The 72,089-nt window shown below is 37.0% G+C and overlaps 3 protein-coding genes across 5 annotated transcripts in view; 1 reads left to right on the plus strand and 2 right to left on the minus strand.

Moving 5' to 3' along the window:
- Nucleotides 1–393, minus strand: part of LOC121381680 (putative nuclease HARBI1) — a 1,011-nt gene extending 618 nt beyond the window's left edge. Inside the window, exon 1 of the mRNA XM_041511024.1 lies at nt 274–393. Within this exon, the coding sequence (XP_041366958.1) occupies nt 274–393 (120 nt within the window). The remainder of the gene's footprint in view (nt 1–273) is intronic.
- Nucleotides 394–6,178: 5,785 nt separating this feature from the next.
- LOC121380594 (serine/threonine-protein kinase tousled-like 2) lies at nt 6,179–50,261 on the plus strand. 3 transcript variants are annotated; one of them, XM_041509482.1, is made up of 22 exons: nt 6,179–6,315; nt 11,605–11,681; nt 23,947–24,048; nt 25,381–25,462; nt 26,486–26,544; nt 27,072–27,146; nt 27,920–27,949; nt 30,475–30,576; nt 32,366–32,458; nt 33,469–33,579; nt 34,315–34,451; nt 35,084–35,215; nt 35,709–35,873; nt 36,026–36,107; nt 36,511–36,602; nt 37,147–37,236; nt 37,853–38,022; nt 39,023–39,161; nt 39,814–39,925; nt 40,472–40,579; nt 41,817–41,917; nt 42,302–50,261. In XM_041509482.1, exons 2-22 carry the CDS (start codon nt 11,613–11,615, stop codon nt 42,429–42,431), a joined length of 2,181 nt encoding a protein of 726 aa, XP_041365416.1. In that variant the 5' UTR covers nt 6,179–6,315; nt 11,605–11,612; the 3' UTR covers nt 42,432–50,261. The 3 variants fall into 3 exon arrangements, with proteins under 3 accessions (XP_041365416.1, XP_041365413.1, XP_041365414.1); XM_041509479.1 differs by lacking the exon at nt 6,179–6,315 and adding an exon at nt 6,323–6,569; XM_041509480.1 differs by lacking the exons at nt 6,179–6,315; nt 27,920–27,949 and adding an exon at nt 6,323–6,569.
- Nucleotides 50,262–59,966: 9,705 nt separating this feature from the next.
- On the minus strand, nt 59,967–69,960 carry LOC121380764 (tubulin alpha chain, testis-specific-like). Its single transcript, XM_041509729.1, has 3 exons — nt 69,823–69,960; nt 66,605–66,827; nt 59,967–61,305 (listed from the first exon to the last, which is right to left on the minus strand). The coding sequence occupies exons 1-3, from the start codon at nt 69,823–69,825 to the stop codon at nt 60,176–60,178; spliced, it is 1,356 nt and encodes a 451-aa protein (XP_041365663.1). The 5' UTR covers nt 69,826–69,960; the 3' UTR covers nt 59,967–60,175.
- Nucleotides 69,961–72,089: the final 2,129 nt, after the last annotated feature.

Genomic DNA, 72,089 nt, shown 5'->3' on the forward strand with positions numbered 1-72,089 from the left:
CATAAATCAACATAAACACTTTATAATCCAGCCAGCACATTACCATATACTTATCAACATATACCCACCCATGCACCTTACCGAAAGCTAATCCTTAAATACCTACCTACATACCTATCTACATACATACATACAATACATACATACATACATACATACATACATACCTATATACACATGCACATACCTACCGACCTACACACATACCTACATACCTATATACATACATACATATTCATGAAATATATATTTATAATACATAAATCATCTTACCTGAACATTGATGGAATGGTAGCCTTTCCTGTTAACAAATTCATGTTCATTCTGCGTAGGAGCTTGTATTTGAACTTGAGTCCCATCGATGCATCCAACCACATTTGGAAATCCACTCATGTCATAAAAATTTAGTTTTTATGGCATCTTGTTTTTTTCCATTGGGTAATCGAACATGATTTGGTACCTGACGTAGCAAGACGTCGGTGACTCTTGTCACAGTTCGGCTTACGGTTGACTGGTCAACTCCTATAAGCTCCCCACAAACGTCTTGGAAACTGCCACTGGCAAAGTATCTAAGTGTAATTAGCACTTGCAGAAGAGGGGTCAATGAACCCATCCGTTTAGATAATAGAATATCGACGCTGATGTCATCTGTGATTGCTAGAATTTCCTGTCTTCTAAATCTAAACTTGGCAAATATGACATCATCGTCAAAAACATCAAACGGATGAGTTCGGTCCCTAAATATTCTGTTTCTCCTCAGTAATCGGCGTTCTCGATAACGCTGAAGAATGACAGCAGCCATGTTGTTTTCTGACTTATACGCGGTTAAGATACTTAAACGCACAAAAAATTGTGTGTAACTTTATCCGCGTTTAAGACCTCCGGTTAGTCCTAACCGTGCTTCATGCATAGGAAATTTCAGTTTTTATACGCTGGTTAGAAATTAAACGCGGTTAAAATAGTTATACGGTCGTCATGCATACGGCCCCTGATAAATAACATTTGGTCAAGACCGTAAGAGGGTAATTTACACCAAGTTTGGTTGAAATCTGCATAGCAGAACTGAAGAAACTTGTAGAAAATGAATATTTTTGAAGTAATTATGCAAAGATTATGTGCGAGATTGATTAACTTGTAATTATTTATTACAGATAAATGTAAAAATTATGCAAATGTGGCATGTAATAATGGAATTTTAATTATCTATAGACAATAATAATAGTTACAGTTTGTGAGATTTTTTTTTACATTATATGCATTATGTGCATAAACTAGTACGTGTATAGTAGTTTGGTAGCTAAAAACAAAATATGGTAATATGGATTAATCAGTGAAGAGTGGGGAGAAAAGGGAAGAAAATAGAAAGATAGGATCGAAAGATCACTCTAAGAAATGACCCTAACATTTGATTGTGCCGATGTTTGTACAAGCCAGGTGTTTTAAGTTAGCATAGACCGTTTGAACTCTGCAACGAACTTAGGCCTGAAACCATGCACGTTAAGACACGCCGCTTTCAGGGCGAATAAAACCAAGTATAACCGTGCCCAAGGGTGAATTTAACTTTCTTCAGCGTCGTATTACAGGTATAATCTCATTTTTAAGTGACAAACACGAGCAATATATGTGTATATATATGTAGATGATATAGATCGTTGATGTTGAAGTGTGTAGGGACGATATTTATGTCGTAAGATCACCACCACCATGCACCACCATCCTTGCCCGAATCGTCAGCGGTTGTGTAGTGGTTAAGCCATCGGACGTAAGGCTGGTAGGTTATGGGTTCGCATCCCTGTACAGGCTCCCCTTCAGAGCGAGTTTAACGACTCAATGGGTAGGTGTAAAGCAGTATCCTAACCGCACGAGTACGGTGCGACAAATAAATCCGGAGATACGGCGATTTGAAATCAATAATTTCTAAAATAATCGCTCGCATCGCTCGCGTCCGGTTAGGATACATGCTTAAGTCCACTACACCGACTTCTCTCTCACTAACCACTAACAAGTAACTATTAATAACCTGTCCTGGACAGACATATCCCTGTCCCGAGTCAGATCCCCGATCCTATCGGAGGTCGGACTCGGGATAGGCGTGTTCGAAACCCTAGTGGTACATGGACACGTTAAACCAGTTACTAAGCTAAGCTGGACAGACAGCCCAGATAGCTGAGATGTTTGAACCTTAGATCTAATTGGATGTAAGTACAAACATAAGTATCAATCACACAATCGATCAATCCATCAATCGATCAATCGATTAATCAATCAATCCATCAAACCCCCTCTGTGGAGCCATTGTTTAGCTTTCCCCAATCTTACGCAGTGCCCTAAACAGGCCTGTCCACACAAGGTAAGCAGTGGCTCGCCATCGCCTCATTATTTTCCCAAGATGGAAAGTGGTGGGTGTTTCCCCACGCACCTTCCATCGTTTAGTTTTATTGTTTGTTTTTTTATGTTGCTTGTTGTTTAGATATGTGGAATTGCATGCTCTCCTTATTTAAAATGTATCGCCTGGAATTATTATCAGGAGAGCAATTTCCGCCCCCCCCCCCCCCCAACTCTGTCGTCAAAAAAATATTTAGCTCTGGCCCTACTTTACCAAAACTTTTTTTTTTCATTTCAGCTTATTTTCGTGCTTATATCCAATTAAGATTCAAGCACGCTGTCCTGGACACACACCTCAACTATCTGGGCAGTGGGTTAGTTGTTAATTGTTAATGGCTAGTGAGAGAGAAGAAAGTGTAGTGGACTTACACCTACTCATTGAGTCGTTAAAACTCGCTCTGGGTGGGAGCCGGTACCGAGTTGCGAACCCTGTACCTACCAACCTTATGTTCGATGGCTTAACCACGACGCCACCAAAACTATTTACAGGCTTCCCTATTAACGGGAGAGTAACATGTAGGGCTTGTACAGGAAGTAATTATAGTAGTAATCTCCCTTGAATCATTCTTATTTTGGTTCTTGACGTAGTACTGAAGGAGACGAACTGGATAATAACAGTCCATGATGTTGTTTGATCAGCGGTTACCTGTTATATATTTCCATGGTAACTGCAATGGTTTGGTCTAGAGAACGATAGAACGAAGTAGGTGCTGCTACATAACTGATCTTATTCTCGATTAGCATTTTAAAAAATGACTCATATACACTGGATAACACATACCACAGTCATAGATGCCAGTATATTAATATTTGTGAGTTCTTGTTATGATGCTGTTAAAGCAACAATGCTGCTTCTCCATTTTATAACATCGTTTACTAATGTAGCACAAACGATGCGCATGATCAGTCAATGGTACATGTCTAGCCTGTGGCGAGCAAGTTTATAGGAAGGACCAAAGTTAAAAAAGTTTGTTTTATTTAACGACGCCGCTAGAGCACATTGATTTTTTATCTTATCATCGGCTATTGGACGTCAAACATATGGTCATTCTGACACTGTTTTTAGAGGAAACCCGCTGTCGCCACATAGGCTACTCTTTTTACGACAGGCAGCAAGGGATCTTTTATTTGCGCTTCCCACAGGCAGGATAGCACAAACCATGGCCTTTGTTGAACCAGTTATGGATCACTGGTCGGTGCAAGTGGTTTACACCTACCCATTGAGCCTTGCGGAGCACTCACTCAGGGTTTGGAGTCGGTATCTGGATTAAAAATCCCATTCCTCGACTGGGATCCGAACCCAGTACCTACCAGCCTGTAGACCGATGGCCTGCCACGACGCCACCGAGGCCGGTAGGAAGGACCAGGTCATACACCCTGGAATATATATATTTAAAAAATAATTAATAAAACTGACAAGCCTAAAAACTAAACTGTACCGTTAAAATGAATTCGTTTTTACTATGAACGATAATTGTCAACTATACTGATGCAGTGTGACGCATCTTGGCGTCAAATATTAAATAACAGGGCTTCATTCCACCAAGCAATCTCAGCGATAAGGTCACCTTAAAGTGACAGACCCTAGTTTTTAAATACTAAAATGCATTTTTCATATTTTTAAAAACACACGTGCGTTTGAAAAGCAACGGTTTTGGAGTGGACTTCTAGTCTATTTTTTGAGGGTATTTCACTGTATCTAAGTCATAATCTGGTTTCACTCTGTTGTAACTTTATCCAAATGTGTCAGATTAACTAAACTTAGTGTCCATTTTCACGGGTTTGCGCCTTTAAGGTAATAGTAGCGCTAAGATCGCTTCGTGAAACTGGGCCCCGGGCATTACCTTTTGGGTGACATGGGTGTAACGTGCCATTTTTATCTAGCTGGAGAAGACAGCCTTCTATTAATGTGTCATGTGGGTTTTTTTTAATATACTGCCGCCCCTCTTATCTCAGGCTTGGTACCACCTTGAATCACCACAGTTTAGAAGCGGCTCGTCTATAATAAATATGTCGAATACTGCATTTGTGTGTAACTTAGTTTAAAGATAGCACGTAGCAAAAAAAAAAAAAAAAAAAAAAAAAAAAGGTATAAGAATGGCGCGTCGGGACAGTGGTGGTTGGATTAAAATGGATTATTGCAGCTATTTAATATCTATAGTCCGTCCCATCATTCAATTAAAATGTTTGGGGGGGGGGGGGGGAGGTTGACGTAAGAAGAAAAGTAAACATGTTTTCGAAATAACAAAGAAATACAATTTGTGTGTGCAATTTACAAATCAGTCGGCTAGGAAATAAATAGCTTGTAGTAAATTACATAGTATGAAAACAAGGCGTTCCCTGTGGGACGGACTATAGTTCCAAACAGTAGACCTACATTACGTTTTGACTGGGATTTAACGAACATTTCCAGTTTTTATTTACTAAATCAATTTTAAAATAACATAGCAAAACATAAAATAAAAAACAAAAAAACATATTATAGCAAATACATAAATATATTTTAAAAAAAAAAAAAAAAAAAACAAAAAATATATATATATATATATATATATATATATATATATATATATATATATATATATATATATATATATATATATATATATATATATATAATAATAATAATAATAATAAATAATAATTGCCTCAGTCATATTAGTGTATTTGCATATATCAATTTTGTCGCAACATCGTGAAGATCAGTTTGTGTAAATATAAATCAAGGTGAGTATACATGTATTTTATTGCAACTTTGACTTTGGAATCTTTCTTTTTTTATTAAATGTAACTGGGCAAAAAAAAAAAATTAAATCAAAATTAAAGTTAAAAAAAAAAAAAATAATACAAAATTACTAGCTTTCATGAGTGCATCGTCGGCTGATGGCGTTAAGAATCTGTGATTCATGAGTGCATGTTAACACAACTGTTTAAATTTGTTTTTGGTGTTTTGTTTGTTTCTAGTTGATGTTTGGGGGGTTTCTTCTTCTTCTTTTATAGACATATTATAATCATCAGTTAGGCCTATACGTAGTCATGCATAACGGTTGTTCCAGAAATGGCCATATAGGGAAGGCAAGAGTCATTGTAATATTATTATATATAATAATATTATATATTTGTTATTCCTGATGGGTCTACCGGGGCTGCTACATTTTTTTATATATGAATACTTGGTTATTTTACGGTTGGTGGGCATTAAATCGAAAAACATACTTTCCCCGTGTGATTAGTTCTGATATTAGGACCAACGCGTTTTTTGTTTTTTTTTACAATAAAAGTTTTAATTATATATATTAAACTACTGGTATTTGTATTTATTTATATACGCGTAAATGTAGAAGATAAAAAAATAGATAGATGTTTAACGACACCCCAAGACGATCGTTAAATGTGTGTGGGTGCTGTTATTTTAAAAATATTATTTTGCTTCTCTCCCCCCCCCCCCCACGATTATTTTAAGTTATTTTTATTATTTATTTTTCTTGTCATTTGTTATATTTTATTTTATTGTTTTTTTTTTTTAATTTATTATTATTAAAAAAAAAAAAAAAAAAATTGTACCACATTAAAAAAATATATATCTCCCGCCTTTGATCAGTCCGCCAAGGCACCTAATTTGCATATCCATCTCACATTCGCAAGTTTAGATTATGCCCCGACCCACGATAAGCAAAGACTGGCAGTGGTCCCAAGGCGGGAATCCCTTCCGCAACAAGGGCATCCCTAACCGGAAATAACCGACAGAAGCCGAGTTACTGTCGATCTAAATTATTAGGACATATTAAAAGGTGAACTGTTTACATCATATTTTAGCAATTCACAGTCGAGAAGTTGAAGGGAATATTGGAGAGAAAAGTTAACATCTTGAAATATTCCCACCAACCCTGTGGTTAGAAAACAGCACTGTGAAGGTGGATGACGTCACGGGTAAGCATCAACAAAGTTAGCCGAAAACACTAGACCATTTTGTAGCGGTTAATTACTTGCATAATTGGGTTATGCGATCATGACACAAAATGCATAGATTTAAAACTAAAGATTAAGTCAGTAACCTGACTTGAAGGTCTTGGATCAAGGCTTTAAAATCGGACTGTTTCGAGGGATATTCAGCGGGAATAGTGGTGGACCGCCATCTTGGATGTCGAACAGCAGTACAAATTTGTCAACTAAAAGTCGGCAAGGTAAAAATATTGTGGCATTTTATGTTAGATTTACATCGAAATCTTTTAGAAAATTAACATATTAAATAGAACGAGGAAGTAAATATTTGCTTCCACGTCATATTACGACGCGATCGTTCTTTTCAGTTCAGCATTCCATCGAGAAAATTCGGTAAAAATGTCTGTCATGACGACTCCCATCAGATGCCAATTTATTCTGCAAATTTTACGATGACAGTTTTTAACAGTCTATGTGGTGTCAGCTTTGCCAAAACTTTATGAATTCAGTTGCTGTGAATTTTTTTTTATATACATGGGCAAACAATAAATTATTTATTACAAATTGAGGTGTTTGTTGTTCACTTTGGTTTGGACCGTCCCATCCATTGAAAGAAATCTTGTTTTGTAGAAAGGTCAGCCCAGATGACTGGTAAATCAACATGTTGACAGTGTGTTTGTCTGTTCAGCCATGTATTCTGAACAATGATTTTAAGTAACAGTTGGTAAATATACGGTCATGGTAAGAGATTATGTTCAGTTAATTTACAACTGTTGGGTGTTCACCTGGGTTATTATATAGGGCCTATGTGCACATGTAGTTAGTGAGGTTCCAGTTAATCAGTTTAATAACCAATGTACAGTTAAACCATATTGATCAGTTAATAAAATTTCATAAATACCGAGTAGAATAGAAAGTTGTTTTCCATCTAATTCACAGTTTGTGACCCACTAGTTAGTAACTTTACTGTTATTCAGTACATATTCAACTGTGAATGTTTACTCGGTTAATAATGTCACATTTATTTATTATACATATGTTCCCCCCCCCCCCCCCCTAAAACAAGTATAGTTGATTCAGAGTTTAATCTTAATGACAGCACTAACGGCAACTGCCATAGTTAGTGGCCTTACCGTTGGCATTTGTTTGTTGCTTGATAAAAACTAATGCCGATGGTAGAGAAGATGATTTTTTATTTTTCATTTGAGCAAATTATGTTTTTATGAAATTTCCAATTAGTTTCAAATGGTACTACAAACGGACTGAAAGTACGCATGCAGCCAAAGTTTAACCAGTGATTTATCCAGGTATTTTCGGCATGGGTCCATGCCTAATAGGGATAGAACTTAGAAGCTAACTCTTGCCCCAGGCGAGTAGAAATCCCTTGGAGGCGAGTACAATTTAAATGGCGCTAGTCCCCGGGCAAGTAATACTGGGCAGTTGTGACCAAGATTCATGATGCGGACAGTCAAACTATTTTGAAACTTGTTAAACATATAAGCTGTAGATGTATTTCATCGAAACAAAATTGCCATGACAGATTGACAAAGTCAAAAGTGTTGCAGTTTTGGTTGGTCATGATAAATCCGGATATTTACTGCAAACACTATCGGAACTTTCCAGTTTTTGCTTCTGAATTCCGAAAATTGCCGTAATTTTCCAGTTATAGATGAGGTCATGTTCAGAAGGGAAAACTTTTTTGTGTGTGTGTGTGTGTGTTGGTGTTTTGTGTTCATTTCATCGGTAATAAATACAGTCTTTAATTAAACACATTATAATATATCATGTTGGCATCGATCGATTTTAACTAGTGCTTCCAAACGTCTCGAGTGGAGATTTCCGAGTTTACCAGTGGACATCCGAGTGTATTATGACAGAAAAAAATTATTCAGTAACACTAAAGATAATTCCTGAGTTTTATGACTTAAATTAATTTAATATTGTAATTGCTATTATTTTTTGTAAACGCTCCACTCTTTGGGGAGGGTTGTAATTAAAAAAACAAAAAAACATTCGCTGAATGACGACCAGGTTGGTGTAGGGTGTTATACTTGAACTGAACCTGTGAAAACACTGTTAGTTTTTGTACGTTACGCTTATTTTAGTTGCCGTGTATAGTTCCCATATAGATTTCGTCTTTTCAAACTGCTTCAATAATGAAGTGGGGGTGGGGGGGCTAGTGATTTTTCCTGGGGACTAGTAACTTTCCTCAGCTACTAGTCCCCCGGGCCAGTTAAAATATTTCGTAATTTCTACCACTGCCTGGTGGTATTTGGAAAATTAGTGGGAATTAATCACAAGTGAGTTGTTTTTTAATAGTGAATCAGTTGTAGGAGAAAAAGTGGAAACTGCAACTGTGGAGAAAGGTTTACGTTTTTTTTTAATCTGCACCCACAGCCACCCACCCCTTTTTTTTCACTCCTGAAATTATCAGTCCTAGACATTAGTAAACATCTCTGAAACTTCATTCTAATGTGATTTTTTTTAGAACAATGTTAGCTAGGCCCTGATCTAGAATTGAAAAAGTAGGAAAAGTGACCTCTTCCCAGAAGAAAGGGGAGAAGTTGTATAAAAATAGGCGAAGTAAACAATTATTGGTACAATTTGTAATGTTTCAGTAGGTTCCATGTTTATTTGGGAAAATTCCAAATTAAACACTGTTCTAATCATAATGTTTCCATATTTAAAAAAAAGCTACTTCCAGTAATAAATTTTAAACAAAACTGTGACATGCGTTGACGTACCGATGTACAGTCTGGCACCAAAGTAGAAACACGGACCTACAGGGTGCCAAGTGAACTTAATACTAAACAAGTCTGGGTAAGTCTGGGTCTTGACATCTGTTGTGTGATTTTGTTTTTTAAATCGGATTAGATCCAAAGTGTTACGCTGACTTCGTCTTCTCAATACTGCTAATAACTTGGCTACTTGAACTGACTTTCGGCAAAGAAATCTGTAATTTCGCTGGCTAGATTAGGGCCTGAATGTATTGACTATCCATGATGGAGAAATACATTTGTCCACTTGCCCAATACAGCCAAAAAATCTGCTAGGCGAGTCAATACTAAAACCTAATACTGACACTACTCCACTGACGAGTCTCAATTTTGTGATTGATATTGATCTTCGAATTCGTAAAAAAAAAAAAAAACGCCATCTTTTTGAAGACTGCACAATGTCATCGTCATTTAACTTTGTGAAAATGAGACCGAGTTTGGAAATCTGGTTTGTCTCTGACCTAGTTTAATGTCATCCTGATGCTTTCTTATGCATGTTTTCTGCAAATGTCCTATATTTTAATTTATTATTTCTTTGGGACATATAGTTAACAAATGTTTTACTTTTATTTTAAATATATGAATTGTATGCAGGCGACATTTTGTTCAGTATCGTGTCGCGATTCGCTACACATGTTTCAGAGATCGCTACACAATTTTAAAACATTAAACAGTAATTGCTGATCAGTTTGCTAGAACTATCACTAATCGAGATTTTGAAAACAAAATGTTCCCATTGCATCGATGGCAGTTTTTTTTCAATAAATGATGTGGATCTTAATTTATGCTCTTACTTCGGGCAATGTATTCCGAGTGAATTTTTCTTTTTCGGCTGTTTGCGTAAATTTCTGAATAAATTCTTATTATTTGATTCTCTAACACATTGCTACCGGATGGGGGTAAATCTTGGGCTAACGATAATAGCTGCTGGTTGTTCCACAGGCCTATTGTTTTTGTTCATAGAAACAAAACAAAACAAAACCATGTGTTCAGGGGAGGTGGGGAGAGAGTATGGTTGTCTTGCCACAAAATTTGATTATATTCAGAAAGCTATTTTTTGCAAAAGTGACTGGTTTAAAATTGCTGTGCTGCTGCAAAACTATTGCACATTTCATCTGCAACAGCATTTTTTATCATTATCAGATGTTTATTTGTTATTATTTGTACTAAACTACCTTTGCAAGGTGATTCAAATTTCGAGGGCTGTGTGATTATAATTATTATTCGGTTATCGATCAGTCAGTGCGAAGAAATAATCAACTATTTTGAATTTTTCAGTTGATTCCTAACATTAATCAGTAGTTAAAATTTTCTTTAAAAAAGGTGTTTTTTTCTTTTGGGAAAATCTTGTGTCTAGTAATCATTCAATCTTCACTGTAATTGCTTTTTATTACTTAATTCATTTGTTTATTTTGCAATTTGTAAAAGCTGCAAATTTTGTTGCTGTGACTGTTCGTTACAATGATGGAAATGGTTATGTTGCTCAATCCAGTTAAATTTCTTGAATGCTTAATATTATAAAATCAAAACTACATTATTTGCTAGCGATGTGGATCCAGTTGTTTCATTTGAGAAAGATAGAAATAAAACAACAGGACAATGTGGTCCTACATTAATGGACCACTTTCAAATAAAAAAATTTTTTATGCTATGTTGAAATTTTTATTATTGTACTTGATAGATTCATGAAAATTAATGTCCAGTATTTACTCACTTGATGTATTTTTTTATTTGATTCAAAGACGTTACACTTGCTCATACCAACGATCCAGCCAGTGCACCACAACTGGTATATCAAAGGTTATAGTATATGCTATTCTGTCTGTGGGAAAGTGCATATAAAAGATCCCTTACTACATTAGAAAAAAATGTAGCAGGTTTCCTGATGACTATGTCAAAATTACCAAAAGTATGACATCCAATAGCCGATGATTAATAAATCAATGTGCTCTAGTGATGTCATTAAACAAACAAAACTTCTTCTTTTCATCATACCAACTGTTTTTTGACACTTGTTGAACAAGCTTGTGGAAAACCTTGCTGAATTCATGTATTTGGAAATGCTAAGAAACATCTGAACCTATTGAAATTCTTATTGTCTAGGTACAGGGTTCCAGTACTTGTGTATATTGTAATGCCTGTGAATTTATCGATGTATAATGGTCACAAATTGTATAAAATCATGTAGAGAAGCAATTTTATACTAAATTTGTGACTTGCATACATGTGTCAATAAATTCACATAAAATGACAAACAATTTTTATAATTACAAACAACACTTCTATTTAGCTGAAATAAAAAAAAAGAGAAACTTTCTAACAACCTGTTTACATAATGACGTCCCATTTGACATAATTACATCATTTTCGGAGGTTTTTTATTGATGGATAATGTTCATTAAATTCCAGTCAGAATAGTGTTGTATCACAGCAGAACATTTGTAATTATATACAGGTAATATGTATGTGTTCATATATGTAATCTTTTTCTTTTTTTCAGGGCCAACTATGGACAATATCCATAGCTTGGATCCAAGGAAGCAAGAGTTGTTGGAAGCTAGGTTTTTGGGGAGTAGAGTGAGTATAAGCTAAATATACATATGTAATGTACCTGTCTAGACATTTATAGTTGTATGGGCTGCAAATGTTTGACCAAAGAAATGGGTATAACAACACAAAAGAAAGAAACAGAACTTGTCTGACCTGGATATGCAAATTAAGTATATCCTGTATCGTAGTTTTTAGTAATAATGCCTACTTTATCCGATATAATACATTTTTGGTAGAAGAATACTTTTTGTTTTAATTCATCCATTTGCGTTAACACATATTTGGGATCTATCACAACATTCGATGAAGAAGGAAAAAAAAAAAAATGTATCCGACATTAGGGGATCACTTTACAAACATCTTTGTTGTTTTTCGTATATCTTAATTATTTTTATTAAAATAATAATATTAAAACTTTGATCGGTTCAGCAAAACCGGAACTGCCCGTGAATGTCAGACCGATAACATGTTCGGTTCAATTAAGACAAGTCTGCTTGTATTACGTATAAACTTTTGTGCACTTTTTTGTAGGTAAAATAAGGAGTATGTCTTTCCACAAAGTCTACCATCACACAACAATATGGTAACCAAGTCTCCCCCACCCCCACCCCCTTTGTTTTTTTTTGTTTTTAAATTATTTTTAAGACAATCTTATTTTGTAAAACGGTATGTACATATGTTTCGTACTCTTTTTTTGTTGTTGTAAAATATTTTTATTAATAGTTTATTTTTTAAAATCATTTTTGGTATGTTTTTTGTAATTAAAAAACCCCGTTACTACAGTAGTTGTAAATTAAGTGAATACAAACTAATTTAAATGTGCTGCTCACTCCATTTGAAGTAATGGCCGTACCTGTTGTCACATCATGTGGCGAACAGCACATGTGAGTTTGTACGCGGTTACAATGTAATAGTTCTGCTGGGAGATTATTAGATTGCGTATTATAGATATTGAAACTTAATAAAGTTGATCTGGTCAAAAATTAACATTTACTGACCAGCAGTATGTTGCTTCATTATTATTTACGATTGAATAATGGAGCCATTATACAATTACGCCACGTGCACTCAGTAGAGGAGGAATTGTGGAATGCGTGACAAAATGTAATTTGGGTGGGGGAAGGAAGTGGTGGTTGTTACTGTGCAATGTAATTTTAATTCATGAAGTAAAATGCAACCATTCATAGTCAGACCCCAAAGTAAAATATGAAAACAAAATCTCGCAATCATCATGACCTTGAATTGTTACACAAGGAGTATTAAAATTGCAATATTTTGCGAAACGTATTGTTAAATGGACACAAATTTCAACAAAGGCCTATTCAACATAATCAGACATTTGCTTTTACCCCAATTTTTAACGACCCTCGCTCCCTCCCGTAATGAATTTGCAATAACATATGGGTGACCCGATGTTAATGTATTTTATCTGTCGTCCATTAGCTGGCGGTCAAGCCTAAAGAAATAATATCCGTATAATGCAAACTTTTAAAAAATGCCCGTAGCTTATGAATGATCACCCCAGCAAATGTCAACCTAAAAGACAATTTTCATTGATATGGGTTCACTGCAGGTTAGTGCAGGACCCATCAAATTAATGTTTTTGTGCAATAAAAAATAGCAGGGTGTGGGATGGGAGAAAAACGTGTTTTAAGTGGACTACAATTGTAGCATTACCATTTTGAATAGTGATATGATCATGACACTGACATCAAGCTGTGGAACCTTTGATACAACTTGAAAATAACAGCGTTTTAGGTGTCAAATAATTATAAATTTGCATTAACCATACAAAGGTACGAAGATTTAATCCCTTATGGGATAACCACTTTGAACAATATATCATACATGTATATGTTAAGCAACATCATACAGTGGTTATTTCCTCCCAAAACCCCAACCCAACCCCAAACACTCTATCTTTAATAAACATATTAATGTTGTCGCCTGTAATAAATATTAGGAATATGAAAGAGACATTGAGAAACTTGTTAAAATAAATAAAACAATTGTTTTTGTGTAGTTTTTAATGCTTTATATACTCTGTCAAAAAAGAAACGCATAGGTGATAGGGAAAGAAGAAAAGTGTTTGATTTTACGAAATATTGGGGGTTTTTGTACAATGTTGCTGAATGACCATGTTTGTTAATGTTCCTGGAATGGGATAGCATGCCCAAATGCACCCTAAAACAAATTTAACGCACGTTGTGTGACGATTGCAGGAAATCAGCTTGATATTTACAGATTTTGGCAAATGCACGTGAAACTCGGGGTTGGGGGGGGGGGGGGGGGATTGGGGTAGTGATGGGTATTTAAAGCTGTATTGCTCGCAATGATGCCTCATTTCCATTACGATGTAGACGAGTTACAAGATGCCAAGACTAAGCCTGCCGAATCGAAACATTGCAATAGGCCTCCTCCAGTTAGGTGAATCGCAGTCAGCAGTCGCACGCCACATAAATGTCCATCAGAGCACCATTTAACATCTCTGGGACAGGTACCAGCAGTTTCAGTCAGTGGAAGACCTCATATAACAACTGCAGCACAAGATCGCTACATCCGGGTTCTGCACTTGCGTCACTGAACTGCCACAGCAACGAACACTGCTGGACGCATACCTGGTTTGAGAAGGGTGTCTGAACAAACCATTCGGAACTGACTTCGAGAAACTGGTTTACGGGCTAGGAGACTATGTTGGCCCTATCCTGCGACATCAACATAAAAATCTATGTGTTCGCTGGTGCACGAATGTACAGGGGTGGAACTTGGGGAAACTGGCGGTGAGTATGGTTCAGCGACAAGTCAAGTTTCCTTCTACAGCGACGTGATGGACAACAACACGTTTACAGATGTTGCAATGAACGTTTTGCCAACAACTGCGTTGCCCAAGTTGACAGATTCAGTGGAGGGAGTGTCATGATGTGGGGAGCCATCTCATACACTGGCAGAAGTGGACTTGTGTTCGTACAAGACAACCTGACAGCTGTACACTACCGGGATGAAATTCTTCACCATCACATGCTTCCCGTTTTGGATCGACAGAGAGAACTCTTTCAGCAGGACAATGTCAGGCCGCATACGGCACGTGTAACAATGGATTTCCTACAGAATGAGAACATTAATGTGCTGCCATGGCCATCGAGATTGCCAGATCTCAACCCCATTGAACATCTATGGGACGAACTGGACAGACTTGTATGTCAGTGTGACCTGGAGCCTCAAGACGCTTCTGCAACTATCACATGCACTACAGGAAGATTGGGGTAGGATTCCACGTGCCCGGATTCAGAGACTCATATGCCAAGGAGATATCGCGCAGTGATTGCTGCTGCTGGTGGCCACATAAGGTACAGATTTTAGCACCCTTGTGCGACGCTGTTTGGTGACGAAAACGCCTCCACTGCTGTCAGTCTATAGCAAGAACATTGTCACATACTCATGTCAAATTTTACTGTGATACGATCATAAATAATGAAATTATGCCACTTTGTATTAAACAGATAATTCCATGAATATTTCGCCTGTGCGTTTCTTTTTTGACAGAGTATATGATGAAGATATAATATATGAAACTGGAACATTAATTTGATCAATGTACTGGTATTGATTATTCTTAAAAATCCCCCTTTTTGGATTTGGACCGTTATTTTTTTCCAATTGACCCAAAAGGGACCCTTAAAAAATTGTCTAGGTTATACCCTGTCACTATTTAATGGGAGCAGCTCAACTCGCCTCAAAACCAACTCGCCCCAAAGTTGGTTAACTCGCCCCACATCATTTTTATGAACTCGTACATTACAAAATGGTATCTAGTTTGCTTTCGCTCGCTAAATACCATTTTCTAATGTATTCTCTATGTATTTACCGGCCTCGGTGGCGTCGTGGTTAGCCATCGGTCTACAGGCTGGTAGGTACTGGGTTCGGATCCCAGTCGAGGCATGGGGTTTTTAATCCAGATACCGACTCCAAACCCTGAGTGAGTGCTCCGCAAGGCTCAGTGGGTAGGTGTAAACCACTTACACCGACCAGTGATCCATAACTGGTTCAACAAAGGCCATGGTTTGTGCTATTCTGCCTGTGGGAAGCGCAAATAAAAGATCCCTTGCTGCCTGTCGTAAAAGAGTAGCCTATGTGGCGACAGCGGGTTTCCTCTCAAAATCTGTGTGGTCCTTAACCATATGTCTGACGCCATATAACCGTAAATAAAATGTGTTGAGTGCGTCGTTAAATAAAACATTTCTTTCTTCTCTATGTATTAATCAGGTTAATATTTTTGTTGCTGTCAATGGGCCATATGTTTACATCAGGGCACAATGTTTCATGAGAACTGTTGTTCTGTTCGGATGTCGGTTACACAACTTTAACATCACGTGAACCGCCAATTGGTTACGTGGTGAACAACAAATTTCTAAAATTAAAAGTACCCTATCAGAAGTCAGAATGAAAATCAGTTTATGTTTTTAAAATGTTGCATAGAACTGTAGTTCAAGTGTTAATTATAATTAGGTAGGTCTAACTCATCATTTACTAGAACTATATTCATGTAATCGAACAATCGGTTACCTAAGTAAAACTCGCGTGAACCGACTTCGGTTACCTAAGATTTTGAAATATTGTCCTCTGTTACATGCTAATAAAACATGTACACTTGAATGTAACATTTTGATGAGATTTAGTTAAAGTGTGACGTCAAACTACATTTGGGCCAATTGTGAGGACGTTATATTGCGACTTCAGACTATAATTGACTAAATATAAAATTAAGTGTTATAGGATAAATAGAATTCACTACTCGTGTTTTTTAATATGTAAAATATGAACTTTGACAAATATCGATTGACATAGACTCGGTTGATATTTTTCATATTAAAAGAATGCCTGTGATGAATGCTCTATATATACTCACCACTCTCGGTTGATATTTTTCATATTAACCTTTAGACTACTGGATTAATTTTTAACAAAAACCACGTTGAGTGGGTACAAGTTTATAATTTTTACTTGCATATATTCACTTAAATGTTTCATAAATACATGAAATAAAGTTCATATATGAATCGGTAAGTATTATTTTCATGTCTTTTTTTGTAATTTTTATTATTTTAGATCGGCTAATGGTGATTAAAATTAGGCAAAAAATCGAAAAAGTTGCGTCTACTTACGGGCATTTGTGGCCAGCTGTCCAGTATTTATGTCCATTATTCCCGATAACAGTGGTTTTCTGACCAGATTTTTTTTTAAAACCCGAACTACGATTCATATTGCAATATTTGGTAATTTTCGTTGTTGGTAAAACGATCAAATTTATTATCAAATTAGCTGTCATAATCAGCTATCGATCCCTGAAAATTACCGCGATGTGCCGCCATCATTGTCAAGCGAAAATACTTGCCGAAAATTTCAAGGTATTTTCAATTGAAAAAATCAAAACAAAAACCAACATTTTGAAAAATCTTTTTTCTTTAATTATATTTCCGTTTCCGGTGAGTGTCGTGCGCAAAACAGCGGGAAATATGAATTGGGGAATGCACTGTATACAGTGTACAGTATATCGACTGACGTGACGTCGGGCGAGATATCTCGCCTGCAGTACTCAGAAGGTTAAAAGAATGCCTGTGATTAATGCTCTATATATACACTCACCACCCACAACAGACCCGCCATATCTTCACCCCACCTACTGAGAACCTCTTAACAGAAATGATTGATTTGTAGAACCTACAGGTACATGTAGTCTACATATTGACTCTGCTTTTGACAATGTGAACATTTACTTTTTGTGGAATGGGGGTGGAAAAGCATTCACTTGATGCGCGGTCAATCCCAGTTGTTGGGCCCATTGGTCTATTTCTCGCTCCAGCCAGTGCACCACGACTGCGTTGTTAAATAAAACATTTCCTTCCTTTTGTGGAATGTCTGAGATCCAATACATGTCATTTAAGGGAAGCTATTACTCTGGCTCCCAATCACTGCCCTGAGTCTAGTTCAAGGAGGTAATTTTTAGCTCCACTTAGCATGTGAATTTAAAAAGTAGGTAAAAATTTAATACCAGTATTCAATATGGTATTTTCTCCCATCCCTAGCTATGCAAGACAGACCCATTCCATGACAGCCCATGCGGAATAAATCTGTCTTGTATAGGCTATGGCATCATATTAATGCGAGTTGGTTAGTTTTAGATTGATATTTTGTTATTAAAACCTTCATTATAAAAGCTATCTTGTTAATTTGTAGTGTTAAATTATATTTAACACATGTAACAGACACGGCAAATATGATAGGGTAGTTTATTTATAATAAAATGGTCAAGTAAAGAAGTTACTTTTTCATGCATCTTTGTTTGTTCGTGTAAAATAATGGTTTAATTATCGATTGGATGGGAGAAAAAGACTCCATGATATGCGGTCATGTGCGATAAAAAAAAAAGTACACCGTAGATGGTGGAATACGACCATGGGACTCGATAAGCCTTGTCCCGGATCGAAATTTCCACCACCTCAGGTATACTCTTTTTTTTGTCTCACATGATCACATATGATGGAGTCTATTAATCTTAAATAGCTCTCCATAATCTTAAGTTAGAGGAGCAATTAATCACTCGCCACAATTTTTTTCACTACAAGGTCTGCCAATAGCTGTTGATAAACAATATCAAGCTGCCAATTCAGCAGGATTCTGCGTTAACCTAAACGACCAAATGTTGTGGACTTATTTCAGTACATAGTGCAGGTGCAGATATATGTACATATTCACAAACATTTGTTTTGTTTAACGACACTACTAGAGCACATTGATTTATTGATCACTGGCTAGTGGATGTCTAACATTTGGTAATTCTAACATCTAGTCTTAGAGAGGAAACCCGCTACATTTTACCATTAATAGCAAGGGATCTTTTATATGCACCATCTCACAGCCGTTGATATACCAGTTGTGCTGGAACGAGAAATAGCCCAATGTCCCACCAATGGGGATTGATCTTAGATCGACTGTGCATCAAGTGAGTGCTTTACCACTGGGCTACGTCCTGCCCCTGTTCACGGATAAAGCTTTGCTTTGCAGTTTATAACACTGACAATACCAGTTTGTCACAGTATTTGCTTCATGGAAACATAGAGCCTTCTTCCCTGACCTTGTCCTTGTACACCGGCCTCAGTGGCGTCATGGTTAGGCCATCGGTCTACAGGCTGGTAGGTACTGGGTTCGGATCCCAGTCGAGGCATGGGATTTTTAATCCAGATACCGACTCCAAACCCTGAGTGAGTGCTCTGCAAGGCTCAATGGGTAGATGTAAACCACTTGCACCGACCAGTGATCCATAACTGGTTCAACAAAGGCCATGGTTTGTGCTATCCTGCCTGTGGGAAGCACAAATAAAAGATCCCTTGCTGCTAATCAGAAGAGTAGCCCATGAAGTGGTGACAGCGGGTTTCCTCAAAATTTGTGTGGTCCTTGACCATATGTCTGACGCCATATAACCATAAATAAAATGTGTTGAGTGCGTCGTTAAATAAAACATTTCTTTCTTTTCTCTTTGTCCTTGTACTGTACAACCACAAGGTTTCAAATTCAGTTTGTCAAGTCGGAAGTCTTTGCTTCTCAAATGTTAGAAAATGGGTATCATTTCTAGAAATTCGTTTCAGAATTGGACTTCTACCATAACTTTTGCATAGCAGTACCTGACCTGAGATATACTTAGTTTACGTTCATAATTTATATTATTGTTCTTTAAAATGAGGTTTTCTTGATATATCTGGAATACTATTTTTTTCTGTTTCTGAAGTTGATTATCAGGAAGCATAAATTGTACATTTTGAGTGGCATTTGCTGCCTACACCCTATAAATGTCGAGCCTTGCCGTATGCAGTAGTAATATATCCTGCCATGTGAACGTATTGTGCATTTTGACAAGAGTTCAACAAATCTGCTAGCCCAACGCCTGGGGCTACTGCTTTTTAACACAGGGCTAGTGACAAATATATTAATATTCAACTTGAACTAGATTTCTACAAAATGTAGTAACAATCAGCCTCTGCATCATCAGTTAAACAATACACACGATACAGACTTTGTTTCTTTTTCACTTTCATTGTTTCAAGATTCATGGATAGGAAATAAATTTAATAAAATGCATGTTTTGATTGATTGTACTAGTCACATGGTAGTAAAATCTCGCACATGTAAACAAGGTAAAAAAGAAAGAAAGATGTGAATCGCCAGTCCCAAGTAATTAACAGGCTAGTATAACTGAAGTACAACCCCAGTCATGTTTAGAATTACCTTGTTTGTCTTATTTATCTATGGTCTTCTAATTTAATGTCCCGCTTACTTGCAGCAGGGATGTTGGCAATCAAGGAACAGCTTAGAGTTGGCTTGACCTGTTTAATGTGTGTAGCAGTTTGGATAACGTTTCAGACCTGTACAGGATAATACTTTTTCTTCTCTATCAATTAACGAGTTAGATCTTACAATATATTTGTTGAAATCTGTCTGACATGGGATATATTACCCTGTAGGCTATTTCAGCAACTGACATCACCGTTCCTGGTGACAATTGACAACTGAATACACTGAACAAAAGATCATACATTATTGTGTTACACACCCTAGTATTGTGCATTTAATTGTTTTGTTGTTTGAGTATGGTTAGAGAGGGAGAGGAATTTTTTTAATTACTTACCCACTCTTGATGAAGGGGAGGTGGGGGGGGGGGGGAGCGAAAACGGAACAATGGTTTAGGATTAAACATGACAAAATAAGGCTGAAAAAAAAGTAAAAAGAAAATTACTTGGGGTAGGTCATGCAGTTTAAGAAAATGTTTAGATTTATTTATTTTTGAAAGGTCATTTACCTCTACAGGTTGAGATAAATTTTCACTAAATAATACTAATAATACTTTATAAAAAAAACTAAAAATTTTTTTTTTTTTATACACATGTACATCGAAAAAAAGAAAAGAAAAATAGGTCAGCCGTTTTTTTTTGGGTTTCTATAAACATAGTTTTCTTCCTTATATAAAGTTTGTTGTAATTAATCAGAAATTCAGGCTGGTGCTTTATTTTGGTGGACTAGTGGAATTTACAAACCCACTAGCCCTGTGTCATACCCTGATTTTGATTATTATTATTATTAAGTGGTTTAATGTGTCCATGTACCACTATGGTTTTGAACATGCCTATCCGAGACCGGCCTCCAATAGGATCGAGGGTCTGACTCGGGACAGGGATCCAGATTTTGAGCAGCATTTGAGGACTGTGCTCTGTACATTTCGAGCCCTGCTGTATGCATTAGTAATCACCTGCCCTGTGAGCATATTGTGCATTTTGAGCAGCAATTGCTGCCTGCTCCTGATAAATTTCTAGCCTTGCTGTATGCAGTAGTAATCACTTGTGTTCTGTGACATGTACACAGTGACATGTATGTGTATGTGTGTGTGTCCTGTGGGGATGCACTTCGGTGTTCATTGCTACAAGTACAATATTGATTTTCATGCAATAATGGCAATGTATACAACAAGCACGACTATACAGCCTACATCAAGTCCTATTGATTCAGGTTGCTAATCGAATACCATGGTATTGATTGTATTATTTAATTTGCTGCATCCGTATACTCAAAGAACACCTTTTATAATGGCCATCTGTTTAGAAAGACCACTTCAGTTGTCCTTTTAGATGTGGAAATGTTTTTCTTTTATCTTTGTAGAAAAAAAAATCCACCTTCTCTTAAATGCTATGGGCTGAATTTTAGAAGCCTGTCTTTCTTAAACAGGTGTTTAAGCATTGTAAATGCATATAGTTACACACATGTAAATTGTGAATTCAGCTTTATATGTATTAAGTGCCTTGAGTGGTCTTTGTTGACAGGTTTAAGTGAATGTATTAATATGCACTGAGCTAGAATATTCAGTACACTGTAGGCCTATCACTAAGCATATATATATACACATACACACACACACACACACACACACACACACACTGTTTCTGCCAGAAAGAAATTTTTGGGTATGGCACTATGGAATTAAATGCAACCACAATCAGCAGGGGGTATTGGGAGCCTCCCCCAGAAAGAAAATGGGTTAAGTTTAGGGTTAGTGTTAAGAAAATCATACATTAATGATAAGAGTAATTAATTTTGTCAAAAGGTTATCTTTAAAAAAAAAAATTCTATCAAAAGATTTGGGTATGGCACCATACCCGTTTTACCCTATAGCAGAAACCCTGATATATAATATTTTACTTCAACATTCCTCTTTTTTTTCTTCTTTTTTTTCTGCGATCTTTAGCTTAATCTTGTTACACACTCCCAACCAGGATGGAAGTACTTGTGTGTAGCTTACACTATAACCTGCCTGGAAATTATCCCCACCTACACTGGTAATTTTTTGTAAAGCAGAAAACGTGTCATGGTACATGCATGTAGTATGCTGCAAATCTGTATATACCATGTACTTGTAGGTTAGGGAAGGAAATGAAAGGAATGTCACACGGTCTGTTCAACAACACAGACTGTGTTCAGTACGTTTTATAAAGTTCTGCAACTACGTCACATTGACATGGCATTGTGTATTTGGTTATTTGGATTCATCATTTTGGTGGGGGGGGGGGGGGGTGTTGAGATTGGGGTGAGAAAAAGTTAGGGAAATTAATAGCTGTTTTGTGTATGCAGAAGGTGAATGCTTCTTTAACAGCTGATGCCATAAATACTTGTTGCTAAATAAAGATACAGCCTGTGTTGTGGTATTGAGTACACCCATGTATGTATATCACACAAACAGTGCCAATGCAGCTGTACACATATTTTAATCAAGTTTGCAAATTACTCATCTGAAGTTACTGATTTATTCTATTGTAATCTTTGAATCTATTTTTGTGGTTAAAATAAATACAACCCAAATGATACCAGGGCTCGAAACGGCCTGTGGCCAGGTCACCAAATGCGACCAAAGCCCTGTTTGGGCGACTTAAATATTGAAAAATAATGGTGTCAGTAATAATATTATTTGGGCGATCTTCTTTCTATAATATATGAGCTACTATTAATAATTGTATGACATGTAATTATTCCACATTTAAAATTTTGCTTGTGGGTCACAGAACTGAACAGATCGGTTTACCGTAATTTGCCAACATTTATTTATATTATAAACATTGATTTTGTAGACCAAATGCAGTCATTCTGATCTAGTTCGTAACCATTGGGAACATCTCGGCCGAATACGTGATCAAATCCTAACATTCCCTAATGTCGTCTTAGTTTTTGTTACATGCTTTGTGGTGTTCCGATTTCTGTTTTGTTTTTGGTTTTTTAAATCTCGTTTTATTTGGGGGGTTTAATTGGTTTGTTAATTTGGTTAATTGTTACCATTTTCGGAGTAAAATCACGATCATGATGTCCTCTGCCGGGTGGAATTATTTTCTTAAACGCACAGCAAGAAGCAACGGAAAAAAGCAAGCATGCCAAGGAATTTTAATTTGTTTTTCAGTTCTGTCTAGCACAAATGAAGTTAGGTTCATGTTTGGGCTACTGAAAATTACATTTTTATGGCCTAGATATTTGTTTTTGGGCCACCATATATTTTGGCGAGTTTCGAACCCTGGATACTGTTATTATTCCCCATTAACCAGAGCTTTTTCTAGCTGAATATAGCAGGGGTGGGGAAGGCTAAAAGAAAATTATTGAGAAATAGTAGTCGGGGCCTTGCATGTCACCAATTTGGTCATTGATAGCTGCTGGAGAGTTGTCAATAATCAGAAAAGTATTTCAAGTTATTTTCATGTAATTAAAATTAACATTTCAGTGGTTTTGAGGTGAAATATTTTGAGGTTGGCACTTAATTTGGGTGTGATTGTTTTGGATATATGTATTTTGGGCATGTTTATCGCCACGACTTTGATGCAGTCTAAAGCCCTGGTAGTGTCTTTCTTCAGTTGGACCAAAAATTATACTTTTAAAATATAATTATATAGTCCTCTTTTCCACTCTTACCTGGAAAGTCAAATTTATAGGAGAGTGATAAATTGATTGCCTTGCAGCTCACCTTGTATTGATTTTGCTCATGGAGAACACTGATTATGAGGGTGGTGGTGGGGTTTATGTTGGTTTGGGTGTGAGGGGGAGGGGGTTGTATTTTCCCTATACCTGGATACGGTCTTGTTGACCATAATTTATGGATATAATAATTAATTACACAAATAACTCACTCACTGGAGTTTGTATTTATATTTTTAGCACTATATCTGTATATATGAATTGTTGCATGTTAATAAAATATTGATGTTTGTTCCAGTTTGAACCACTTCAGTTTCCACCTCAAGGATTATCACGTCCACCACAAGAAAACAGTAACCTGTCTGCTGGGTCCTTAGAGAGAGACGAAGACGGAAGTCACGTATGTCTTGCTTTCATTGTCAGGGTTTGTGTCAGAAGGGTACAAAGGGTCAAATTATGTATCCTAAAATCCTGGAAATTAGTGGAGACATTTTAATAATTAAAAAAAAATTTGTACTAGGAGACCTGCTGTTTAAATCAAAGCTTATGAAATGCTGTATCCATCTTCACACCCATAACCATCTAGTAGGGACACTTGTTGTCGTTTTTATTATGTATTTTCAAATAATTTTCTGGCAGAAAGCCTGATTGTATCTATTATGACATGGGGTGGGACGTAACTGAGTGGTAAATCGTTCACTTGATGCGCGGTCAGTCTAGGATGGATCCCCGTCGGTGGACCCATTGGGCTATTTCTCGTTCCAGCCAGTGCTCCACAACTGGTGTAACAAAAGCCATGGTATGTACTATCCTGTCTGTGGGATGGTGCATATAAAAGATCCCTTGCTGTTAATCGAAGAGTAGCCCATGAAGTGGTGACAGCGGGTTTCCTCTCTCATATCTGTGTGGTCCTTAACCATATGTCTGACGCCATATAACCGTAAATAATGTGTTGAGTGCGTCGTTAAATAAAACATTTCCATCGTTCCTTCTATTATGACATAGTTATGGCTTCCATAAATTAATTTTTTTTAGAAGTAAATGACCTTATTTCTTTTCATACTATTAGTTGTTGGGATGGTTGAACCGGTATATTGGAATAGGGGGAAATGCAGTTAGGTTGAGGGGTCAGGTTAAGTAATTATGAAAAGAGAAGACCGTTTCTTCATTTTAAATATGCATGGTTTACAAAATCTATGTGGCCTCAGAAGTGTAGTGTTTGAGCCATTAAGACTGGTAGGTGCTAGGTTTGCATCCCAGTAGTGGGTCAAACAAGAATAGTTTATTGTGCAAGACAAACATTACAAATTCATCGGTTACTCTCATACAAGTCTATAGGTTTCATCTCCATCTGTCTGTCTGTCCATCTGTCCGACATATAGTTTTCCAGATGTTGTTTCTAGAAAACCTTGAGATATTGACCTGACATTTTGTGTATAGTATTATCATGTATTGTTACAGATCATGTTTGCTTTTCATGGCAGTTTACCCATTTTCAACAAAGTTATGGCCCTTGAAATTAGGAGATGTGAAGAAAAACAATTTCGGGAAATATTTTTCACAAAACCTTGTGATATTGTGCTGAAATTTTGTGTATCAAGTACTGTTACTGATCAACTTTAACTTTTATGGTGATTTACCCACTTTTCACAGAAGCATGGCCCTTGAATTTAGGAGATACGAAACATCACAGAATTCTTGTTTATTTTATTTTCCTGGTAACTGTTCACAGGGTCAGCAGTACACCCCCGAGAAGTGCAGAACCCCTTCTGAGCGGAAACGGAAGAGAAAAGTTGTAACCGAGACAGACTGCAGTAAGTTAAACTGCCCGAGAGATTTGTGCACGTTAGTGGTCATTAAATATAAAACACATACCTGTGCAATCACTTAGGAAACTTAAACCATGGCATGATGTCAGAAATCAAGTCTTGTAAACACAGCAATAAAAATTTACTTCTTTTTTTCTTCTTTTTCTTTTTTGTTGTTGTTGTGCTTTGTTTCAGCTAAAGAAGATGGCATCATCTTTGTCATACAAAGATCAGGATTACACATTTATAACTTTGAATGCTGAGCAAATACAAAATAAAAACAGCAATGATGTCAAACGGTTATTTTGCTTTTTACTTGAATAACATTTACAAATAACTGTTTTACTTTGTTTAACACTCAACAAGGTCATTCCATGTCAAAATTATGCAAAATCTTGCTACCTCCCATATAACACCTCTTAGATTAGGCTGGTTGTCAAGGTGTGCATGTGCATAAAAATCATACATGTGTAAAATTTGATGTAGTTGCTCACCATAGTGAATAGATTGTACATTGCATTTAAAGGGTTAATATCCATTTTGAATCCTGTTTATTGAATTGGTGATACTGAGCTACATCAAATATTTTCTGTGAATCAAACTTGTGAACTTATAATCAAAATAATTCAACCATTTGTTTTTTTAATTTAAAATCTGAGCCACTGCTAAAGTTATAACAAATATATATAAACAGAATGCTAACATTAATTGCAAATAGGAAAAAAAAAAGGTGGCATAGCTCCCAAACTTTAATGTGCTGTAACTACAAAATTGTTTCTGATATAGAGCAAAAATCTGGGATTCTTTTATTTGACATATCAAGGTGTTTTGAAGTATAAAGTGATTTCGGCCAAATCTGAGATGAGTCGTATATATGTATGCGGCAGCGTGAATCGACATGCAATTACTCAACAGTAATGAAGTTTGTAATTTATGCAGTATGAATGTGAAAAAGAGTTACATAGTAGAACATTATTTTATGATTATATTTGACTGTACTATTCATATTTTAAAAACATGTTTTTACAGATTCGGCGAAAGCTGGAAGGGTGGAAGCAAATGGGAAAAAAATAAATGAGTATTTTAAGGTAATAATTTTTGCAATCATTTTATTAAACTGAATTGATGGAGTACATCATTTTAAAAGTGCACAATAGCATTGCATTTGTCTCTATTGGTAAGCTTTATAATATCGGATAAATGCATATGCTTAGCAATGTACTCATTTTGAAATGCACGTAATATATGAAAAGTGTAATTACCTTAGACTTCAGTAAAACCCTGAAGTTAAAATTATTATATTACATCTAGGTTTTCAGAGTCCATGTCCATGTCCTTGAACTTGTGTTCATTATGTTTCAAAATAGGATGTTGTTTGCCGAAAGTAAATCTAAGAGAATAATATATAGTTAATACTTTAATGCAGAAATTCTGAATGGTTTATTTGAGTTTTAAAATTTATATATCAGGTAGAAACAACAATAAATCTAATAATAAGTACTAGTTACCAGCTTATTTTGACCAGCCAGTTACCTATAAAATAATATTAAAAAAAGAAATTTAATCTCGGCACTCGTGATTATTTGAGTACAACTTGCGTGATGTTTTTTTACAGCAGAATCAGTCTCCAGTTCGCAATATATTGCCCACCTCTGGTGCTAAGTCCCCATCACCACAAGCTGTTCCTCTAGTGAGTATTCACATTTACACTTTATATTCATTTGCAACTTGTCATGAGCATTGTAGGAGTTATTTTCACAAAATAATTGCTACAATCTTTTAGCAAGTTACGTTTAGTTGCCTATTTGCAGGCATCGAAATAAGCATTGTGTACGTAGGTACAGGTGTGCACAAAATACACATTTATCCAGTTTACGATGCTCTTTAATTTCACAGCTTGATCTTAAAACTGTGTTACCTATGGCAATTCTTAAATTTTATTTCCACAGGCAAAATGTTTCCCAACTAATTTTAAGCCTGTCTGTGGTAACTATTTTAACAATTATTTTAAATCCAAAAATAATGCATTCAACCAGCGACAGTAGTATTTATCCAGTTGGGGGGGTGGGGGGGGAGAGAACTGTCGTCAGTAAGTTTAGGTAATTTCCAGTGTTATGTTCAAGCCCAGCCCAGCCCAGTAATTTTGTTATTAAATTCATTCACACATACACACAATGACCCATGTTCATAAGTATTAATGTCTCTTATCTTTGTTGTTAATTCATATTGTAATGATATTTTATATATTTATGTTAATTGCTTGATAAATCTGCATCACAAGTTATAGTCATGTCTCAGCTGTGTTGGTGCACACGAATATTGGTACAATTTCATACAAAAACACCTGAATGTTGGGGGAAGGGGCTGTGGAATTGGAAAAGAAAAACAAGTAAAGATATGATTCATTTGAGAATTACATAGAGAACTAAGTACCATTCTTGACTTCATTGTTTCTTATTTCAGTGCCTTCCTCTAGATGTTATTGGGCTCAGTGTAAGTTTTAAGCAGTGGTTAAGGCTATAGTATTCAAAATAATATTAATAATAATACATTTTCAGTATCCAGGGTTTAAGGTGTCGTTTCCAAAATCTACAAATGCAAATTGGACTTTTAATTTGGTGCGAAATCTTTTTTAATAATTCGCCAAAAAGCGAATTGGAAAATGTTTACCTATTTTTAGATCTATAACTGTTTTGAATATTTTACTATATGAAATTTTCATTTGACTTTTCTGACCACGTTCACTATATTGTAAATAATCTTTTTAGTCCAGCTTAAATTCTGGTATTGCATTGAAAAGTACATTACAAATTACACACATTGCTGCAAACAGCTATTGTACCAAATTGTCCACTAATATTGAAATGATTATATTTGGTTTCAGAACTACACTATTAATTTTTTTTAATTTTTTTATTCTCTTTTTGACAGCAACATATTCAAATATGGACAGAACCATATTTGCTGTGATTTTCAAGCAAATTTAAACTGCGTCCAACAAAATGCAGTATCATAGAGTAATCAATAGTTGCACATGTCACCATTGTTCTAAAGCTTGTGAGCAGGCACGAACAAGTGATGTCACATTTATCAATAAATGATAAAACTACACTTCCTGGTCCATTTTCATTTGTTTTTTTCATCAGTGAAAAGTCAGTTTTCTTTAATACCAAATATGAGGTTCCAGAGACTGAAATTATCAAACATGTAATAAGAATGAAGTGCACGATTATTGTTACGTTTTAAATAGTACTCCAAAAGTGGGTTCTATTTAACAACTTACTTTGGTAATGTATTCATCAGAAGATAGTAATAACAAATAGTGTTATATATACAGCAAAGGACCAACTATTTAAATTAATAATATTTGTTTTATTTCTTTTTTTGGTTACACGTTTTCTTTACTGTTTGTTCTTAGGTGCACGACTATTGATTACTTTAGGATTTTAGCAGAGTTCGACAAATCCGCTAGCCCGATGCCCGTGGCTGGTGGTTTTTAAGTTCAGGCTAGTGAGAAACGCAAAACCACTAGCCCCTGCGGGCTAGTGGTTTCCCCCCTCCTCTCGTCATCACTCGATTGTGGGTTTTTTTTCTTTCTTTCTTTTTCTCTCGGCTGAAATTTCGTTTAATAAATTTGATTGTGACGTTTGTCATCGAATAATATCAACAACGCAATCAGTATATAATAATAATCCACTTGAGCTAGGTCTGCAAACTGCAGTAACATGTTATCTCTACATCGTCACAGTTACAGCATGCATTGTTTACCTTTCCCTTTCAAGTTTCTGGCACAGGAAATAAATTCTAATGACATGCGTGTTTTGATTGGTTAGACACGTCACGTGGTAGTTAATCTCGCACATATGTTTTAGGCTAAGAACTTGGAAATCACCAATCGCGACGACAGGTTAATCTCAATCAAGTAAACCCCAGCCATGCTTTGAATTTCAGTGTTTGTTTTATTTACCTATTGTTTTCTAATTTAACACTTCGCTAACATGTGGTTATCGGCAATCACGAAAACAATTTACTTTAATGGTAACCGCATATGCAATGACTCGTCTTGGCCTATTACGTGTAGAGGTTTGGATAATACGTCACAGCTGCCAATACAAGATAATACCTTTTTTGTTTATCAATTAACAACGGATTAGATGTCGCCGTTATATTCTTTTGATATTGGTCTGACACGGATAATGCCCTGTATTTGGCATCACCGTTCCTGGCACATAAATAGTAGGCCCTAAATATATAACCAACTACCAAATACACTGAACCATCTATTACCGTGTGTCACACTGTCGTACCCTCATTTAAATTAATTATTTTGATAGTGTGTTGAGATACCAACCAAGAGTTTGCTCAGTTATTTTTCCCCGGGGGGAGGGCCAGTTATTTTTCCCCGGGGGGAGGGCAAAAACGAAAACGGGACAATGACGATGGATCACACTTGACAAAAGACAAAACGTACAACACGACAAAAAACTGAAAGTTACAACATGATTTAAGTGTTTGTTTTATTTTACTGTTATACTCGTAAATGTGTAATGTTACAAAAATTATATAAAAATCCAGTTATAATTGATCAGGAATTTGGGCTAGTGCTTTAATTTGGTGGCTAGTGACTTTTCAAAATATTTGTCATACTCTGTTTTAGTTAACGTTGTGCATATAAGAATTGTTTGTACATTTTTTGTGAATTTGTCGAAGTATAAAAGTCACTAATTTTATACTGAATTTGTAACTGTTATACATTGAAAAATTCACAAAAAAAATCACCAAACAATTTTTATAATTACAAACTGCACGTCTGTTTAGTTAAAAATACACAAAAATCAGTTTCTAAAATGCTTTCCATGACCTGTTTTATGTAACGACGTCATCTTCTGAGGTTTATCGAAGGAAAGTATTAAGTTTATAAGTGACGTCGTCCAATCAGAATAGAGAAAGTTATATATAATGGCGGGAAGTTTGTAATTGTATTGTATTGTTATGCTAATTGTTCTGTTTGTTTTCAGACCTACTTAGCTGGTTCCCCTCAGTCGTCATCTAGTTCAGACGTTCTCACACTGACTCCCTACCCTCAAAGAAACCCATACGGGTGTTCCAAGTATACTCAGGTATGCGCTCACCAAAAGAGGTACAGTGAAACCAGTTTTATCAAAATGGTTCTGTCTGATTTATGAAGATGAAGTTACTAATTCCCTAGGTTTCAAAAGGATTTTACTCTATGCTAAAAGGCTTGCAGGGCTTTTTGGCTTTTCTGGGCACATTGAAGCCTTTTTAGTGCATCAGTGTTATTAATACCGGCCTCGGTGGCGTCGTGGTTAGGCCATCAGTCTACAGGCTGGTAGGTACTGGGTTCGGATCCCAGTCGAGGCATGGGATTTTTAATCCAGATACCGACTCCAAACCCTGAGTGAGTGCTCCGCAAGGCTAAATGGGTAGGTGTAAACCACTTGCACCGACCAGTGATCCATAACTGGTTCAACAAAGGCCATGGTTTGTGCTATCCTGCCTGTGGGAAGTGCAAATAAAAGATCCCTTGTTGCTAATCGGAAAAAGAGTAGCCTATGTAGTGGCGACAGCGGGTTTCCTCTGAAAATCTGTGTGGTCCTTAACCATATGTCTGACGCCATATAACCGTAGATAAAATGTGTTGAGTGCGTCGTTAAATAAAACATTTCTTTTCTCTTTTTTTCTTTCAGTGTTATTAATAGTTTGTAAAGAGTTGATGTAGATATTCAGAAATGCATTTCAACTTATTTTAATATAATTACAACTTAACATTTTAGTGGTTTTAAGATGAAATATTTTGAGGTCAGTATGTTTGTACCTATTGTGGTTTTGCTTATTTAAAGCTTACTTAATCAATGTACTAAAGTGGAGTCGTTAAACAAACTTTAAAAAACTTTAGGGCATACATATTTTGGCCACAGTGATTATTGCCATGACTTTGGTGCAGTCTGAAGCCCCGGTCTTGCTTTAGGTGTGCTGTGTTATAGGAACAGTTGCTGTTGATGAATGGACTGGGTTTTCCCCCTCTAAAACAAGCGTCCTACAACTACTTCATCAGAGGCCATTGTGCTTGTTGACCTATCTGTGGAAAAGTATATATAAAAGAGCCCTTGTCACTTTTCTGTACGGCTAACCTATGTGGCAATGGTTTTCTCTCTCTTGGCCATGTTTTGAAGTATTCGTATTTTAGACCCCAAATAGCTGAGATGTTCTTTAACATTCCTTTCCTTTCCAATTATGAAAATACAAATTCATTGTTGTCTGTTACATGTCTATGATCCTCGAATGTTATCGGTTTGTGGCCTTAAGTAAAATAAAAATATCTTAGATTGTGTTCTGAAGATCTTAAACATTTTGTGTGAAAAGAATTATAGCTTAGGTGTGTAATTAAAAGTGTCAGAATTACTAAGCTTATTATGAACAAAGGGATATTTTATGATTGTATTATAATGTTGTTTGTATGAACTTTGTTTTGTATAAAAACTTGGCTAATTTTGTTATTTATTCTCTTTTCATTAACTGTTATGTTTGTTGTATATGTGCTGTAAGTATTTTTTTATTTGAAGGCTGTCCAGATAAAACATTTTATCAATAACAAACTATTCTTAATATTAAAACAAATTCTGTCGATCATCAGGAGTATTGGTGTTCCTTCAATGCTTGATTCTTGAAATAAATATACTGATCAGGAAATACAGTATATTTTATTATGTACATATGGACCGATACAAAATTTGATTTATATCACAGATAGTGTCATTACTATGTATCTCAGAATTATAAACAGAACCACTTAATATATGAGATGTATTGTGAGATTTTTCATAAGCATACTGATTGCAATATGGTTCATGTGTACAAGCTCACTAAACGCATGTGTGTTACTTTCAGACGGATATGACGCAAAGTCACATTCTTGCTCTCAAATCGCAGTCGGCTAATGATTTAGAGCAAAAAGACACTAGAATAGATGACCTAGTCAGAGTAAGTACTGCGTACTAATATTTCTTTTCTACTTCACCTGTCCTCAACACAAATGCATATTCCCCTGAGGATAGTAGTCTGGTTCGAACATCCCAACAGCCTATGTGATGGCCTAAAATTCTACTGCATACTCCTTCCTGTTCCAGTCATGTGACTGTGACATCCTTCTTTTTCCCTCGCTACTGTGGTTCGGACATCTTTCCATTTTGCTCTGAGCAATCTGTCCTTTTCTCTTGATTTAATTGAGAGTTTATTGTATGAAATACCTTCTTACACTTTGCTACAGTATTATTGCACATTATTTTGGCTTAATTCACTTTTTGAGGACAGGTGAAGTATTCATAAAAGAAAAAAACACTTAAAGTTTTCTACATTTTTCTGTTTTGATTACTGGATAATAATTTTCAAACTTCATAATGGTTCAACTTCCTATTCGTCAGAATTTTAAACAAGTTTTCTCTTTTGTCAACAATGTTTAATGACTTGTGCATTAAACCCCCTTACAAAGGCTGAACATGTTCTTTGAAGCTATCAGCATCTTAAGCATCTGTATGTAACTCTTCAGTTTATTATATTTAAAAACACAAAAGCAAGTGCTACATTTCAAACGGGTGAATGATCTGAAATTTTATTACATTAATTGGTTATCAAAGTAAAGTAAAATGGTGATATCCATCTATAGGGTTATCATTTTAAAATTTCAAATCCAGAATTTCTCTGATGTATATTGACTATCTGTTACTAACCTCATTGATGTTTGTTATATTGTTTGTTTGGGTTTTTCATTCTGTCATGATTATGTAATTGTACGTTATGATTATGTAATTGTATGTTATGATTATGTAATTGTACCATCTTGTTTGTTAATTTGTAATCTTGTTATTGTTTCCTAGATGTGTATTTTTCAAAGTCTAAAACAGCTTAAAGTTAGAAAATTTAGATCTGGTTATAATTTGTATTACATTTTGTGATAAAACTTGTTTCCAAACGTATCGTGTATTTATTTCCAGCAAAATGACGAACTTCGGCGTCAGTTAACGGCACAACAAAAACTTTTAGAAAAACACAAAGAAAATTTGCAAAAATGCTTGGAAGTTAATAAATCTTTATTAATAGAAAAGGTACGATTTTGTATTAAAGCAATAAAATAAAACACAACACTTATTGGCTACTATTCTTAAGAGAAATGGGTAAATGATGTTTGAAATTATTTTAAAGAAAAACCTAATGAAATTGTAAACATTGATGTTAATCTGTGAAATATATTGTATTGAATATAGATATATATATATGAAATGTATCAATATTTTTTTTTTAATGTATTGTATACTTTACCACAGTCGAAACATTGTTTTGAAGCTTTAGCCTATAGAAGACTTTAAAATAAATGGGGGAAAAAAGAGAAATGTAAATACCACTCACAATTTATTTGTCAGTAGAACAATATTTTTTCTCTTGAAATATAATTAGAAACAAAATATATATAAAAACCTGAATAATTATAATATTTTATTGATAATTATGTATAATTATTATATTTATTAGTATAGTTTAGAACATCATTACACCTGCAAGCTTCTGGATTTCATGAAACAATTGTTTCCAATAGAATGTTGGTAGTATGTCGGAAAAAAAATCATAGAACCTGAAGTCTATTAGTCTATTACTTATCCACTGTTATGATTACAAAAAAAACCCAACAGTTTCCGATAGTTTCCGATGATCACAGGGCACTAAAATAAAATTAAAATATATATCCCATAAAATTGGAAATCCTGAGGCCTGCAGCTGTTTAATATTGAAAAGATTCATTTTAAGTTCATAATTCAATACTTTTTTCTTTTTTTTGTCTATAGAGTAAACTAGAAAAGAGAACGACTCGTCAGAAATGTTTAGAAAACAGATTACGACTGGGTCAGTTTGTCACACAAAGACAAGGAGCGACGTTTGTAGAAAACTGGACCGATGGATGGGCTTTCACAGACTTGTTGAAGTAATTTTATTATCAATTATTGCAACAGTATGTTATTAACTTTTACAGCTTTACTGCTGGGTTTTTTTTTTTTTAAAGTGAACTGATATTTTCTGAAATAAAAGATATGAAAGTTATTTATTTGTCCTGTTACGTGTGACTACAGGACTAGATGATAGACATGTTTTATATATATATATATATATATATATATATATATATATTGTACATATTAGGATAGGATATAGCTCACGGGTAAAATACTTGCTTGTGGTCGAATGTGTCACAGGCTTTGGGGTGGGGTGGGGGTTAGAGGGGGTCAATCCATCCCAACCGGTGCCTCATAATTGGTACATCAAAGGTTGTGGTATGTACTGTCCTGTCTGTGGGAAAGTACTTATAATAGATCCCTTGCTGCTTTATTGGTATAAGTAGCCTATATGGTGGCAGTGGGTTTCCTCTCTTTCTATCGACCAAATGTCAAAATAACCATGTCTTAAACACCAAAGTTTAAATGCTGATGTGTCAATAAATATTCCTTTCCTTTTTTTATTTCAATGTTATTAACTCATACTTTTTGTAATGAAGCATTTACGTAGAGGTAATATGTTAACAGAGAAAATATTTTCATTCTGATTATTATCAATTTGCAGACAACAAGAAAGAATAGCTTCAGATAGAGAAGATATTGATAAACAACGGCGCATGCTGATGAAGAAGAAACCTCCGATGGGGGTGACGAAAAATTCAGCAAAACACGATTTTATCAAACCGGGAGAAAAGCCGTAAGTGGTTGTTTAATGGTTTTTTAGTGTGTGGATTTTTTTGGTGTTTTTTTTTAAAAATTAATACATGTATCTCTGCTTCTGTTAAGACCTACTGTCTAAACTAACAGAAGCATACATATAAGAAAAATTCGCATATTTTCTAAATAACTGAATCTTTGCAGTAAGGTAGCATTCTTGAGTTATGAGGTTCCAAGCTAGATAAAGATTTCCCAATTAAAACATTTTTTTTTTTGCAGTGTAGTTTTAAATTTCGATTTAAAAAGGCATGGAAAACCTTTGACTTTTCCCAGATTTTAATATTACCTAGATATGTTTTCCCTGTTCTTTGAGGAATAAGTCATAGTAGCCCCCTACGTTTCAAGACCTTGTATAGTTTTCAAGACTTTTTCAATGCTACATATATTTCTGTTTATTTATTTTTGTGAATTTACTTTTTGCATATAATATTGATTATATTTTTAAATCGCTGAATGTATTTCTCTATTTTCAGATTAACAATAGCAGAATTTTATGAGCAAGATGAGATTCTCAAATTGCGGCAAGCAGTACTTAAAAAGGAAGATGCCGATCTGCAGTTGGAACTGGAGAAGTTGGAAAGAGAAAGAAATCTTCATATACGTGAAATAAAAAGAATACAGAGCGAAGATAATTCTCGGTAAATGAGACAGTCAAAAATTATAATGAAATTAGATGTACACATACACAGACACACACACACGCACACGCACAATGGACATATACACACACAGCCCACTAATTAATTGTTTGATTTTGTTGAATAGAATTTGTTTAAAATTTTGTTTGCAGGTTCAAGGATCATCCTATCTTGAATGAGAGATATCTTCTTCTGAACATGCTTGGCAAGGGAGGCTTTAGTGAAGTTCACAAGGTAACCACATCTGTTTAAATTGTAGTAGTGTTGGTACACAGTGCTCTTAGTGGCTGTAGCTAGTTGCAATATCTCTATTGTGTTCATTTGTACAGCACTAGACAGGTTGCGATTTACAACGGCCCATTTGCACAAAATCCTGATGCAGTCCCCAAAGAAAATGCTTTCTGTTGTACAACTTAAATTGCAGTTTTAGTTTGTTTGTTTAGGTTGGGGTTTTTTTATTCTGTGTGTGTTGTTGTTGGGGTTTTTTGTTATTATTGTTGGGTTTTTTTTCTTCTGGTTGTGTTTTTTGGGGGAGTTTGGTCTGTAAATATCATTTAATAAAAGCATTTTTTTTTGGCTTGAACTTTATTTCTGTTGAGTTATACATATATTTATAGTTTTTATTGTTATTATCCAGGGCTTTGACCTTAAAGAGCAGAGATACGTTGCTTGTAAAATTCATCAATTAAATCGTGAATGGAAGGAAGACAAAAAAGCAAACTATATCAAGTAAGTAAAACGTTATTTGTAGGGAACAGTTTCATTTATTGTAATTAGTTGAAGTTCATGTTTCTTAGTCGCCTACCAGTCCAACCGGAGAGGACTATAGGTTTCATATCCCTCTGTCTCTCCGCCTGTCCCAGATTTTTTTTTTTTTTTTTTACAATGCCTCAAGGTATTGAGATCGAATTTTTAGTATACCTTTAGCATGTGCTGTTACAGATCAGGTTTGAATTTCATGGTGAATTACCTATTTTTGACAAAGTTATGGCCCATAAACTTAGGAAACACCAAACAATTTTTTCCAGACTTTTTGTTCAAAAAATTTCTCACAATGCCTCAAGATATTGAACTGAAATTTTGTGTAGAGCTTTAGCATGTACTGTTTCATATCAAGTTTGACATTCATTGCAATTTACCAATTTTTCACAGAGTTATGGCCCTTTAACTACAGGGCTACAAAAATGTGTTGGGGCCCAAAAGGGAACATGTATTGCTTTACCTTGTTTTTAGAAAGTGGCACAATTATACATTGATGTATTTTCTTTTTCAGGCATGCGTTAAGAGAATACAACATCCATAAAAGTTTGCATCATCCTAGAATAGTAAAATTATATGATGTTTTTGAAATTGACAATAATTCGTAAGTATTTTTCAATTGTATTGAAAGAAAATATATTTTTTTAGAAAGTTTGCTTAACTCTTTAATTGTTAAATCTATCTTGGAATATTTATGTAACAAGTCTCTTGATATTTTGTTAACATTTAGACTAATGTTATGTGTTACGGCTGAAATTTCTTAACTAATGTTCCTTTGAACCCGTATAAATGTTTAAACATTCAAGTTAAGTTAAGTGATTGCCTGAGATGTATAGGTTACCAGGATATCCTCATATGATCTATTCAGTTTTTCCCAATCTGACCATTTGTAGATTTTTTATAGTGCAAGAGTATTCGAGTATGTTGATGACATTATTTGCTTGTAGATTTTGTACAGTGCTAGAGTATTTCAGTATGTTGATTATCTGCTTGTAGTTCCTGTATGTTGACTAACTGCCTCTAGTTTTGTCCAGTGCTAAAAATTTCCAGTATGTTGATTGTCTGCTTGTGGATTTTAAACAGTGCTAGAATATTCCAGTATATTTGACTATCTGCTTGTGGATTTTGTACACTGCTAGAATATTCTAGAATGTTGATTATCTGCTTGTAGATTTTGTACAGTGCTAGAGTATTCCGGTATGTTGATTATCTGCTTGTAGATTTTGTACAGTGCTAGAGTATTCCAAGGGCAATGACCTGGACTTCTATCTCAAGCAGAACAAGTGCATTCCAGAGAAGGAGGCCCGCTCTATCATGTGCCAGACGGTCAGCGCCCTAAAATACCTCAATGAAATCAAGCCAGCTGTGATACATTATGACCTAAAACCAGGTATTGCTACACTGATTAAAATAAATATATATACATGTATATTGATTCAAAAATACTTTGAAATATTATGTGGAAAATGTTTTTAAATAATCAGCACTCTTGAATTTGGATTTGTATATTGACGAAGAAAATTTAGAGATTCATAAAACTGGAATGGCACGCTTAAAATAATGTTGGGTGGGGTTTTTTTTATAAATAATAATTGGTATTAAAAATATTTTTTTAAATGTTTGAACATTTTGTAAATTCTACATAAAATGTTTTAAAGAAGTTTTTTAAAATTATTAATTCTCCTTATATGCACAGGGTTTCTGCCGGCGGGTAAAATGGGTATGGCACCATACCCACATTTTGTTTCAGGGTTGTTGTTTTTTTAAGTATTTAAGTTTTTGACAAACTTTCTTATCATTTTCTGTATGATTTTTTAATCCTAACTCTAAAGGAGGTCCCCCCATACCCCCTGTTGACTGGTTGCATTCAATTCCATAGCACCAGACCCAAAAATTTCTTTCTGGCAGAAGAACCGATGCATGATGCAATAACTGTTTTTTTTTTATTTAACATATTTTAATTATTTGTTTTGCTTGATTAATATTTTACCTGCTTAAGACAAACTAGTCCCAACCTCCGAGGCCCAAAGTAGCTTAGGTGTAAAGCACTTGCTTGAGGTATTGTAGCATCAGAGCTATTGATGGACTTGGGGGTTTTCCCCATCCCATTTCAAGTAGTGTCCCACAATTGATACCTCAAATCTCGTGGTATGTAGTCTTACTTATGGGAAAGTGCATATAAAAAGTTCCTTGCTGTTTTTTGGTAGGAGTTGTCTGTTACTGAAACAGATTTCCTCTCTCGAAAAACCAAATGGCCATTGCTTAAAATGTAGTGATATGCTGTTAAACACGTATTCCTTTCCTTGGTACACAATATATATACATATGTACATGGCATGCTTGACATTTGAAGCCAAACACAGTTGTGCATCTGAACTTTTGCTTTCCAGGTAACATTCTACTTGGTAGCGGGTCTGTGAGTGGTGAAATCAAAATCACAGATTTTGGTCTCAGCAAGATTATGGATGACGACAGTTTCTCTCCGGACATTGGGATGGACCTCACGTCACAAGGAGCTGGAACTTACTGGTAAGAATCAGTCCTTTTGGTGTGATATCGCTATTGGGTGTGGGTAATGTGTGGATTGAGAAATGGTTTTAGGTTTGGCACAATGGCTTCAAACTTTATTTCTTAGCATCTGGAGAATGTAACAGCAATGGTTTTTCAATATCAACTTTTATCTGTTTTAAGAGTATTTTTGTTGTTTATATAGTAGTAGTAGGGCAAGAAAAGGTAAATTTTTTGGTTCTTAAGTGTGTGTGTGGGGGGGGGGGGGGGGGGGGGTGTACAACCCGCTGCCCCAAGTTCCTGTGTGTCTAAGAATAGTGGGTTACAGTGAATACATATTTTGTTATAAAAACATTTCTAACTTGTATTGTGTTACAGTAAGAATATTCTTTTTTTACATTAAAATGAATAAACACACTGCTCTCTCTCAATTTGTATGTATGTTTAAAAAGAAAAGCATCTTTGCATTATTTTAAATCAAATTTTTGTCAATTAGATCATGAACAGCATTTAATATACCAGTCAAGAAGCTTTGGTAATATAAAAGCATAAAAAGGCTAATTCTGGTAGGAATAGGCAACAACTATAAAGGATCAATTGACTGGATTGATCTTAAACCTCTTGTATATTATTTTCAATTAGGAATCAAAATGGTTGACTTGTTTCATTTTAGGTACCTGCCACCAGAATGTTTTATTGTGGGCAAGTCTCCACCAAAGATTTCTTCCAAAGTTGATGTGTGGTCTGTCGGTGTGATATTTTACCAGTGTTTATATGGGAAAAAAGTAAGTGAATAACATTAAAATTGTGTGTATCATTCCATCAGCATCAGTTTCCAGGATTGTTTTGCTATGGTTCCATGTTCCATGAATCTTTTTCAGGTTACTGCAGTGTACCATGAAAGTATTATATCTGTTATATATATATTTTTTAATTATAGTAAAATGTATTTATTTATATATATTTAATACTTTGTTCTTAATTAAAATTTATACCCGTTTTTAGCATGTTCTGAATTTCAAGCAAGTATTGAAGGTAACTACTATTGGACTCCCACTTTGTTCAAATTATGATTATCTGGCCAATTAGTATTTATGTTAGTATCGCAGAATGCATTGATAAATCATGGATGTTTTACTGTTTGTCTTGATTTAGTATTATCCAGTTTAGGAAATCAGGTTTACATTAAAATCACACTCTCAAAATGTCAGTGTTGTTCTATTTCACATCACTGTCTCAAACAACTTAATTATTTTGCACCGTGTGTCTCTGTTGTTAGTATATTGAGACAGCTGTTAAATGTTTGTTTCACAAACTGTTTTGTGTTTCAGCCATTTGGGCACAATCTGTCTCAGGCTGCCATATTGGAGGAGAACACGATCCTGAAAGCAACAGGTGTGGAGTTCCCTGCAAAGCCACCAGTCACTCCAGAAGCCAAGGTACATCGTGGGGTTCAGGCTAGGACATTAGAACAAAATAAGGAGAAAGCTCCCTTTAAAACTTGACTGTGCCAAGGTACATCGTCGGGTTCAGGTTAGACTTTAGAACAAAATAAGATGAAAGCTCCCTTTAAAACTTTCCTGTCCTGGACGGAGAGGCAGGGTTGCAGAAAGTGCTCGCCAAATGCAGGTAAAAATTCCTACGGACGATTTAAAAAATGCAACTACCAACCCCGACGGTCTGTCTGTCTTTTTTATTTCGTTTGTTGATCACTTTGACACTTGCGAAGTGTCCTTAATAAAGTTTTGTCAATTTATCTATATATTCCATTTGAAGTGAAGACACTGTTTATTATAACATTGTTAATAATATATTGTTCTATAGACTGGAGAACTAGTAGAAATCCTATCAGGCTAGTAAAATTTACTTGGTTCTGGTCTGGCGGGCTAGTTAACTATTTTCCATGTCTGCAGCCCTGGAAAGGAGCCGGTGAGAGCTGACACCTGTGCCCATGATAGGTGTGTGCTACAACAGCTTGTTATGAATGTGCACATTAAAACCTAAGGAATGATCTGACTTAATCCTTCAAGGGGGCGGGACGTAGCCCAGTGGTAAAGCGTTCACTTGATGTGTGGTCGGTCTATGATTGATCCCCATTAGTGGACCCATTAGGCTATTTCTCACTCCAGCCAGTGCTCCACAACTGGTGTCACAAAGATTGTGGTATGTACTATCCTGTCTGTGGGATGGTGCATATAAAAGATCCCTTGCTGCTAATTGAAAAGAGTAGCCCATGAATTGGCGACAGCAGGTTTCCTCTCTCAATATCTGTGTGGTCTGATGCCATATAAACATAAATAAAATGTGTTGAGTGCGTCGTTAAATAAAACATTTCCTTCCTTCATCCTTCAAGGGTGGGACATAGCCTAGTGGTAAAGTGTTCGCCTGATTAGAGGTCATTTAAAGTATATGCATAAAAGATGCCCATATAATTTTTTTCTCTTCTTAATCATGTCCAACCACCATACTATAGTTCATCCCACTTTTTTTTTGTAACAAATTTGAATTTGGTTTGACGTATAAAGAAAAGTAAAAGTGTTTTGGAAATAACAATTTGTTTGTTTGTTAATTGTCCAATTTAGAAAACAATCGGCTCAGAAATAAATAACATCGTTGATGTATCTTGATAGAAGATGTTGAATGAATGTTGTTCACCTGATTGTTTTGTTTTAACAGAGCTTCATCAGGCGGTGTCTACAGTATAAGAAAGACTCGAGACCAGACGTCTTGATGCTTTCACAAGATGATTATTTAAAACCTCCACAACTCAAGTCGAAGTAGGTTTTGGGTTTTTTCTGCTTAGCTCTCCTTACCCACCAAACTTAAAATAATCATATAATTTTTTTTTTTAATCCTCTTAAATATACATCTATTCTCATGTAGGAGATAAATCTAGCTGCTTGTTAATTTAAAGCCTGTACAATTCCAATGGTATTAAACTCAATATTCTTGTCTTTGCAGCCTTTTATTTAACTTCTGTATCTTCTTTTTGTCTGTCCCAGGGGTGGGACGTAGCCCAGTGGTGATGCACTGTCGTTCTAGGATTGATCCTCGATAGTGTACCCATTGGGCTATTTCTCGTTCCAGCCAGTGCACCACAACAGTGTTGAGCACACAAGAAGAAGAGTATTATACATACGTGTTCTCGTTTTGTTTTCCAGACACAATGCAGAGAGCGTGGGAAGTCCTGCACCAACTAGCATGACCACAAGTGCAAGCCAGTCATCACAGAGACCTACCATTAACTTTAATCAGTCGCCTTCTTTCAGTTTCGGAGAAAAATTCTCATAGTCTGCAGTGGACGAAAAACGTGGATGAATGTTGACAGAAAAAAAATACCTCGACTTTCAAGTGAACTATGGATGGCCTTGTAGTTATGTGTCGCAGGGTAGCAGAGAAATGAGAGCTTTAAACTATTCTGTGTTAGCATGGCGTGTGTGTGTGTCTTCTGTTTCCCAACAGAGAGAGAAAATATCCATGCAAACAGTATGAGGATGATGCTGGTTTTTATGTCACATCGAGTGTAGGGTAGTTTCCTTCTAGTGATATCCATCTTGATGGTGGAGAGAGGATTTTAATTAATATGAAAATTTGCAATAATTCAACATGTTAAAACAGCAACATCGTGGTTGCATTTCATTCTCTTTCTTGTGCTCTACAAACTGTCCTTCCTTCTCTCTCTCTTTCTTCCCATCCCCATCTTGTTTCTGTTTCTTTTTCACATTCTTTACTTTTCTCTCCTTTTTTTTTTTAAAGTTAGAAGACCCAGTTATTTGGTGGAGGGGGTGGGGGTCTTTCTCAGTTCCAAACAGTGCTTTATTTCAAGGCTCTTTAAGTGCAGTCTGTGTGAAGAAAGTGCATATAAAAGACCCCTTGCTGCAACTTGATAATAAGTGTAGATGTGTTGTGGTTGCAGTTATCTTCTCATTCTGTTTGACAAATAAAACATAATATCCTTTGAGATGTAGGTCATGGTAAATTAAGTTGATAGAACATTTTAGGGATCCTGTTACAATCCACATGGAAACCGATAAACCATTACTAATATTATTGGTAAACAGCTGTGTGTGTGTGTGTGTGTGTGTAGGCTGGGAGGTGGTATGGGATGCACTGCTGAATTATGATTATGAACACATCTGTTGACAATGAGTTTTTTTTTTTCTCGTGGTTTATATATGGACTTCACAAATGCATTTCAGATTTATTATAATGTATTCTTTACACATGCATATCAGATATATTAGTATTATTACCAGTTCTAAATAAGTGAACCATGTGGCATATACTTTAGTCTTTACAAATATTATCATGACACGCTCCAAATCTTGCATTTATTAAAAGTATTACTTATTTAATCATGTACTGCAAAATTATTACTTCTTTTTTTTTTTCTTGTGTTAAGTACTTGATGGTGTTAGTTTGAGGTTTCAGGTATCTTACTTCTGATCTACAAAATTCATCAGTTAAGAATTCTATAAATGCTTCTTTATTTCCATTAATGTGGTATTTAATTAGTGAAAATACCAATTTGATGTGCAAGAGGTCTTTTGAATGCATTTTACTTAACATTGCAGTCAGGGGGTTCTTTTTTTGTTTCTTTCCTTTTTTGACCCCTTTCTAATCAGAAGTCTAGAGCATGTGTTGTCCTGTATGGAAAAGCAATTGAAAGATCAATTGGTGCTAATAAAAAAGGGAACATAACAAATACAGCATTATCGGTTATTTTCTTTTGTATTCTATCTTGTTTGCCTTAAATCTCTCAGTCGTCTCTGTTAGACACCAAGTAGCCAGTTACAGTGCATGCTGGGTAATGGTGTTCTGATTGATTGGAAGGTTGGTCAGGCATTGTTCACTCAATCATTTGTCTAATTAATCGAGTACAATTTATTTCTACTAGTTGTACAATGCAAAAGTTACTTTCCTATAAGTTCCATGGTCTTGTGTGTAGTAATGAATAAGGCAACGGTAAAATCAGTTTATATTCTTTATACAAGAAGATAGAAGCCGCATTTTTATTTACTAAACAAATGATAATTCATATATTATAATTAAAAAAATTAAAATGTTTACATAATTTTTTTTAGAAATGAGTAAATGTTTTATTTACTTAGTCCACCAAAATTGTATGGCAAAAGGGTTTTTTGGTGGGAGGTTTTCATGTTGTATTTTTATTTATTATTTAATAATTTTAACATAGTAAACCTTCATGTTAAAAACTTTGGATGTAACTGTAAACAGATTTATTGTCTGGGTTGCACAGCAGTCAATCTAAACGCAGATTCACACATATCATGTGACTTGAAATGTACACCATAAGCCATTTTGCACACATTTAGCTTTTGGGAAAAATTAGCAGTTATGTTTTTTTCTGAAAATATGTGGGTATAACAACTATTCAGATGGGATGGAGGTGGTAGCAATTTAGCTCAGTCGGTAGAGCTCTCGCCTGAGCTTCTCTGGGGGTTTTCTCCTCCAGCCAGTATGCCACGACTAGTATGTCAGAAGACATCATATGTGCTGTCTTGTCTGGCTGCATTCTTCTAAAGACTATATGTCAGAATTACCAAATGTTTGACATGCAATAGCTTCTGATTAATAAATCTATGTGCTGTAGTGATGCCATTAAACTAAACAAACTTAACTATATAACTGTTTCAATAACATACTCTCCAGATCTCGTTAAAAATACGAGTCAGGTGATGTAATAGGTCATCTGCTGTATGTCTCTGCCTTTACGTCGGATCACAATATGTATAAGCGGCAGGTGTTCTTCAAAGCAAAATATATGCTTAATCAGTTAATAATCGGTCAGTGATTAGTTGGTGCTGGGCTGTTTTTACTTATTTCTTGTTTTCAGTTAAGTAAGGAAAACCCCCACCTCAACTATTCTAGCATTTAAAACAAAATTATGTGAATGAAAATCTCATTGTCATTGATCTCTGAATTTGTTTTCATTTTTGAAATGTAATTTGTACATTAAAACATTTTATGTTAATTATTGCAAATTTTCTATTCAGTGTAGTTACGGTGAACACTATATATATTTGTTAAATACACAAATGAATGGGTTTGTTTTTTTATTTATTAAGTTTCTCAAGAGGATAGAATTGTGAATTGCAATAAGCTCGTTCGTTTGTTATACCTGAACCAGTATTCTTACGGAACTATTCAATGTTTTCTTTTTTGAGTGTCGACATGTTCTGTTATGAATTGAAAGAAGACGACAGATTAACATCGAAATGCGGATTTTGTTTTGTGAAATCAAGATACAGGAGGAACTCATTTCAAGATCAGTTGATTCATTCATGGAGTATTTATGTACAGAAGAGTGCCATGAATCAGTGCCAGTAATAAGCGACCACAGATTTGTGAAAACTGTTTGGAAAGTTTCACCGACTTTGTGTCTGTCGAAGCACGCTAAACTAACGTGCTCTGTGTTAAAACTTGTGTGTATGGTTGTTTCAAATTGTGAATATTCTGAACATGGTGTGCGATGTGTGTGTTCTGGCTCCTGTTTTATGAACATTGTTTTTTGTTATTTTGTGACTGAATGCAAGATGTCTGCAGACTACAAAATGCGGATACACTTATGTGATACTTCAGCTGCAAGATTGTTGCTGCTGATATTCAAAACATTTGGAGAGAGAGAGAGAGAGACAAACAAACAAAACCAAAATGGAGTGCAAATTTGTTATATTTATCGACAGTCTGCCTAACCTTCATTGATTGATTGCTAATTTAAATGTTGTTCATTGGGTGACAAGCAATATAGACACATCAATCTAAAAGCTACCGATTGACTACTTGATGGATAGTGATAATCACAAAACTATTGCTTTCATTATGTAGCATAGTAATTAAGCTTTAGAATTTTTTATTATTATTATTTTTTTTTTTTTTTTTTTTTAATTATTATATACCTACCCTTGGAAAAAAAAAAACTGATCATGGTAAAATGAAAAAGGGTTTGCATTCTTAAATTTTTTCTGAATTAGATATAAGCTGATTGTGAATTAAATTGTGAATTCGTAACAATCATAAAATATGATTGAATTTAGTGAAGTTATTTTTTAAAATCATTTAATATTTCACTACGCTAAAGTCAAAGGTTTTATATTTTATGGTTACAAGTTATTTCATGCATGGTCTTATTCGACTGGAATACTGGGATATGATTTTCCGGTGTTTTGTCCGATTTCAGCTTCTTTAGAATAAAATAATTTATACAAACGTATTGATCTGAAATGCTAAAAAAAATTACATAATTTTTAAATGGCTAATACATCCTTGTAGTACCCAGGATATTTCATATACAATATTGTGATTATCTTTCTGTAGTTAATGTCATCACTGCAATTTTAACATTCCCACTGTTTTTCATGTCTTGGGAGATTATTACTTTTTAATTATTTTATTCAAATCAGGGGCCATGCATTAAAATTTGTATACATTGAAATATTTCAAGTGATATTCCAAAAAGAGATCATAATGTTAGTATGCATTTAGTAGATGTTATTCAACATAAAACTTGGCAGTACTGCATCACAGTGGGATGTTTGTGGTATTGCAGGCATCTGAGAATGGAAAATTTACACAAACCATTTATGGGTTACGAAACAAAACATATTCAGGTAACCCATTTTGATTTCAATGGCGCAGTGGTAAGAACATCAGAAAGAAAGATGTTTTGAAAATTAATTTTTTTATAGTTATGTGTCACTATTTAGAACCTGATGTCCTTTTTCTTTTACCAATTGATTTCATTTGAATATGTATCACAGTTAAAAGCGGGAGGTGGTATCTTATTCTTTCCATGCATAGTTACAAATTCATATGCTTAGCTGGCATGAGGGAGTTGCAGGAACAGTTAATTGCAGTCTTGGTAAATGATACAAATTGAAGTATGGTGCATCATTCCCTCTCCCGCTGCACGCGCATGCACACCTGTGTCCGCCCCCCCCCCCTCCACATATACACACAAATCTAAAGAAATTAAATATGGATGCCAACCCCGTTCGAATACTGCATGATGCCTATAGTCTAGTCACAGTGATTCCTCTACATATGATTTGAGATAACACAACATTCCAGTTGGTGCTGCCTGCTATTGTCATTATTGATGAGGTGGTGGGAAATCGAATCATGTCTTGCTTGGCTGCTCTTAAAAATTCACATCTTGTGTTTGACAAGTTGCGCTATGTGTAAACTGTATAATTGTTAAATATGGGATAAAATCTACTGCATTGAATGTATTCTCTCATGAGCCTCTTTAATTTTCTGAAGAGGTAAAGATCCATGGTTTTTTTACAGCATTGTATGGTATTTCAGTTTAGAACTTTGTTTCTTGCTTGAATTTTATCCAGAAACAAGTAAATGTTTATATGTTATTGATCATATTTATAGCATATTAAACAAGCTTCCATTTTGTATCTTGTTTATGTCCCAAGTGAAATAATTTTCAATTGTCACAAGCTTTAGCGAGTGACAATGAAAATAATTTCACAAAGGACATGATATGAAATGGTAGCGAGTTTAATATCCTACTTATTACCCATAATCGATCTAATTTATATCACTCAACACGTGTGGCGCACTACAATCTTATAGGAAAGTCAACCAATCGATGACGTCACTTGGCGTTCTAGTGGGACGTATCACTGTGATATGTACCAAGATATTTTTAACCATATGGATAATTAGAAATGTTCTTAATTGTCATATCCAGATGATTTACCAGGATGTATTTCTAAAAGGTACTGACAAAAACCCAGTACACAGACTTTCTGCAAGAAAATTATTTGAGGGTTCATAATAAACTCAAAACAGCAAATAAGTGACCCTACTAGATGGTTATGGGTTCGAAATCTTTTGAAACTGAATACTGTGTTTCATGTACTCTCACCAATTTTAAACCAGTTCTTTTATTATAATCTTTCTTTAAGAAATTTATACAAATCTGTCCATTAATCTCTTAGAATTTGTATGTAATTTTACCCATCATACTCTGGCAGAAAGTTGAAATCCTAATATATTGTCAAAACTCTGGTGTACAGTCTTGAAGTTCTGTAGGCATTTGGACAATCAAGAACACATCAAGCATGCACATAAAAATATTCCAAGAAACTAGGTTTCAATCAGGAATATCGTACAAGGTTTTTAGAGGACTTTGTAGCAGTAGCTTTAAATAAACTGTTATAATTGCCAAGAGCCCTACTGCTTTACCATTTAGATAAGCATCAAGTACATAGTATGATCATGACGAAAGTCGTTGCATGTTGCTAATACGGACGAATCTTGTTACATGTATGTTGTGTACTAATCCGATGTTCTAGTCAATGGCCAAATTTACTGACACTCTTGCCAGTGATTACAGAATTAATAAACTGTTCTTGCATATTGGGGCCACATCCATCTATGTAAATGATCATGTTCTGTAACCCATTGGCACTTGAAAGATCATTCTGTGCATTTTTAATTTAATTTTTTTTTAAACATGTAATGCCCAACCTCCATGATAAAATGTTATTAATTGATATTTGAAGTAAACCATGCTGGTTTTATTTGGGGTGTGGGGGGTGGAGAGAGTTTACCAAAAGACAGTTTTATTACCATACCTTTGCAATTGTGGTGTGTCTTATATATTTTTACCAAATTTTTGTCAACCAATATTGGGACACCAATTATTCATAGTTTAAAATGTCGTATGTTCTTTTCCTTTCATTATTTTTTGTTATTTTATATTTTATATTTTATTATTATTATTATTATTTATAAATTAGTTAGCCAAATACATTTTGTAACTAGTTTTTTTGTTAAAACTTTTGGCGATATTGACTTCTAACGTGGTGGATCGGAATGTAATACTGGTACTTAAAGATCATCATGGACAATATCTTTGGGGTGTTTTTGTACTAAAATATACTTAGTGTGTAAATGTACAATGACCTAGTATGCACTACTACATGCACATTGGCTGATCTGGTTTCATGCTTTATACATGTTCATGCAAACAAGTTCTCTGATTTTAGGATGGGTTTTTTTTTAAAGCTGCATGTACATGTATGTTTCTTATCATCCTTGTCAGTTGTAACTTAGATATCTTTTACATGTATCTGTAATTTTTTAATTATGAATATTTATAGTATTTCCCTTGAAAAGCAGATCAATTTGTAGGTGATGCTAAATATATATTTTTTCTTCACTTTATCAGTTTTTAACAGAATGACAATGAACTGGATATTGTTGACCATAAAATTAACTTATGAATATTATGATTTAAGGGTTGTACTTGGCTTAACGTAAGTGTGGGTTGCAGTACAAAAGTTATCAGTGCACATTAATAGAAGGTCTGCTCCAGGTAGACAACAGAAAAAAAGAGTCACTTTTAAACTTATTTTTTAGGGGTGCAACTGCCCCCCATTGCACCCTAATTAGGTAGAGTCCTGGACCCAATTTCACAAAACATCGTAAGCCTAGTTTTTTAAAACTTAAATCTATGACAAAACCACAGTTCTCACTGCTGTTATAGTACAACAAATATAGTTAGAAATACACATAATTCATTTCTTTTCGTTCTTAAAATGCTCCATCTTCCGTAATGATGTCATTTTCTGCATGAAATAGATGCCAAATACGTGTAAATGTATGCTCAGTAAAACTGCTAGTCGCAGACGTAAACTAACGATGTTTTGTAAAAATTGGCCCCTGGATTTTGGATGCAATTGTCTAAAAATGGCTGGGTGGCAGAAAAACTATTCCAAAAAAGAATGTTGGTTTGTTTTATGCCTAGAGAGAACCATCTCTCAGGTGCCAGAACCTGTAATGTACAAATCATGATCACAAATCTCTCAGAAATGTATGCAGTATGTTTCGGTTATAAGGGAATTTCTTGTTGCAATGTTTTGAGTGTGGTAATGGTTGTGGCATGGCGTGTGTGTGTGAATGATAAAGGGCTGTTTTTATTGTTTTGCTACCATTTACTGGGTGACTGAAGTAAAACAAATGAAATGAGAAGCTCACCACTTACAGTTGTTGTTTAGTTGTTGAGAGAGAGAGGGAGAGATAAAATGACCACCATTATGGTTGTTTTTATGGAATAAAATGTATAAATCATTTTACATACTAAAATGTTTGTGTTGTTTTTACATGTACATGGTATGGGAGTGGTAAAGCGATGTCCTTTCTCTGCCCTATTTCAGTTTATCCACCGGACTGTCAAATCGAATGACGTTTAAGGTTGTATAGGAGAATGTGCATATAAAACTAAAATGCCTTTGCAGGTAGGCCAGTTATTGGGAACAGAGTGTGTGATAAAATGTACAATAAACAAACAAACCGACTACAAAACATTCATGGCAATTTTACGACTTAAAATACAGGATTGAAGTTTTGAGACCTGTCGTCGTTTCGTTTGCCATAAGTGGTCTCGTGTCATCGAGAGATGCCTAGCATGGCCAGAGTGGTCTTTGACTGCTTAAACGTAATAGCGTGGTTGTTCTGTCATGGTTAGTCTGTTACAATCTGAACAAATCCCAAACCATCCCAGCGTTACGTTACATTATCGGTGCAGGCTACTCCATTAAACCGTAGACCATTTTAAATGCACCTATGGTGGTTTTGAGCATGAATACGGTAATTTTAAATCCGTAACTTTTGCAATATATAAATTTTTATCCAGCCTCAAAGAGTAAAAAAAATAAAAAATGCCATCGGTAAAATCCCTGACCTACAACAATTCATACCTCATTCTCTAATTGTTTTCCCCTGTCTCGTATATCAAAGGACGTAGTGTGTGATGACCTCATAGGCGTACAGGCTCCCATTTTTGTAAGGGGCTGCTTTTTGCCCAAATTAAATGAAAATGCTCAAATCTGGATAACAATGTATTCATATTATTATTAGACCGGCGTGGTGGTTAGGCCATCGGTCAACAGGCTGGTAGGTACTGGGTTGAGATCCCAGTCGAGGCATGGGACTTTTAATCCAGATACCAACTCCAAACCTTGAATGAGTGCTCCGCAAGGCTCAGTGGGTAGGTGTAAACCATTTGCACCAACCAGTGATCCATAACTGGTTCAACAAAGGCCATGGATTGTGCTATCCTGCCTGTGGGAAGCGCAAATAAAAGATCCCTTGCTGCTAATCGGAAAGCGTAGCCCATGAAGTGGCGACAGTGGGTTTCCTCTCAAAATCTGTGTGGTCCTTAACCATATGTCTGATGCCATATAACCGTAAATAAAATGTGTTCAGCGCGTCGTCAAATAAAACATTTCTTTCTTTCGTATTACTGTCAAACTGTTAGAAACGAATCTGCTCCTTTTAACATTGATTACAACTAATTTTGCGAATAGAATGATGGAAATGCATGGTGAACAGGTCTCAGGTTAGCACATTTTGCCCAACTATTTCAATAATTTTTGCCTGAATTTAAGAATTTGCCCCAGGCTTCCCTGCTACCATTTCAAATATTCTTCCTACGACCTTATAGGTGATGCAGAGCTTCTAAAATCCACTAGCCATGGGATCAGTGATTTTAAAAATGTACTAGCCATGATTAAAAATTCACTAGCCCTACTTTAAAAAAATACAATTTTACTAATAGTAATAATCAGATATGTCACCTAAAGAGGGAGATTGAGCTTAAAAATCCTTAGAATGGGGTGGAAAGGGGCAGCAGGATATTCATATTTACAAAATATGTAAGTGCAGCATTTGACAAAGGATTTTTTCACTAGCCATTGGGCTGTTTATAGTAATTATTTACTAGCCCAACACTGAATATCACTAGCCATGGGAGTGGGGCTACCATAATCTAGAAGCCCTGGGTAATGATAGTTGTAGCTGTGTTAGTATTAACAGATTTAGCATATAGGTAATGATATAGTAGTGGCTGTCCGTATTGTCAGATTCGGCATATAGGTAATGGTATCATAGTAGTAGTGGCTGTGTCGGTATTGTCAGATTCAGCATATAGGTAATGGTATAGTAGTTGTGGCTGTGTCGGTATTGTCAAATTCAGCATATAGGTAATCGTATCATAGTAGTTGTGGCTGTGTCCGTATTGTCAGATTTATCAGATTCAGCATATAGGTAATGGTATCATAGTAGTTGTGGCTGTGTCAGTATTGTCAGATTCATCATATAGGTAATGGTATCATAGTAGTTGTGGCTGTGTCAGTATTGTCAGATTCAGCATACAGGTAATGGTATAGTAGTTGTGGCTCTGTCGGTATTGTCAGATTCAGCATATAGGTAATGGTATAGTAGTTGTGGCTGTGTCAGTATTGACAGATTCAGCATATAGGTAATGGTATCATACTAGTTGTGGCTGTGTCAGTATTGACAGATTCAGCATATAGGTAATGGTATCATAGTAGTTGTGGCTGTGTCCATATTGTCAGATTCAGCATATAAGTAACGGTATCATAGTAGTTGTGGCTGTGTTTGGTATTGTCAGATAATGGTATCATAGTAGTTGTGGCTGTGTCGGTATTGTCAGATTTAGCATAAAGGTAATGGTATAGTAGTTGTGGCTCTGTCGGTATTGTTCGATTCAGCATATAGGTAATGGTATCATAGTAGTTGTGGCTGTGTCAGTGTTGTCAGATTCAGCATATAGGTAATGGTATAGTAGTGGCTGTGTCAGTATTGTCAGATTTATCAGATTCAGCATATAGGTAATGGTATCATAGTAGTTGTGGCTGTGTCAGTATTGTCAGATTCAGCATATAGGTAATGGTATCATAGTAATTGTGGCTGTGTCGGTATTATCACATTCAGCATACAGGTATCATAGTAGTAGTGGCTGTGTCAGTATTGTCACATTCAGCATATAGGTAATGGTATCATAGTAGTAGTGGCTGTGTCAGTATTGTCACATTCAGCATATAGGTAATGGTATCATAGTAGTTGTGGCTGTGTCAGTGTGACGGGACATGTTCTTATCTTTTCGCCTGTGGCGATGCTAATTGTTTTAGAGGGCTGTGTGCAGCTTGGTTACGTAATACCCCCACGCGACGGTGGTAGTCTTTGTGTCCCAATATGCACTTAGACCAAGTGGGCACTTGGTTACGTAATACCCAGACCAGGTGTGGAGGCCATGTAGAGAGTGGTTACATAATACCTCCGCGCGACCTGGTAACTCTAGCGAGCTAGGCGACGACCAGTCTAGGCTTCTAAGAAAATATACCGTCTCTGGGAGTTGTGGAAATATCACATGATAGGTGAGGTACCGTGTTGTGCCCCCAGGCGATATTCGCTGTCTCTGAGATTTTTGAATAAATAGATAGGATTTTAGACATATCGGGGAGAAACATTGGAAATATCCAGGGGAAACGGACGTCGTCCACTGAACGATCTATATACGTTCAGTCCGGACGTGGTAAATATATTTTTCTGCTCTGTTATATAACCTTGATGTGATTGATGTGACTTTAAATATTTTAATACTGTATTATACCAATATTATTTAGACAGTGTCTCCGGCTCTGACGAAGTAAATTGTAGGCTTCACTGTTCTAAAAAGATAAAGCTTAGCCGGTCATTCTAGAGGACCTAGGTAAACTGTATGTTATTGTCTTTATTGTGATAGGTACCAGTATTAATTCTGTATTACAAGGTTACTGAATGAGTAGTTAAGGGTTAATTAAAAATTAACCAGTTAGTAATAGAGTTGTAATTCCTTTAATAATTAAGTTCCCCTGGCAGCGTTTCTCAATTATCACACGTGTTTGTGTTGTATTACCATGAAGTGATTAGAATATTGTGTAAACTAGACACCTAGTGATTAACTAATTAAGTGATTAGTTCTGGATTGTTATTATATTGTTGTTGTTAATTAACTACTGCGGCAAGTACATTTGTCAGCGTAGTGTTAATACAAATTCCAAGTGTATTGTGTTTTGTTGTGTTTTCTAGTGAACTAAACGTGCTATATTACATATACTTTATATAAGATCTTATCTCTGATCTACCTAGAGCCGAGCTACTCGGGTATTAGACTGTCCGATACAGAGAGATCTAATAGATATACAGTTAGGAGAGATATTTGGATAATCGTGTTTTATTCAGTTACATGGGTATTATAGGATCTCCGTGACAGGAGTAAAAATTGGAGTGCTCGTCCCGGATCTAAAACGGGACATGCATATTTAAAAGTATTGTTTGTAAATGGGGGCTTTATAAATTATTTTTAACTAGAAGTAGCAACGTTGTTCACTAGAAAAATAATAATAATAAATGCGTCATACCTAAACATGGATAAGAATTTGCTGGATAGGCCTACGCTCAGTGTAGTGGAGATTAAGCGAGCACGTAAGGCCGAGTTAGTTGAAATCGCAAGTGAGCGGGAAATTGATTTAACATCAGCTAAAACATTAGGAGATATAAGGACAATTATTATCCAGGAAGTTTTTGGTGATAGTCCTGTTATGGAAGAAAGTGAGATTGTTCCAGAGATAGAGATAAATGACTTGAGTATGGAACAACAGTTAGCTTTTAAAAAGCTTGAGTACGAAAGAGAAGAACGTGCATTAGAGAGAGAGAGAGAGAGAGAGAGAGAGAGAGAGAGAGAGAGAGAGAGAGAGAGAGAGAGAGAGGGATAGAGAAAAGGAAGAGAGAGTTAGAGACAGAAGAGAGAGAGAGGGAGGGGAGAGAGAGAGAGAGAGAGAGAGAGAGAGGGATAGAGAATTCCAGTTAGCAAAATTAAAAGTGGAACATGAGTTAAAGTTGAATACTGAAGAAGTTAGACGAGAGGCAGGAAATGGTTTTAACATGTCGGAGGCTTATAGATCAGTGCCTGTATTTGACGACCAGGAGGTAGATATGTTCTTCCAACTTTTTGAACGGGCCGCTAAGCAGCTAAATTGGCCGCAGTCTAAGTGGACATTGTTAGCCGTGTCTAAGTTTAAGGGGAAGGCTAGCGTAGATTATAATTCAATGAGTGATGAGCGAGCAAGTCAGTACGACCTAGTTAAGTCTGCAGTGTTGAGGGCTTATGAGTTAGACCTGAGGATTATCGTTTACGGTATAGCGAGTTGAGAAAAACGCAGGGTCAGTCTTATAGTGAGTTTGTGGCTAAGAAAGCAGGGATGTTTGATAAATGGGTGGTTCTCATCAGGTAGGGTCATATACCGAGTTACTGGAATTGTTGATCTTAAAGGACATTAAAAATGGATTATCAGTTAGCTTACGTATTCATTTAGAGGATCGTGATATCAAAAAAATAGAGGAGGCAGGCATAATGGCAGATGATTACGTGTTAATACACAAAGCTCAGGCAGCACAGGGTAGCTCTATACAACAGGGTGATAAGAGGAAATTTCAGCCAGGTTTTTCCCGGGAAAGTACCTATCGGGGAGAGTCATCTAGTTGGTCAGCTAGTTGGGCTAGGAATGCACCTGGTGGGCAAAGTAAGGATAAACCTGCATTATCAGCCAATGCACGAACTTTTCGTCCACATTGCAGTTACTGTAAAAAGGATAACCATCTTGTCGGGGACAGTTTTAAAAGGAAACGCGATAATGCGCAAGTGGTCGGTTTAGTGAGGTCAGCTGCGTTAGCGAGAGAGTTAATAGTTAGTCCCATGGCAGAGAAAGTAAACCCGTATGTGTCCACTGGTATGGTTTGTGATGTGAAACAAGAGTTGAGTCCTAAGGCAATATCAATCTATCGAGATACAGGGTGTAGCCAGTCGCTTATAACGTCAGATTGTTTAGCTGGTATTAAGAATTCAGATACCGGACGTAGTTTGGCCTTAACCTCGGTTACTGGAGAAAATATGGTTGTCCGGTTACATAACGTTTTCTTGTATTCGAAGTTTGTGACGGGACCAGTCGTTATGGGTGTTGTGAAGGACTTGCCTGTTGAAAACATAGGAGTTTTGTTGGGTAACGATTTGACTAGTCAGTGTTGCCAGCCACAAGGTGACAAATTGTTAATTGAAGACAGCCCTTTACCAATAGAAGAGTGTGAGGTGAGATTAGTTATCCTGCGTGTGTAATGACTAGGGCTATGGCCGGAAGGGTAGCACGAGACCCAGAGGAAAATTGTGATTTGTCTGATACGTGTGTGAGCCATGAAATTGGAGTGGATGAGGTTATCAGTAAAATGGTAGATAAGTCAACTGAGGAACTAAATGTGGTGGAATCTGTTGACTTCCCGCAGAGGGTAAATGAACCAGTTGTGTTTGATAGAGGGGACTTACCTTGTAATAGACAAGAGTTAATCCTAGAGCAGGGGGCTGATCCAAATTTGTTGGCAGCTCGCACTACATTGTTAACAGAGGGTGAGATGGATGATCAGATGTCATGTTATTATATGGACAAGGGAGTATTAATGAATAAGAGAGTTAGAGATAGGAGATGGCCGGCGACCGAACTAGCTAGGAAGCATCTGAGCTATGCTCAGAGCATAATAAAATCAGTGTTTGATAGGAAGGCTAGGAGTCGGGAATTTAAACCAGGGGATAAGGTGCTGCTGTACCTTCCCATTAAACGGGGTTCATTGCAGAACAGGTATTTCGGTCCCTATGTTGTGCACAAACGGGTTAATGAGACAGGGTATGTGTAAACACTCCTGATAGGGTTAGGAAAAGTAGATATTGTCACATCAATTTGCTAAAAGGTTATTTTGACAGACTGCCGATAGTTCCAGTGTTACCTGTTCAAATTGAGAGTCACTCAATTTCCTGTGATGACGTCAAAACTGCAGAGATCAAGTTAACCAACAGCCAGATTCTAGCAGACTTGAGTCCGGACTTGCATCTTGACAGCCCCCAGCGAGCAGAGCTGATTACGTTGATACAAGAAAATGTTTCCATTTGTCAGGACTTTCCAACGGTTACCAATACCTTAATCCAGGATGTGCGCTTGGAACCCAACGCTACACCGAGTCGACAGCATGACTATCGGGTAAAACCTGTAAAACGTGCGGCACTAAAGAAGGAATCGAAGTTCTAGTGGTCAGACGAATGCGAGAAGTCATTCAACCGTCTTAAGCAGATGCTCTCCTCGTCTCCCGTGATGGCAGCACCAGACTACCGAATGCCTTTCAAGCTGGCTGTGGATGCCAGTGACGTAGGAGCTGGAGCTGTGCTGTTCCAAGAAGACGAAAATGGACTGGACCATCCTGTAAGTTTCTTCTCCAAAAAGTTTGACAAACACCAGGTGAACTATTCCACGATGGAGAAGGAAGCTTTGGCCATGGTACAAGCTCTGAAGCATTTTCAGATCTACGTGTTATCGGCATTGCATCGAGTGGTTGTCTTTACTGACCATAATCCGCTCATTTTCATTCACAGAATCAAAGCCACCAACCAGAGAGTTTTGAAATGGAGTCTTCTTCTGCAGGAATTCCCAATTACCATTGAACATATCAAGGGCACATCCAATGTAATCGCGGATGCCCTGTCCCGAAGTTGAACGTTGTGATAATGTGTTGACGTTCTTGATTTCTGTTTTTGTTTATATATATATATATATATATATATCAGATCTTATCTCTGATCTACCTAGAGCCGAGCTACTCGGGTATTAGACTGCCCGATACAGAGAGATCTAATAGATATACAGTTAGGAGAGATATTTGGATAATCGTGTTTTATTCAGTTACGGGTATTATAGGATCCCCGTGACAGTCAGTCTTGTCAGATTTATCAGATTCAGCATATAGGTAATGGTATCATAGTAGTTGTGGCTGTGCCAGTATTGTCAGATTTATCTGATTCAGCATATAGGTAATGGTATCATAGTAGTTGTGGCTGTGCCAGTATTGTCAGATTTATCAGATTCAGCATATAGGTAATGGTATCATAGTAGTTGTGGCTGTGTCAGTATTGTCAGATTCAGCATATAGGTAATGTCAGATTTATCAGATTCAGCATATAGGTAATGGTATCATAGTAGTTGTGGCTGTGTCAGTATTGTCAGATTCAGCATATAGGTAATGGTATCATAGTAGTTGTGGCTGTGTCGGTATTGTCAGATTCAACATATAGGTAATGGTATCATAGTAGTTGTGGCTGTGTAAGTATTGTCAAATTTATCGGATTCAGCATATAGGTAATGGTATCATAGTAGTTGTGGCTGTGTCAGTATTGTCAGATTCAGCATATAGGTAATGGTATCATAGTAGTTGTGTCTGTGTCGGTATTGTCAGATTCAACATATAGGTAATGGTATCATAGTAGTTGTGGCTGTGTAAGTATTGTCAAATTTATCGGATTCAGCATATAGGTAATGGTATCATAGTAGTTGTGGCTGTGTCAGTATTGTCAGATTCAGCATATAGGTAATGGTATCATAGTAGTTGTGGCTGTGTCGGTATTGTCAGATTCAACATATAGGTAATGGTATCATAGTAGTTGTGGCTGTGTAAGTATTGTCAAATTTATCGGATTCAGCATATAGGTAATGGTATCATAGTAGTTGTGGCTGTGCCAGTATTGTCAGATTTATCAGATTCAGCATATAGGTAATGGTATCATAGTAGTTGTGGCTGTGTCAGTATTGTCAGATTTATCAGATTCAGCATATAGGTAATGGTATCATAGTAGTTGTGGCTGTGTCGGTATTATCACATTCAGCATATAGGTAATGGTATCATAGTAGTTGTGGCTGTGTCAGTATTGTCAGATTCAGCATATAAGTAACGGTATCATAGTAGTTGTGTCTGTGTCGGTATTGTCAGATAATAGTATCATAGTAGTTGTGGCTGTGTCGGTATTGTCAGATAATGGTATCATAGTAGTTGTGGCTGTGTCGGTATTGTCAGATTTAGCATATAGGTAATGGTATCATAGTAGTTGTGGCTGTGTCGGTATTGTCAGATTCAGCATATTGGTAATGGTATCATAGTAATTGTGGTTGTGTCAGTATTGTCAGATTCAGCATATAGGTAATGGTATCATAGTAGTAGTGGCTGTGTCAGTATTGTTAGATTCAGCATATAGGTAATGGTATCATAGTAGTTGTGGCTGTGTCAGTATTGTCAGATTTATCTGATTCAGCATATAGGTAATGGTATCATAGTAGTTGTGGCTGTGTCGGTATTGTCAGATTCAGCATATAGGTAATGGTATCATAGTAGTTGTGGCTGTGTCGGTATCAGATTCAACATATAGGTAATGGTATCATAGTAGTTGTCAGTATTGGCTGTGTCAGTATTGTCAGATTCAGCATATAGGTAATGGTATCATAGTAGTTGTGGCTGTGTCGGTATTGTCAGATTCAGCATAGAGGTAATGGTATCATAGTAGTTGTGGCTGTGTCGGTATTGTCAGATTCAGGATACAGGTAATGGTATCATAGTAGTTGTGGCTGTGTCAGTATTAATATCCAATTCGGTTTTATTTTTCATACTAGGCTTTCTTCTCTGCTGCTGGGCCCATCTTAGGTGGATGATTGGCAGAAGGAAGGGCACGAAAGCCTGCAAACAGCCATGGATATTGAAACTTGCGAAAAGAACAAACATACCTAGGAAGCAGGCACAGGATGACACGCCTAATATATAATGTAACATATTTATAATGTATACGTGCTGCAGTCAGAATATCAAACTAATAAATTACTTAAAGGTGGTGTTGCAAAGTTAAAAGATTTTGTTTTGTTTAAACGATGCCACTAGAACACATTCATGAGTTCTTGTTATAAAAAAAATAAGGGAAATTAGAAACAATTGCTGAAAGTTTTAACTTCACTAGAATGGAAAAATCGGCCCCCTAGTACTGTTGTGAGGGAGTGGACGAGATAAGATAATAAGACTGAACGAACTGTTGTCCATAAAAATAATGCATTGAATATTTAAAATATAAAAAACAAACATACTATATAAAATTAAAAGATTGTTTATTTAGAAATCTGTTACTGGATAATCGCACGTTGTGGCATACTTCAGCCATGGAATATTCCTTTAAAGCCTATACGTTGAAATGAGATCAAATTCAGTTTGTTTTTAAACATAGATATTGTATTTTTGATACTACACTTTAAACAAAGATGAGTTTTATTTTCTGTTATAGTGTAAAAAGAAATTACTGTCTAGTATTCATCTTCAGCATCATCATCTCCAACTTCAACAGAATCGACTCCAACCTCTTCGTAATCCTTCTCCAGGGCAGCCAGATCCTCTCGAGCCTCGGAAAACTCCCCCTCCTCCATACCCTCGCCAACGTACCAGTGAACAAAGGCGCGCTTGGCGTACATCAGGTCAAACTTGTGATCAAGGCGAGCCCAGGCTTCAGCAATTGCAGTCGTGTTGCTCAGCATACAAACAGCTCGTTGGACCTTAGCCAAGTCACCTCCGGGGACTGCAGTTGGCGGCTGGTAGTTGATGCCAACTTTAAACCCAGTGGGACACCAGTCGACGAACTGGATGGTCCTCTTGGTCTTGATGGTAGCGATCGCGGCGTTGACGTCTTTTGGCACGACATCTCCCCTGTACAGAAGGCAGCAGGCCATAAACTTACCATGGCGAGGGTCGCACTTCACCATCTGGTTGGCCGGCTCGAAGCAGGCGTTGGTGATTTCAGCTACAGACAGCTGTTCGTGGTACGCCTTTTCGGCCGACACCACAGGTGCATACGTTACCAATGGGAAGTGAATTCTCGGATAGGGCACCAGGTTAGTTTGGAATTCGGTGAGGTCTACATTCAGGGCGCCGTCAAATCGCAGAGACGCCGTGATGGAGCTGACCACCTGCCCAATCAGTCGGTTCAGATTTGTGTAGGTAGGCCTCTCTATGTCGAGATTTCTCCGGCAAATATCGTAGATGGCTTCGTTGTCCACCATAAAGGCACAATCCGAGTGCTCTAGGGTCGTGTGAGTGGTGAGGATGGAGTTGTATGGTTCAACCACCGCCGTGGACACCTGTGGAGCAGGATAGATGGCGAATTCAAGCTTCGATTTCTTCCCATAGTCGACAGACAGTCGCTCCATGAGCAGGGAGGTGAATCCGGATCCAGTTCCACCGCCAAAGCTGTGGAAGATGAGGAATCCTTGAAGACCCGTGCACTGGTCCGACAGCTTCCGGATCCTGTCTAGAACGAGGTCGACGATTTCCTTCCCAATGGTGTAATGGCCGCGAGCGTAGTTGTTGGCGGCATCTTCCTTACCGGTGATCAGTTGTTCCGGGTGGAACAGCTGGCGATACTGGCCTTGTCGGACTTCATCTGTGGAATCAAGAGTGGAAATTAGCCAACGCAACAAATAACTATGACATTGCGACAATCAATATTTACACTTTTGTAAATTAGTTTAGACTATCATGTTCATTTAAACAACAAATGAACTAAAAGAAAAATGCATGTAGGCCTATCATGCGCCTAATAGTGGAAATAGGGGTACAGTCATGTGCCCAGTGGCCAAAATGGAAGTACAACCGTATAACCAGTGATGGAAATAGATTACCAACCGTATACCCAATTTCTGAGTCGTAGCTACGTTCGTGTACACGTGGATTGTGTTCTCTAGCCCTATCCTGTGTATAAGGAGTTTCGAGCTATTGTACTCAGGGTGGAAGGTACATTGGTAAAGCATTCGTCTGAGGTATGTGAATCGTAGGATCAGTCACCCTCTGTGCACCCGTCGGTTTTGGTCTGTCCCAATGAGTGCGTCACGAATATTATATTAGTGGCACAAGGGCGGACCCAGGAAACATTTTAGGGAGGGGACCAAGGGCAAAAGGGCACATGGAGCAACTCCCTGAAAACGGCACTTCAATGAAAATTGTAAATACATTGTTTAAAAAAGGGGCATTTTAATGTTTTAGGGGGAGGGACAGGTCCCCCTGGTCCCCTTCTTTGGATCCGCCCTTGTGGCATACACGTCTGGTTCTGTCTATGGAAAAATGTATATCAAAGATCCCATTCTGCGGTAAGAATGGTCTTAGAGGTGAGTACCACACTGGGAGGGAGTGTTATGTGTGGTGGTATGGCGCAATAGGGAAATGTAAGAAAATGGTGTGTGTGGATAGGTGTGATTGGAGGTGCATGAACACACACACACACACACCCCCCCCCCCCCTGCTCCCCCTGGGCGATGTTGGGACACCAAACTGTCGCAGTTTAAAATGTGACGAAGTGTCATTAAACAAATATACTGAACAAAATAAGAAATTTCCGCTAACTTTGCTTGAACATAACTTGATGAAAACAAACCGGGGGAATAATTGTTATATATGCGTTTAAAGAGTGTTTCATGATGCATCGTTTGGTGCAAACATCATGGCCATAGGTTAACAGAAACTGCAGTGCATCGCAGGCGCATAGAATTGACTAAAGTGTTGATTTCTGCCTGTGGAATATTGTTCCATTCCTGAATGAGCGCTTGACGAAGTTCGTTGACGTTAGCGGGTGGGTTGGGACGACGCCTCAATCGTCTGTCCAGACTATCCCAGACATGCTCGATGGGGTTGAGATCAGGACTTTTAGCGGGCCAGTCATCAATGTTATTTGTCCTAAAAACAATTACAGTGTTTCTAGCTGTATGAGAGGTGGCATTATCATGCTGAAAAATCGAGATGTTGGTTATGAAACAGGAATGACGTGATGAGCGAGAATGTCATCGCGGTAACGTTGAGCATTTAAATTGCCATTAATGACGATTAGTGGTGAACGATAACCATGGGCAATGGCTGCCCAAACCACGACAGAACCCCCACCCTCCGAAACGATCTCGTTCAAGAACACAACAGTCAGCATAGCGTTCATTTCTCCTACGGTAGACGCGCACCCTGCCATCACCACGTTGTAAAGAAAATCTGGATTCATCCGAAAAAAGAACGGTATTCCAGCGACGCCGTATCCAACGAGTGTGTACACGTGGCCAATTAAGACGATGACGTTGCGTTAAAACGCATCCAACGTAAGGACGTCGTCCATGTAAACCGTTCTGCCGCAGACGACTACGAACAGTTTGCCCACTGATTCGGTTATTATGAAGCCCAGGTGTGTTAGCAGCAGTAGCAGTGGCAGTTTGGAATCGATTGCGAAAATGCGTGTTCATGATATAGCGGTCTTGACTACGCGTTGTAACACGCGAACGTCCACGACGTGGCAAGTCGTTGGTGCTTCCTGTCATTCGAAATCTTACGCGAAGATTTCGTATCGCTCGACTAGAACTCCCAACATGCCTTGCAACGTCTTCTGTCGACATGCCAGCATCAAGCATGCCAATCGCCCCTTCGCGTAAATTATTGGGTATTCTTGGCATACTACAAATGATACAATGTAAAAAACGTTATTTTTTTTTAAAATGTGGAAGCGTTTCCGTTCACTTGACAACAATGTCAGTAAGACAAGTAAAACAAATTGACCGAATACTACACGGGATATGTCGAACCATGCATGCACGTGCAAATTGAGTTTCACGTTGTCGACGATTAACAGTGCAAAAATAATTGATAAAATTCATGAATCCTGATAATACAGCTCAAGGCTAATACTACCTATATAATTTCATTACACAATGAATTCTTTAACACAACAAATACTATATGTACAAATCGGAAGTTTCTTTTTTTGTTCAGTATAGTTCCTACACCACAATATTATGTCATCAAAGCGTGAATCATCTGACCTCATTGTCTGCTGACTCTGTAACATTAGCCAACAGTCAGCTTATTCTAAATTGCATTTCATCAACATGATCATGGGCCTACATTTCAATGGATGAACAATAAGCGACTGTGGGTTCTCAATACACACACACATTTTTATTTTCATCAAACTGAAACCTCTTACTCATTTTCACATTTAAAGGAGACCGGACACCAAACCATATATACGGCGTAATGAATTTGTTCGCCGTCATAAACCACAACACGCAACTACTGCGCTCCCCTTATTGATCAAGTTGAGCGTGCCAGTCTTGGTTGGGGTATTTTTTCGCCGATCTCCGATATTTGCCGGAAACTCTCGACAATTGATGAGCTAGACCCCTGACTCATCGATGACCCTGAAGACACTACCAAGCAGCATGGACGAACTTAGCGATTCGAGTGAGTGTCCAGCTTGTGCTAATGGCATCAAACCGTATCAGTTTGAACCACTTATCAGAGATTTTGTCCCTAATCCTGGAAATGTTGTCTTAGACGAAAATTCGGATGAATCAACTGCCGACGAAGACGAGGAAGCCACACGGTCATAGACTAGCATACAAGCATTTTTTTAAACATAATTTTTTATGACATTTTTAATGTAAACTGAAGCAAATGGACTTAATTAGAAGAAAAACACACAAAATGTAATAATATTTCATCATAAATCTTGTTCAGCATAGATGTAAATATGACACGTCAGTGGATATTCAGTGGTCCCCCCCCCTTATGAGCTTTTTTTTTATCACATTAATTTTTGCCATTGTAACCAAAATCTGATGTAGAGTTTATACCCGGTCCGTCAGTGCCCCCACCTCCCAAAGTCGTTCCCACGGGCCTGTAAAAACTAAATATACTCTTCAAAAAAAGAAACGCAAAAGGGTACAAATGGGTTATAACTCCGATTTTATGTTTCCTACCGGTTCATGCTTTGTGAATATAAGGTCATTGCATGTCCCAAACACATTCCCACGGTTACATTCGATAAAACGCAGCTACTGTACAATAAAGTTCCAAAATGTGAATATTCGCAAAAACGCAGCCACGTGCAAACCATGTCACCACTGCACGTGCGTTGTCTGCACGTGCAACATGAACACCGACAGTATAAAAGTGCAGGGTGTTCGCTTGCCTGGCCTCTGTATCTGGCCGACAGTTGACAATCCAGGACATGCCACGTCTCAGTGAACCGCAGAGAAACAATGCCATCGGCCGACTAGACGCAGGCGAATCCAGAACGGCCGTTGCCAGGGCATTCCATGTGTCCACAAGCACCATCTCCAGACTGTGGGACCGTTACCAGCAACATGGATCAACACGTGACCTCCCTAGATCCGGTCGACCACGGGTCACTACCCCCGGGCAGGACCGCTACATCCGGGTACGCCACCTTCGGGAACGATTGACTACTGCCACCTCCACAGCCGCAGCAATACCAGGTTTGCGCAGGATATCCGACCAGACCGTACGGAACCGCCTACGTGAGGTAGGAATTCGTGCCAGACGTCCAGTTCGAGGTGTCATCTTAACACCACAACACCGTCGACTCCGACTGCAGTGGTGCCAGATTCATCGACAATGGCTTCAACTGCGATGGAGACAGGTGTGGTTCAGTGACGAGTCCCGATTTCTGCTCCGACGTCATGATGGAAGATGTCGCGTGTATAGGCGTCGTGGTGAACGTTATGCGGCAAACAGCGTGCAGGAAGTGGACAGATTCGGCGGGGGTAGTGTCATGGTGTGGGCAGCCATCTCACACACTGGCAGAACTGACCTGGTCCACGTGCAGGGCAACCTGAATGCACAGGGCTACATTGACCAGATCCTCCGGCCACACATCGTTCCAGTTATGGCCAACGCCAACGCAGTGTTCCAACATGACAACGCCAGGCCTCACACAGCACGTTTCACAACGGCTTTCCTACAGAACAACAACATTAATGTCCTTCCTTGGCCATCGATATCACCGGATTTGAACCCAATTGAGCATTTATGGGACGAGTTGGACCGACGCCTCCGACAGCGACAACCACAACCCCAGACCCTGCCCGAGCTGGCAGCAGCCTTGCAGGCCGAGTGGGCCACCATCCCCCGGGACGTCATCCGTACTCTGGTTGCTTCAATGGGCAGGCGGTGCCAGGCAGTTGTCAACACACGCGGAGGCCACACCCGGTATTGACTCCAGATGACCTTGACCTTGGTGGTGTGTCCTATCACTTACTCACAATGGACTAGAGTGAATTGTGAACAATCCTGCAACATTTGGTAATTATCGGACTCACCATTCAATAATTAAATCAATTCTCCAAATGTTACGACAATGTGGTTTTGCGTTTCTTCTTTTGAAGAGTATATATTCAAAGGAGTATATTGGGTGGTTATAGGTTGGAAATGGGTTTTTTTATTGAACATTTTATTTCATGCACTTTTACAAATTTTAAACTGCAATTATGTTACTATGATCTATCGAAAAAATAAAACCTTATATATATACATTAATTTCTGAGATTTTTTAGTACATACATGTGTTTACCCTCCGCACCCTCTAGCAGAAACCCAGGGTGAGGAGAGAGGAGGGACCGCCTGCACTGGCAGGTGCAAGGGAGCACCAGCAGCCCGATCAAATCGGTAGCAGGCGGGTGGGGGTGGTGGTGGTGCTATGGAATTTGAATGGAGCAGTTAAATGCCAAAGAGAAAAGGGTGCGCAATTTTGATTGAGGGAATTTGGCGCAATTTTGAACGGTCGGTCGAACGTTCAAAACTGCGCCAAATTCCCTCAATCAAAATGTCTTTTGGTATCCGGTCTCCTTTAAGCCACTGTGGGTATACTATTTCAATTATCAACACGACCACATAGCAATAATGGTACACACCTACAACAGTTGGCTCGAGGTCGACGAACACTGCCCGTGGCACGTGCTTGCCGCCTCCAGTCTCGCTGAAGAAGGTGTTGAACGAGTCGTCGGAAACACTGTACGACTGGTCGGATGGCATCACGCCATCCGGATGGATCCCGTGCTCCAAACAGTACAGTTCCCAGCATGCATTGCCCATCTGGACACCGGCCTGGCCTACGTGAACGCTGATACATTCCCTCTGTAAAGAAAAATAAATAAAATAAATGGTATGCCCTGAAGATAATTATTGTTCTTGAAGAAAACTTTCACACACACACACACACACACACACACACACACACACACACTCTCTCTCTCTCTCTTGTTAAACAAACAAACTTTAAACTCTCTTTCTGTCTGTCTCTCTTGCTCTCTCTCTCTCTCTTTCTCTGTCTCTCTTGCTATCTCTTTCTCTGTCTCTTGCTCTCTCTCTGTCTATGTATGTCTCTCTCTCTCTCTCTCTCTCTCTCTCTCTCTCTCTCTCTCTCTCTCTCTCTCTCTCTCTCTCTCTCTCTCTCTCTCTCTCTCTCTCTCTCTCTCTCTCTCAACTGAATCGCATTTCTGTACAAGACAAAATCCAGAGAGTTTTGACATGGTCGTGATTGCTCCCATGAATCACTGTCATGTTCCAAGACTGGTATATCAAAAGCCGCGATTCTTTGCTGCTCTATCATGAGTAGGCTTTGTGACGGTAGCGGGTTTCAGCTCTCTTTTTCAGTATCCTACAGAATCAGTATCATTATCTCAAAATCAATATCACTACCCCCATGAAACAGAATGACAGTCAAAGTTTAATCTTTATATTAAGGGTTTTTTTTGTGTTATACACTTGACGGTTAGAGTGCAATCATACCGTACTAAAACTAGAATTTGAAATGCGTAAGGAAACACTCGTATAACAATAAATGTAGCTTACACTATAGTGTGCAATCATAATTATATTGCCGATTATAAATATTGTCCTTTAAGAACCTTTTAAATGTAATGAATATGGGCCTACATTATCAAACACATAATGATATGACAATTGACATCATTTGTCCAAGTTAAAGTGAAAATCTTCTGATTGTGAACCAGACACAAATTGCTACGGAACCACCTGCACCACAATGACCCTTATAATCACGTTTAAAATCATTTAAATCAATCAATCAATCAATCAACCAATCAATCAATAAATCAACCAGCCAGCCATTTAGTCAGTCAGTCACACAGGCGTACGGGTTCCCATTTTTGCAGGGTGTGGGGTGTGTGTGTGTGTGTGGGGGGGGGGGGGGGGGGGGGGGGGGGGGGTGGGGGGGGGGGGGGGGGGGGGGGGGGGCAGGCTGGCTTTTGCCCGAATTAAACAAAAATGCCGGAATCTGGATAACTACATTTATATTTATTAGCATTACTATCAAACAGCTATATAGGGTTACAAACGAATCACCACGCATTTTTACATGGATTACTAATTTTGGGAGTAGAATGATGGAAATACATAATCAAAAGTCTTAGGTTAGCACATTTTGTCCGAATTTGAGGTTTTGCTCCAGCACTAGGGTCCCCCCTGCTCCCCCCTGTCAGTCAGTCAGTCAATTTAATATTCTTCGATTATAAAAAGGCTAATTTTGTAATTTAGATCCCAAGAAATCCCTCCCTCCCTCCCCCCCCCCTCTCTCTCTCTCTCTCTCTCTCTCTCTCTCTCTCTCTCTCTCTCTCTCTCTCTCTCTCTCTCTCTGTACCAAATAACAATATGTTAGACAGCAAGGTGTTTGTAGTAACTCAAAATTGTATGCAAAAGAAAAAAGGTAGGTACGTTGTATTCTAGTGTCAACGTCTTTAAAGTACACGTGTGTTATATTTTGGTTTACACTATAATTTGAAAAAGAAATCTGATTTCACTACTTGCTCAGCCAATTTCCCCTTACGGGTATAACAAAGGACGTGGTATGTGCTGTCTACTTGTGTATAATAGATCTCTTCCTATTATCTGAGAGTGGTCTACGTAGCGGCAGCGGGTTTCTTCTCTCCTTAGACCAAATGTAGTAATAATTATGTCTGACCAAATAACTCGCTCTGTTCCTTTCTCTTGTTCGATAGTATTTAAATATAGAAGTTTTGCCCATCAAATAAGTAGTCAGTTTTTGTAAATCAAATTAATTAAAACAACAACCATGAATCCTGTTGCGGTTATTGCGCCTTTAATAATTATAAAACTTTTTTAATAAATGTTTCCACTGAAACCACCTTCAAATTAACTTTACATTCAAAATATTCGATGTGTCGTAATTATTAATGGAAAATGTTTATAACATATCTACAAGTTTTATATTAGCTTAAAGGGACAGACCCTAGTTTTAACCCGAGAAAATTAACACTAAGTTTAGTTTATCTACAAACCTGTAACACATTTGGATAAAGCTACAATTGAGTGAAATATGAGTTACTTTGAAATGGTGAAATGCCCTCTAAAAATAGATTAAAACTCGACTTCATAACTGTTACTTCTCAGACGCACGTGCGTTTTTAAAAATATGAGAACTGCATTTTGTGATATTAAAAACTAGGGTATGTCCCTTTAAGTTAAGTCTTAACTATACTTTTGTTTGAAATTCTCAACCATTGCTTTTATTGTGTTTGGCCTATAAGATCTTTAAAAAGGACTGTTCGGAGATTGCTGCAGAAACACATTTAATACTTAGATACACTGTACTGATATTTTATTTAGAAAAATTATATACATTTAATATGTAATTAGTCATTAAAAAGTCTCCGTTGCTTGACAACATCTTAACAATCTTAACTCAGGACAGTCCCTTCAATACAATAAACAGAATTAAATCTTAAATTGCATTTCAATAACGTTAGTCGCCATATTGGGATATAGGGATTGTTTATGAAGTCATACGCATGATACTGTTCGAGTTGTCACACTTCAGACTATTACTTTCATACACACATATATAATAATTATACCGAATCTGTTTTGATAATTTTCGATGTATAGTGTATAAAAGATTCCTGTTTTTCCGTACAAAGGAAACATGGCAACTATGTTAATGGCGTGAGAATGGCACTGAGGAATCAGGTTACACTACACAGTTAGAACACCAGTGGCTGCTTTCTCTCCCCGGCGCCAGGACAGCTTCTGGTATTCCACCACAAAACTAGTTCACGTACATGCGAAAACAAGCATTGTGTGTGCTACTTACCATGTTTTCAAAGTTCAGTCACAAATCCAAAAATATGAAGCAATTTTTATAATTTTTATAATTTTATGTTTTGAGGAAAAAAGCTCACGCTAACAATTGTGTGTCTGTGGTGAGGCTAAATATAGAATCTCAGCTGCGTTTTCGTCATTTTCCTGATTTTGTTTGACCTCCGGTGTGGGAGTCACGGGAAGACCATTCTATTGGTCGTTTTCGGATTACCATGGCAATAATTGAAAACATGCGTTTTGTTGGAATGGTCTGGCAAGCATAGCAGGAATGCATTTGTAGGCTTAGACAAGGATATTCCATTCTGGTTCACGAACAGTACATACGATTATTTAAAAGGAATGGAAATGATGCTGTTAATCGATAAGAGTAGCCCATGAAGTGGCGACTGCGGGTTCCTCTCTACATATATATCTGTGTGGTCCTCAACCATGTCTGACGCAATATAACCGTAAATAAAATGTGTTGAGTGCATCATTAAATAAAACATTTCCTTCTTCTTTTTTGTTTTACTATATATACTTTTGTTGTCTGTTCTTTACAATCAATACAGTGATAAAGACATATACACATTATGTCGAAAAGAAATCCATTACGTAATATGTTGGCAAAACAGAGCAATCGAAAGGTTACTTTTAGTTGGCACATGTTTTAGGCGGTACCCTCCCCTCTCTCTTTCTTATACACACACACACACACACACACACACACACACACACACATGCGCGCGACTAAGAAAATCAATTAGCATTTTTCAGAGCAAAATTTTACTTTAAAAAGTACCATGCACATTTTGCTTTTCATGTTAACACCAATTGATTCATGTACGTACATTTGTTTGAGATCCAATAGCCGATGTATTTTTCGTCCTGGGATGTCGTTAAATACCACGGGACATACAAAGGAAAAAATAATAAACTTTAAAATGTGCGCACGACTTATTAAAGCGTGCGCACAAGATATTAAAGCGTGCGCACGAGATATTAAATCGTGCGCATGAGATATTAAAGCGTACGCACGAGTTATTAAAGTGTGCGCACAAGTTGTTATTAAAGCTAGTGTTGTACGCATTTTTGGTACACATGCACGTACAGTATTAAAAAGATGAGCTATTGAATATTCCAGCAGGTACAGAGGGTGGATAATATGGAAAGAAGATGCGATCTCATTCGAGGATACTTCAGTCTCGGTTTCACCTATGTAGATATAACATATGTTCTTGCTAAAAATCATGGCATTGTACTTTCGGTTCGCCATTTGAAGCGATTATTGAGAGACCTTTCACTCTTTCGGAGAAAAGAATACAGTCAAATCGTCCTTGTCATCGACTTTATTAGAAACCAACTTGGACTATCAGGACAGAGGCATGGTTATCGGTGGATGCATCATGTATCCAGTCCGGCTTGGTCGTGAAACAAGAAACAATACGGTCATTGCTGGCAGTACTAGACCCTGCTGGTGTTCAGCTTCGATCAGCGCGTCGTATACGACGGGTGTGTACTCTAGTAGGGGACCAAACTTCATGTGGCATATTGATTCTTACGACAAACTGTCACCATATGGAATTTGTATCAATGGCTGCATTGACGGGTTCTCTAGAAAGATAATATGGCTGGAGGCTGCCAAAACCAACAGCGATCCACGTGTTATTGCTGGGTATTTTGTGGAAGCATGTCGAAAGTTGAAGAGACGGCCGGTGTGTGTACGAACAGACATGGGTACAGAAAACGTTAGAGTTGCCCACATGCAGCAGTTTCTCAGTGAAACGGCACCATATCGTTACCCATGTTACCTTACTGGAACAAGTCAACACAACCAAAGAATAGAATGCTGGTGGGGAATGCTAAGGCGACAGAATGTTCAGTTTTGGATGTCGTTGTTTCAAGACATAAAAAACGATGGTTACTTCTCTGGAGATTTCTTGGACAAAAGCCTAATCCAATTTTGTTTTCTACATATTATCAAGGTACTATACTTACCAGCAGGTCAATCATAATAACTATGCATAAGTGTGTTATACAGTCACTTAACATTATGATGCATATTCAGTTGAATTAAAATTAACTCTTGGTTTGTTTCTGCCATTTACCAACACAAAGATCTAAAAACATCTTGTGGTCTTTGTCCCATTGATTTTCGGTTAAGTCTGAGGCAATATAACGCTAAGAGGTGGTCTAGACTATGGAATAAATAAGCAGTTCAGCTTATGTCCCATCCTCTGAAAGACATGACCAAAGGCCCTAGGTAATACGGACCATTTT

This window comes from Gigantopelta aegis, chromosome 9, assembly GCF_016097555.1.
Source record: "Gigantopelta aegis isolate Gae_Host chromosome 9, Gae_host_genome, whole genome shotgun sequence".
Taxonomy (NCBI): domain Eukaryota; kingdom Metazoa; phylum Mollusca; class Gastropoda; order Neomphalida; family Peltospiridae; genus Gigantopelta; species Gigantopelta aegis.

Excerpts from the sequence above, each read along its gene's own strand:
- LOC121380594 (XM_041509479.1), top strand. The coding sequence starts at position 6,527 with ATGTCGAACAGCAGTACAAATTTGTCAACTAAAAGTCGGCAAG. Across the intron at positions 24,049-25,380 it reads GAGACGAAGACGGAAGTCAC|GGTCAGCAGTACACCCCCGA; the intron begins GTATGTCTTGCT and ends AACTGTTCACAG. Across the intron at positions 25,463-26,485 it reads TGTAACCGAGACAGACTGCA|ATTCGGCGAAAGCTGGAAGG; the intron begins GTAAGTTAAACT and ends ATGTTTTTACAG.
- LOC121380764 (XM_041509729.1), bottom strand. Across the intron at positions 61,306-66,604 it reads CCTCGAGCCAACTGTTGTAG|ATGAAGTCCGACAAGGCCAG; the intron begins GTGTGTACCATT and ends TTGATTCCACAG.